Source organism: Aegilops tauschii, chromosome 7 (assembly GCF_002575655.3).
Source record: "Aegilops tauschii subsp. strangulata cultivar AL8/78 chromosome 7, Aet v6.0, whole genome shotgun sequence".
Taxonomy (NCBI): Eukaryota; Viridiplantae; Streptophyta; class Magnoliopsida; order Poales; family Poaceae; genus Aegilops; species Aegilops tauschii.
Window position 1 is genome coordinate 47,431,533 of NC_053041.3, and position 71,823 is coordinate 47,503,355.

General features: G+C 45.2%; 4 protein-coding genes, 1 long non-coding RNA gene and 1 pseudogene across 5 annotated transcripts; 3 read left to right on the plus strand and 3 right to left on the minus strand.

Moving 5' to 3' along the window:
• The first annotated feature begins 2,130 nt into the window (after positions 1-2,130).
• LOC141026573 (uncharacterized) lies at positions 2,131-3,241 on the plus strand. The gene is made up of 2 exons (XR_012188860.1): positions 2,131-2,279; positions 2,952-3,241. It is a non-coding gene; the product is annotated as an uncharacterized lncRNA (long non-coding RNA).
• A 13,055-nt stretch (positions 3,242-16,296) lies between these two features.
• Positions 16,297-17,957, plus strand: LOC141027959 (protein STRICTOSIDINE SYNTHASE-LIKE 10-like; annotated as a pseudogene).
• Positions 17,958-24,654: 6,697 nt separating this feature from the next.
• LOC141026374 (protein STRICTOSIDINE SYNTHASE-LIKE 10-like) lies at positions 24,655-25,788 on the minus strand. Its single transcript, XM_073502799.1, has one exon. It carries the CDS (start codon positions 25,786-25,788, stop codon positions 24,751-24,753), a length of 1,038 nt encoding a protein of 345 aa, XP_073358900.1. The 3' UTR covers positions 24,655-24,750.
• Positions 25,789-47,419: 21,631 nt separating this feature from the next.
• On the plus strand, positions 47,420-48,846 carry LOC141027922 (protein STRICTOSIDINE SYNTHASE-LIKE 10-like). Its single transcript, XM_073505550.1, has one exon. The coding sequence runs from the start codon at positions 47,721-47,723 to the stop codon at positions 48,753-48,755; it is 1,035 nt and encodes a 344-aa protein (XP_073361651.1). The 5' UTR covers positions 47,420-47,720; the 3' UTR covers positions 48,756-48,846.
• A 282-nt stretch (positions 48,847-49,128) lies between these two features.
• Positions 49,129-49,598, minus strand: LOC141026770 (protein STRICTOSIDINE SYNTHASE-LIKE 10-like). Its single transcript, XM_073503619.1, has 2 exons — positions 49,522-49,598; positions 49,129-49,471 (listed from the first exon to the last, which is right to left on the minus strand). Exons 1-2 carry the CDS (start codon positions 49,596-49,598, stop codon positions 49,129-49,131), a joined length of 420 nt encoding a protein of 139 aa, XP_073359720.1.
• Positions 49,599-56,134: 6,536 nt separating this feature from the next.
• LOC141026771 (protein STRICTOSIDINE SYNTHASE-LIKE 10-like) lies at positions 56,135-57,171 on the minus strand. The gene is made up of 2 exons (XM_073503620.1): positions 56,972-57,171; positions 56,135-56,870 (listed from the first exon to the last, which is right to left on the minus strand). The coding sequence occupies exons 1-2, from the start codon at positions 57,169-57,171 to the stop codon at positions 56,135-56,137; spliced, it is 936 nt and encodes a 311-aa protein (XP_073359721.1).
• Between the last annotated feature and the right edge of the window lie 14,652 nt (positions 57,172-71,823).

Here is a 71,823-nt window from a genome sequence, read left to right on the forward strand (position 1 = left end):
GATGGCTCATCTCACTCGGCTCTTCAAGACAGCGTGCGTACAAGGGAAGGAGAAGGGCAGAAATGCAAGTGTGACTGCTTGGAGTGGTAAGCTTGCTGCAAGTTATAACTATAGCTTCAAACAATGCTTGTGCAAATTATTCTAGCCATATATGTGACAAACAATGCTTCTCCAGCAAATTTCCACACCAATCCGTCCATCTATCATTTAGATTTTCTACTTCTGAAAATTAAAAAAATAGTGACAAGCTAGCCTTCTCCATTAACCACTTTGTGTGTGCTGCTATATGAACATGTTTCGATTTGGCTACTCCCCCTACCTTATGCGTGCGCAGGTGCTTTGAGTGCTTCCTTCTTCCCTTCCTGGGACGCCGCTCTCCCACTGCTCTGACGCCATAGACAGACAAATGTAAGTATTTCTCTTGTCTCCACTTGCCCTCTGTTAGTGTCCTTTCTCTGGCCTTAATTTGCACAGAAATTATTTCTTAAGAGAGGACAAGAGGAGATGTCCTGCCATCCAACTTGTCTTCTTGAACAAATGAAGCACAACCCTTCGCAGCACCTGAAGTTTCAGACTGAATGAATTACATTGGCCACTTGTATTTAGAAACTTTACCCTATGGAGTAGCATGTACCTTTGGTTTCCTAGAAGTCCATTGTGCGCGTCCTTAATTAGCAACTCACTTTCCAAAAGTTCCGATGACAATTTATGTGAAACCAGTTGTGCAGTTTGCATCTTTGTAACAATACATGCTATAAGATCGAAGTTAACACTAAAAGTGTTCTCTGCAGTGTATGGAAGTTTAACTTATTATGCGAATCTGCTTTCATTTGATTGTGCCTCAAATTTCACAATCATTATTATTTATTTTAGACACTTGAAAATGAAGGGAGAAATGCTACAGTTGTATGTTGTTTCTGCAGTATGTTGATCTACTTGCCTTTCCTTTTGTTATACAGCAACCAAAATTTCTGGAGCAGGATAGTCGCTTGACATTTTGGTATACATGCAACTGAGCCGGTCAGTTGGCGGCTCCCAGATATATCCGCCACGGTCGCCATGATGATGACGACCTCCCCTCCACATGCTTGTGCTCGGTGGACGACGCGACCGTCTCTTCCTCACCTCACCTCACCTCAGGCTGGTGGCGTCCAGATCAAGTGGATTCGTCAATGGCCTCGACAGATGCAGTCTGATTGCCATCATGAAGGTACTCCCACTCTTTGATTTGCTCCTCTCCCCTTCCCTTCCCCTTTCTTCTCTTATACACTTGGTTTCCTTCCTCACGCATGCGTTTCGGACAGGCTCCTTCTCCACAACCACACACGGGAAGCCATGGAAGCTCCATGTGCTTGTTCTCCATGGAGGTCAGCAGCTGCCATGCCGCGATGGAAGCAAGTCCAAGAGCTCGTCAAGGTTTGGATTTGGCAGCTCCACTCCCTCCCTATTGATTAACCTATGCTAGTTTTTGATAGTTTGCCTTAATTTTGCTGCTAGCACATGGTTTTGCATGTATTGCTAGCGTATATTAAACTACCAAGAAATAAGTGGCTCTGAAGCTACTTTTTTTATCAGTCTAGTCTTGATTAAATCCAGGCTTTATTTACTTGTAGATGTATATTGTTTCTTTTGGTTGGTACCTGCTAACAGGTGTGATGTGGATTACGTCAGATGTTTATGTCAGGTGATGAATGTATCTGTGATGAATTTTTGTGCTCTGTTTGGAGAACTCACTTGGGTTTGTTCACTCAAAATGACATCAAATTCTTGAAATCTAGTTCTTAGTCTCGAGTGGCAATGTGCAGCTTGACTGAATCTTTAATGTACTTTTCCTTGTACCTGTGTTGTATGACTAATGCTAGTGCGGAGAATGAGTAGTTCAGATTGGTAGTAAGCTGGATAAGTACTTGGTCTGAATCACACAATTTTGTTTGCTGCATAATAGCACCATGCTTAGTTAGTATACTTATGCAACCATCATTTTCCTTGCTGCTATTTTTGTGGTTTCTTTGCACCACCTTGTTATCTCTGTTTTGTGACACATGTGCTTGTACATTGATCGTATTGAGTAACACTTTATTGTATCAGTGCATCCACATGCATATGAATGGTGCTTTCTTTTTGGTACAGATAACTAGTGTCGCCGATCTGCCAAGCATATGATTCCAAAGCATCTTGTCATCAGTGACCTACTTCCACTGGGACCTGACTGCCATCCGACAACACGTGAGCCATACCGGACATCGTTGGGACCTCCATGTCCGGCTACATGGGTTGCGGTGAGCCCCTGCTCTCTCTCTCTCTCTCTCTCTCTCTCTCTCTCTACCCTTGGACGGTCCGGCCATCGAGCTAGTGTACGACTGTTGTCGTCATGCTGTGTGTAGTGGTGGTGGTCTTCCGGCAACTAACATGGTCTTGGGATTGTGGTCATATTTCTTGTCGATTAAACATGTCATAATACTTGTGCTTTGCGAGGCCATGTGTGTATGTGGCTGCTACCATGCTTTCCTACCTATGCAAGATTTTGTTGTGCCTCGACAAATAGTCTCTGGTTTATCCATTTATGTACCTTTTTTGCACCGCATGTTACAGGATTTGGTAGTGGTCCATGTTCTAGCTTTGGTAGGATCCTTGCTTATATGTTGTGGGATGTTGATTTATTAACAATGGCTACCATTAAATATAGAAAGAAAACGATTACCTATTAACTGGTGTAGTGTTGCTGTGCACATATAGATAGAACAAGTGTTATCCTTGTGTGCTTTGGAGGGAGCCATCATGCATGTGCTAGCAATATTCATGACTAGTCTTGGATGGATATTTTATCTAGTTGTATGTTCGATTGTCAATTGTTTGCTATGCTAGTTGAACAAATGGGCGCTTCTTTTAATTTGTTATGCTACCTGATCAGTTTCTGGAGCTCAACAATATCTGTTGTTTCTTGGAGCTAGGGCCCGGCGCAAATGACACTTGCTCTCCCCAGAGCTCTCTCCCTCCTCTGACACCTATGATGAACACTTCTTCTCTGACCACGGCTGAGGTGAGCCAGTCGCTTCGTTTCTTTTGCATACTTACTCTCATTCCCTGTGTGTCCACAACCATCGAGCCGTGGTAGTTGTATACTGGCCATTGCACCATGGAGATTTCTTGGGCTGGGTTGGGGGCTATGGTCATGGTGTCTGTTGTAATCTACATTTCTGTTTCTGTGAATGAACGATGACGACAATATTATTTTCCTACCTATGGCTGCGGCTGCGTTGAGCCGTCTCAATTGGTACTTTTGATTGTTACACATGTTCTGAATCCATGATGCTCAGGGTCCCTGATAACCCACAAGTATAGGGGATCGCAACAGTTTTCGAGGGTAGAGTATTTAACCCAAATTTATTGATTCGACACAAGGAGAGCCAAAGAATATTCTCAAGTATTAGCAGTTAAGTTGTCAATTCAACCACACCTGGATAACTTAGTATCTGCGGCAAAGTATTTAGTAGCAAAGTAATATGATAGTAATGGTAACGGTAGCATAAGTAATATTTTTGGTATTTTGTAGTGATTGTAACAGTAGCAACGGAAAAGTAAATAAGCGAAGAACAATATATGAAAAGCTCGTAGGCATTGGATCGGTGATGGAGAATTATGCCGAATGCGGTTCATCATGTAACAATCATAACATAGGGTGACACAGAACTAGCTCCAATTCATCAATGTAATGTAGGCATGTATTCCGAATATAGTCATACGTGTTTATGGAAAAGAACTTGCATGACATCTTTTGTCCTACCCTCCCGTGGCAGCGGGGTCCTAACGGAAACTAAGAGATATTGAGGCCTCCTTTTAGTAGAGTACCGGAACAAAGCATTAGCACATAGTGAATACACGAACTCCTCAAACTATGGTCATCACCGGGAGTGGTCCCGATTATTGTCACTTCGGGGTTGCCGGATCATAACACATAGTAGGTGACTATAGACTTGCAAGATAGGATCAAAAACTCACATATATTCATGAAAACATAATAGGTTCATATCTGAAATCATGGCACTCGGGCCCTAATGACAAGCATTAAGCATAGCAAAGTCATAGCAACATCAATCTCAGAACATAATGGATACTAGGGATCAAACCCTAACAAAACTAACTCGATTACATGATAGATCTCATGCAACCCATCACCGTCCAGCAAGCCTACGATGGAATTACTCACGCACGGCGGTGAGCATCATGAAATTGGTGATGGAGGATGGTTGATGATGACGATGGCGACGAATCCCCTTCTCTGGAGCCCCGAACGGACTCCAGATCAGCCCTCCCGAGAGGTTTTAGGGCTTGGCGGCGGCTCCGTATCGTAAAACAAGATATATCCTTCTCTCTGATTTTTTTCTCCCCGAAAGTGAATATATGGAGTTGGAGTTGAGGTCGGTGGAGCGTTAGGGGGGCCCATGAGGTAGGGGGGCGCGCCCTAGGGGGGCAGGCGCGCCCTCCACCCTCGTGGACAGGGTGTGGGCTCCCTGACGTGGCTTTTTCTACTAGTATTTTTCTTATTTTCCAAATAGATGTTCCGTGGAGTTTTAGGTCATTCCGAGAACTTCTGTTTCTGCACATAAATAACACCATGGAAAGTCTGTTGAAAACAGCGTCAGTCCGGGTTAGTTGCTTTCAAATCATGCAAGTTAGAGTCCAAAAAAAGGGCAAAAGTGTTTGGAAAAGTAGATACGATGAAGACGTATCAACTCACCCAAGCTTAAACCTTTGCTTGTCCTCAAGCAATTTAGTTGATAAACTGAAAGTGATAAAGAAAAACTTTTACAAATTCTGTTTGCTCTTGTTGTTGTAAATATATAAGGCAGCATTCAAGTTTTCAGCAAAGATTATGACTAACCACATTTGCAATAACTCTTAGGTCTCATGTTTACTCATATCAATGGCATAATCAACTAGCGAGCAATAATAATAAATCTCGGATGACAACACTTTCTCAAAACAATAATGATATGATATAACAGGATGGTATCTCGCTAGCCCTTTCTGAGACCGCAAAACATAAATGCAGAGTACCTTTAAAGATCAAGGACTGACTAGACATTGTAATTCATGGTAAAAGAGATCCAGTCATAGTCATACCCAATATAAATTAATAGTAATGGATGCAAATGACAGCAGTGCTCTCCAGCTAGTGCTTTTTAATAAGAGGGTGATGAATCAACATAAAAGTAAATAGATAGGCCCTTCGCAGAGGGAAGCAGGGATTTGTAGAGGTGCCAGAGCTCGATATTGAAATAGAGATAAATAATATTTTGAGCGGCATACTTTCATTGTCAACATAACAACCAAGAGATGGCGATATCTTCCATGCTACACACATTATAGGCGGTTCCCAAACAGAATGGTAAAGTTTATACTCCCCCTCCACCAACAAGCATCAATCCATGGCTTGCTCGAAACAACGAGTGCCTCCAACTAGCAACAGTCCCAGGGGGATTTTTGTTTGCAATTATTTTGATTTGATTTTGCATAAAGCATGGGAATGGGCATCCCGATGACCAGCCATTTTCTCGTGAGTGAGGAGCGGAGTCCACTCCTCTTGAGAATAACCCGCCTAGCATGGAAGATACAGACAGCCCTAGTTGATACATGAGCTATTCGAGCATACAAAACAAAATTTCATTTGAATATTTAGAGTTTGGCACATACAAATTTACTTGGAACGGCAGGTAGATACCGCATATAGGAAGGTATAGTGGACTCATATGGAATAACTTTGGAGTTTAAGGGATTGGATGCACAATCAATATTCCCGCTTAGTACAAGTGAATGCTAGCAAAAGACTGGGAAGCGACCAACTAAAGAGCGACAACAGTCATGAACATGCATTAAAATTAATAGACATTGAGTGCAAGCATGAGTAGGATATAATCTACCATGAACATAAATATCGTGAAGGCTATGTTGATTTGTTTCAACTACATGTGTGAACATGTGCCAAGTCGAGTCACTTAAATCATTCAAAGGAGGATACCACACCACTGTACCACATCACAACTATTTTAATAGCATGTTGGCATGCAAGGTAAACCATTATAACTCATAGCTAATCAAGCATGGCATCAGCAACTATGATCTCTAATTGTCATTGCAAACATGTTTATTCATAATAAGCTGAATCAGGAACGATGAACTCATCATATTTACAAAAACAAGAGAGGTCGAGTTCATACCAGCTTCTCCCATCTCAATCAGTCGATCATATATCGTCATAATTGCCTTTCACTTGCACGACCGAACGATGTGAAAATAATAAGAGTGCACATGCATTGGACTAAGCTGGAATCTGCGAGCATTCAATAAACAGAAGAAGACAAGGCAATATGGGCTCTTGGTTAAATCAACAATAATGCATATAAGAGCCACTTCAACAATTTAATCATGGTCTTCTCCTATCGACCCTCAAAGAAAAGAAAAGAAATAAAACTATTTACACGGGAAAGCTCCCAACAAGCAAAAGAATAACAGGAAATCTTTTTGGGTTTTCTTTTTAATTATTACAACTACAGCAAGAAAAGTAAACTAAATAAAAGCTACAACTATTTTTTTTTGGTTTTTCTTAAGGTTTATCAAACACACAAGAAGAAAGCAAGAAAAAGAAAATAAACTAGCATGGATATTACTATGGTCATCACCGGGAGTTGTCCCGATTATTGTCACTTCGGGATTGCCGGATCATAACACATAGTATGTGACTATAGACTTGCAAGATAGGATCAAAAACTCACATATATTCATGAAAACATAATAGGTTCAGATCTGGAATCATGGCACTCGGGCCCTAGTGACAAGAATTAAGCATAGCAAATTCATAGCAACATCAATCTCAGAACATAGTGGATACTAGGGATCAAACCCTAACAAAACTAACTCGATTACATGATAGATCTCATCCAACCCATCACTGTCCAGCAAGCCTACAATGGAATTACTCACACACGGCGGTGAGCATCATGAAATTGGTGATGGAGGATGGTTGATGATGACGATGGCGACGAATCCCCTTCTCCGGAGCCCCGAACGGACTCCAGATCAGCCCTCCCGAGAGGTTTTAGGGCTTGGCGGCGGCTCCGTATAGTAAAACGCGATGAATCCTTCTCTCTGATTTTTTTCTCCCCGAAAGTGAATATATGGAGTTGGAGTTGAGGTCGGTGGAGCGTCAGGGAGCCCACGAGGTAGGGGGGCGCGCCCTAGGGGGGCAGGCGTGCCCTCCACCCTCGTGGATAGGGTGTGGGCCCCCTGAAGTGGACTTTTCTATCAGTATTTTTCTTATTTTCCAAATAGATGTTCCGTGGAGTTTCAGGTCATTCCGAGAACTTTTGTTTCTGCACATAAATAACACCATGGAAAGTTTGCTGAAAACAGCGTCAGTCCGGGTTAGTTCCATTAAAATCATGCGAGTTAGAGTCCAAAACAAGGGCAAACGTGTTTGGAAAAGTAGATACGACGGAGACGTATCAGTCCCATGTAGTTTTTAAACTAAACTTGATGCAGAAAATTATCTTTGGAATAAACTAGATGCAGAAAATTATCACCTTTGGCAAACAAGTATAACCTTTGGCAAATTAATTCACAGGTCGGCTCTGTTTATTATTGACAACGAATTAACAAAGTGGCTGCGACTTGGAAGACGTTTTACTCGACCGCAGAATGAATTCACTTGTAATGTTGGAATATTTTCCGTAATTCCTGGCAAACCAAAATAGTATGCAAATTATTTCACCACATAATTGTCACGCAGCTGGTTTGAACTCCAAAACTTACATTTTGATTCTTGGGTGCAGATGATAGACAAGAATTCTGATTTCTTCCATTGAAGGCCTTAGTGGGCATACCACTAGGGACCTTGTTGAGATGCTCAAGGCGTGAGAGAGCTTTGTCTTGCAGTGCAATGCACAAGATGGAGGTCCAGAGCAGGCACCTATAGGTGCAATGGTTACATCAGGCGGCGCCATCACCCCCATGTAGGTAGTGGCTTCGCCAGCGCGTCTGCTCCAGTACCCCTTCTTGCATAGGTAAGCCACTCAGTTGGTCCCACTACTCCGCTTTCTCTTCTACTCTGTGTGCTCACGGCCATCCATTCGTGGTTCATTTAATTCCATGGCAATTTCTACGATTCTGGGTTGTGCTGATGGTCTATGACGCAAACACTTTCAATTCCATGGCAATTTCTAGGATTCTGGGTTGTGAGTCTCGTGATGATTCTGGCATAATAGTCAATGGATTTAGCCCTCAAGTTTAGTCCTCTAAGTCTTTCTCTTTTGTTGTTGTAGTTGGCTGCTGTGTTGTTGTAGTTGTGGTTGCTTTGCACCACCTTGTTATCTCTGTTTTGTTACACATGTGCTTGTCCATTGACCATATGACAATTGTCCTTACTACTATGAAGAAACACTTTATTGTATCAGTGCATCTACATATATATGAACGGTGATTTCTTTTTCATACATGCAACATGTGTCGCTGATCTGCCAAGCATATGATTCCAGAGCATCTCGTCACCAGCGACCTACCTACACTGGGACTTGACTGCCAGCCGACAGCACGTGAACCATACCATACATCGTCGGGACCTCCATGTCCGACTACATGGGCTGCGGTGAGCCCCTTCTCTCTCTCTCTCTCTCTCTCTCTCTCTCTCTCTCTCTCTCTCTATCTATCTATCTATCTATCTCTATCTCTCTCTCTCGCTCTCGCTCTCTCTCTCTCTCGCTCTTAGAAGGTCTTGCCATTGAGCTATGGGAGATTGTTGTTGTCATGTTGTATGTAGTGGTGGTGGTCGTCGGCCACTACCATGATCTTGGGACTGTTGTCAGATTTCTTTCTTGTCGATTAAACATGTCATAATACTTGTGCTTTGCGACGCCATGTGTGTATGTGGCTGTTACTATGCTTTGTTGCCTATGCAAGATTATGTTGTGCCTCGACGAATATGCTTTGTTTTATCCATTTCGATATCTTTTTTGCATTGCATGTTGCAGGGTTTGGTAGTGGTCCATGTTCTAGCTTTGGTAGGATCCTTGCTTATGTTGGTGTGTTGATTTGTTAATAATGGCTATCATCATATAGAAAGAAAACGCTTACTTATTAACTGTTGTAGTGTTGATGTGCATGAATAGATAGAACAAATGCTATCCTTATGTGCTTTGGAGGGAGCCATCATGCATGTGTTAATAATATTTCTGACTCATCTTGGATATATATTTAATCCAGTTGTATGTTTGATTGTCAGTTGTTTGCTATGCTAGCTGATCAATGGGTGCTTCTTTAATTTGCTATGTAGCTGATTAGTTTCTGTAGCTCAACATTTTTTGTTCTTTCCTATGCCGCATCGGAGCTGGGACTCGGCGCAAATAACACCTACTCTGCATCCTCTGACACCACCGGTGAACGCTTATTCTCTGACTTCGGCCTAGGTGAGCCAATCGCTTCCTTTCTTTTGCATGCTTACTCTCCTTCCTTGTGTGTCCACAACCATCGAGCCGTGGTAATTGTATGCTGGCCATTGCACCATGGAAATTTCTCGGGATCAGTTTGTGGCTGTGGCGATGGTGTCTGCTGTAATCCACATTTCTGTTTTTGTGAATGAACGATGACCAAAATATTTTCCTTGCTATGGTTGCGGCTGCATTGCGCCATATTAATTGATACTTCCGATTGTTACACATGTTCTGAATCCATGATGATTAGGGTCCCATGTAGTTTTTAAACTAAACTTGCTGCAGAAAAAGTTTTTGGAATAAACTAGAAGCAGAAAATTATCACCTTCGACAAAAAAAAAGTGTAACCTTTGACAGCTTAATTCACATACTAGCTCATATAGTAATTTTTTTTCTAGGAACCAATCCTGCTTCCTAAACTGGGTCCATGGTTTTTTGGGTTGTCTATTTGTTGCTTCCCTTGTTGATGTTGTATTGGCCAGTAAAACAAAACAGTCTGTGCAGTTTTATTTCTCCTGTTGCTAAGGTTGTTAATGACCACTGATGAGTAGTATATAGTTTTCTCCTCCGGCTACAAGCTTCCTTGATTTTTATGCGGCACTGTGACTCGTTGTGTCCCGAGCACTCAAATTTCTTTTGCGATAATCTCCAAAGGATTTGGGATCTCCGATGTTGCACTAGTGCCAGTACTTGTAGCATATGTTCTTTGTTTGCTCCTTCACGAGTAGAAGAATGAAACATTTGGGCTTAGGATCTTGCTGCATCTCAACACTCTTCAGTCTCTGGAGCACTCTTTAGTCTGTTGAGGCTGTTGTTGGCAAGGGTAAGCAGTGAACCATATATTAACAGTTTTTTATTTGGAACTTTGACTATCAAATCCTATGAAAAATATGTTGCTTCAAATTTAACCAAATATTGATTATGAACATATATTTCAAGATAATCTAGTAGTATTAATGTGTTGCAGTTGTTGGTATTTGGTATATATTGATAGTTGTGATCAACCTTTAAATTCAGGTCCTGCATTTGGATCTTGTTCTTGCTGCTTTGGTTAGGCAGCAATTTAGAATCTCTATAGCAATAGGCTTGCATGTCACGCTAATCAAGTATGAAGCAAAGAGTTAGTTCATATTGTGTGTGCAAAGGCTAGCTTGCCTAGTTAGGGCCCGTATCTTAATCAGTGCTTTTAATCCTCTGTTGATGTATCTCCCATCGTGGTCGATCCTTGCGGCTTGCCTTTGCATATTTGCACTGTTTAGTCTGTATTACTTGTCTTTGCCATTGCATAATCATGGTTTTCATGTGCCATTGGCTGTTACAAGTCGCACTTTGAGTTGTTTATTTACTTTACTAAGTAATATTCCTTCCATGAGATGAGGTTTGCCTGCAACAGTGGCTGTGGTGGCTACGTCTTCCTTGGTTCCGGTGAGTCCATGGTCATCTTCCTTTATCCATGTGCCTTGAGATGGCCTGGCAATTGAGACGTGGCTGATTGTGGTGCTGGCCACTGGGTCAATGATTTAGGGTTTTGTGTTGTGGTGGTGGTCTTCCGGCCACGGCAAACTTGTGTTTGTGATGCTCTTGTTGTTGAAATTAGTCCCTGTGCTTGTTAGGATTTTTTGCTACTGTGCATGTTGTTTGTTTGGGTTTGATACTCATTCCATAGAAGCTTTTTGTAGTAGAATGAGATCTTGTTTTAGTTATTCAATCGGTGTCGGCAGAAGCATTTTTACATTTAAGATAATCATCATGATTCGATATTTGTAATCTGACTAGCTACTCCTTTGCAATTCTTTGTAGTGGCTTGAGTACAAACTCGGAACTGCAGCTCCTGTTGGCGCGACCTGGTGGTTGATGTCGCGGCCTCCAGCATAAATAATTGAGGTCCTGCTATTCGATCATGCTGTTGTTGCTTTTGTCAGGCGGCAATTTCTATTACTTTGTGTGAGACTGTTCTAGGAGTACTCAGCCCTCCTAGCTAACTTGCCTAGTTAGTGCCTCGCATGTTAGGTGTATTAGCGCTTTTAATCCTCCGTCGATGTATCTCCCAATGTGGTTGATTTTCGCGGCTTGCCTGCTTTGCATAATTGCACTGTTTCGTGTGTATTAGTTGTCTGCCTTTGCAAACTTGTGGTTTTCATGTGCCATTGGATGTTACAAGTTGCACCTTGATGCATATGCGAGTTGTTTATTTGCTTTACTGTCCGACATTCTTTTCATGAGCTTGGCCATTAAATATCATTCTAACTTGAAAGCCATTTCATATTCATGAAAAGGTTTCTCCTTTTGCCTTTACATGAGGTCGGTTGCTGGTGCTTTGTAAACAAGCAGCCATATTTGTCTCGACTTGTGTTTTGTTGTTGAGAAACCTGGCTCGGTTTCGGTTTAGATATTATTACAAGGGACAAAGGAGCAAACCTAAAGAAAATAAAAACCTGACTCGGTTGTTTGTTTAGATTTGATAATCGTTTAGGATCTTGGCATGCCGCTGGCCAGGATGTGGATTTTGATATCAAAGGGATGATTTCCTTAGACGTGTAGACTTAACCATATAGATAAATTGGACTGTCAACTTAATCTTTCTGTAAGTTACTTGCATGAGTATTTGCAAAGAATTCCTGAGAAGTTCAATTTTTTAGTAGAATTAATTAGATCATGGTTGTGCCACTTGATCTTTTTACCAAGAGTTAATGATGTGCTTTTCTATTGCTGGATAGACGAGTAGAACGGAAAAGCAAGGACGGTGTCATGCTTGATATACTCCCTTGTGTTGCGTTGTGAGTAATAAGATCGTTTGACCTGTGACGAGCTTGCTTTCCCAGATGTACAAGTAATTTGTGGTGCTTGACTTGTTTTACATGCCTCCTTTATAAATTCTAGGATTTCTGATGTACTCCCTCTATATCAAAATACAAGACCTTTTTTCATACTCCCTTTGTATAAAAAAAAGTCTTGTATTTTGATAAGGAGGGAGTATTAAACTGTTGCTGACTTGATGCAAGCACTGTGCTTTCAGATGCATGGCAGTGACGGTTTGGCGCCATTGAGATTGATGACGCATGATGCTGCTGCAAGGCGCCGATGAGAGAAGCACCTCCAAGGTCCGAGATTTGCAAGCACCAGATGAAGTGGCAAGGCGAGCTGGCTGGATCGTGTTAGTGTGTGCATTGTTTGTCCTAGCGAAGTGCTAATTGTTGATATGGGTGGTGATGTTGTTGTGTGTACATACAATACATAAAACAAAATGTCTTGGCTGTTTGCTGCTGCTCTCTTGGTCGGCTGGCTGGTTGTGTTGCCCAAGTGGTGGAGGAAATTCAAATATCCTTGTCTTTATTTATGTATGTGTTGTCCCCAACCAAGCATAGATGAAATGGGTTTGAAATGCAATGAAATCTTGAGGAAAGGGTTTGAATAGCTGTTGTTGCTGCTTTCCGGTTACATATTGTGTGAATGAATCTCTCAAATGGGAACTCCGGAATCATGGGCTCTATCTGCACCTAGTTGGTTCAATCGAGATGGCTATAATATTTCAAGTCAGACTAATAACATGAACATCACCAGCGGGCAAATCTGATTGTGTGTGCTTTTGTGGATGGAAGTAGATTACTCTGCACCAAGAGGTATTGGGGAAGTAGTCTTTATTAATTGCATCAGTCTAGTTTATGTCCAAACCATGAACACAGGTGTAAAATTTGCAATTTGGCGGGCGACGAGCCGAAGAAATGAAGTATCGTACCGAAGAAAGAACCACTCAAATTGTTGGCAAAATCGTCTTAGTCACTAGCCTTTATTTATTTATTTTATTTAGTTATCAACCTGCAGTAATGGGCTAGCAAAATAGAGTGCAGCCGCAAGAGCGCCAACCAATCCCAATCTAGTAAGCAGGCATGGCATGGCATGCTGCTTCTCGTTCCCGTGAGAAACCAAAGCCTCTAAAGAAATAAATGCATGCCTGGTGATGCCCACCAACTAGTCAAGGAGGGTTCAGCTTGCGCCAGCTCACCGATCCGCGGCACCACGGCCTTCTACTTCTCTTCACCATGCCTTCCAAGACTATCTCTATATATACCAGAGGTAGGCATTCGTCCGCGTGCGGGGTGCGCGTGTGACTTATGACTTGGGCGACGGCTGGCGAGAGGCGATGCTCTCCTTCTCCTTGTGAGGAGGTGGTTTGGCTCCTGGCTCCTCACCCGTCGATTAGTCGTCGCCGGTGAGTGCTCCGTTGACGGGGACCATATGTGCTGACTGAATCTCTCACAGTTCGGTACGGGAGATGGTGTACAACTCACCCTGCTCTTGTAGCTCTCTGGCGTCTTGTCTTGGAAGAAGTCCGTCGAGGAAGATACATGAGGCCTGAGGGTAGGAGGTCGTTGGCGGATGGCAGCGGCCAGGTCGTAGGTGAAGGTTCCCTCCCTCTGGCTCTGGTGGGAGGATTCTTGTTGTTGTCTGCAAAGAAGAAGAAAAGGGTGGTCGGAGCTCGTCTGATCCGGCGTAGTGCAGCTTGAGGAGGAGGAGGAGGAGGAGATCATGTCGTCTTGTGGGGCGAGAAAGACCACGGCGGCCGAGTCCCGAAATCGCGGCCGCGATGAACTTGCGATTCCAGGCCGGCGGCGAACAGGTCAGGCGAGTCCCAAAATTAATTTGATTGGGTCGGAGCTCGGCCTAATTCTCAAAAAAGAAAAGGAAAAGAAAAAGAGAAGAAGATTGGCCTAGCCTGGATATACGGGGGAGGAAGAGAGAGAGACGTCCCGCTCCAAGGTGACGATCGACACGGAGTTCCCGGGCGCGCTGCACAGCCCCACCACGTGAAACCAGTAGAGATGAGCGTACGTACCCGGCCGGGCTCGGTTCTCCTTAAAATCCTACGAATCCGTCTCCGATTGGATTGCCTCCGTCAGACTCGCCCTACGTACGTGACTCTGAACCATGGGCCGACTCGGACCTGTACCAGCTTTCCATGAAAGTACGTACATATAATAGGACCTGTAGCTAGCCACCTCCCTTGAATCCATCAAATCAAACCATATCCAGATCCACCAGAAGATCGACCGAGCAACTACGTATGTACGTACCGATCGATCCACAAGATTAAGGGCAGCGATCTGCGCCGGTGCACCGGCCCAACCGTTGGGCTGGTCGGCCCGCAGCCGTCCGATAGGCCTACTAATAACCGTTCGATTACGATCTAATCTTCGTCTTCGTTCACCTCTCGCCCGCTTCTTCGTCAAACCAACACCGCAGGACGCGCCTGACCTTGAAGAACCGCCCGCACGTTCTCCGGCCGTCGCTGCCCTCGTCGCCGGTCGTCCGGTCGCCGTCGCTGCCCTCGTCGCCTGTCACTGTAGGTCGCCGTCGCTGCCCTCGTTGCCGGTCGCCGTCGTCGCTGTCGGTCGCCGTCGCCGTCTTCGTGCATGCAGCGGCCTGCTCCCGCGGTTGCAGCTCCCCATGGCGACGACCGTAGCTCCGGTGCGGCGGCACAACTCCGATGCAGCCGGCCATCCTCGTCGCCGGTTGCAGCATCAAAAATGGCATAGTCGCGTCGCTTACAACCAAAAAAGTGGTGGTAGCAAAAACCAGTGCCGATTCCAGCAAATCAAACACACCATGGAAACCAAAAAAAGAAAATGAGGCATCGGTTCCAGCAAAAAACTCGCACAGGGTGGAACCAAAAACATGAAAACACTGGTTCGAGCAAAAACATGATACGATGGAAGCAAAACCAGACACCGGTTACAGCAAAGTCAAGACGCCAGTAGCAAAAAAACTGGGTTGTTTCCAGCAAAATCCGAAGACATTAGTAGCAAAAAAAAAGGTTGGTTGTAGCAAAAAAACAAATTGGTTGCAGCACCAGCGTCGGGCCGTGGGCACCACCGTCAGGCCGTGGTCACCACCGCCGTGGGATGGCCCCCATTGGTTGTAGCAAATCCCGTCATCGGTGGTAGAAGCTTTTTCTGTAAACGATTGAAACTTTTTTTGCACATACGATTTCAAAAGCTTTCTCTGTCGAACGGTTGCAACTTCGCTGATTGTGCAGAGTTTGGTTGTAGCTTTCTCTCTCGAAGGTTGAAGCTTTTTCCTCTACGGTAGAAGCTTTTCTGTAAACGATTGAAACTTTTTTCATTTTGAGCAGCGCCTGGGTGAAAGCTTCCTCTATCGTCAAGTTGAAGCTTTTTTCGTCAAAGGTTGTAGCATTTTCCGTAGACGGTTGTAGCTTCCCTCGATAGCACTGAAGGTTTGCAGCTTTCTGTATATACGGTTGAAGCTTTTCATATAGAGTTTGAAGCTTTTTTTAGCGGTTGCAACACATGGGGGTCTGCGGCAGGTTCTGTAATGCCTCGCCTGCAGGTAGATGTGTGACGCCGACGACCGTGTGATCGCCGCCGCAGATCTAGAAGAGGGGGGGGGGGGAGTGGGCGGATGGGGGGAGGGAGGAGGTGCGGAGGTCGTCCATGGCATTCTCGGCAGCAGCCGTGGTTTGGACGGCGCGGGGTTAGCGGAGAAGATGGGGAGAGGTTAGCGATGGGAGCCGCGTGGAGGGAGGAGGTGTGGATCTCGCCGGCGCGCGATCCGCCTCGTATCTCCGGCCACCTCTGGTAGCAGCTCGCCGGCGCATAGTCGACCGGAGCCGCGGGGCGCGCTCGGACGACGGGGGAGCAGCTGGGGAGCGAGAGAGCGGAAGAAGAAGGCAACCATAGCGAAGGGATAAGGTGGGGTCACGGTCTGTTCTGGCCACATGATGACTCCCAATCGAACGTCCCGCGCACGACCGGCCCAATGTTCGGCCGGCGTGCCGGGTATAAACGTTTCCCCAAGATTAAGGTAGCCAGCCAGCGAGGAGGGTAGCCGCCAACATGGGCTGCGGCATGAGCCGCCTCCTCAAGGCCACCGTCGCTCTCGTCATACTCGTCCTTCTCTTCATGCCCGGGGCCATGGCAGCCGCCGCCGCAAGCTTCGACGCCTCCCGGACACAGCAGCTGCCCCTGCCGCACGGAGAAGTGCACGGGCCGGAGAGCGTCGCCTTCGACGCTCAGGGCCGAGGCCCGTACAGCGTATCCGACGGCCGTATCCTGAGGTGGAATGGGCCCAAGCTCGGCTGGACAACATAGGCCTACGGACCAGGCTACGACAGCGAAACGTGCACGACATCCAGGTTTGGCACGGAGGCGGACATAGAGAGCCGCTGCGGCCGCCCGCTTGGCCTGCGCTTCAACGAGAAAACGGGCGACCTCTACGTGGCCGATGCGTACAAAGGGCTTATGCGTGTGCCGCCCGGCGGTGGGGAGGCCACCGTGTTGGCCGACCAGATTGATGGCATGCCGTTGCGCTTCACCAACGGGGTTGACGTCGATCAAGTCACCGGTCAAGTCTACTTCACTCACAGCTCGATGAACTACGACAGGTCTGAACACGAGATGGTCACCAAGAAGGGGGACTCCACGGGCCGCCTCATGATGTATGATCCACGAACATCGGACATCATCATGCTCCAACCTAGGATGACATACCCGAACGGTGTCTCGCTCAGCACCGACCGCACGCACCTCGTGGTCGCATCTACCGGCCCATGCAAGCTGCTGAGGCACTGGATAAGAGGGGTCGACGCGGGCAAGTCCGAGCCATTTGCCCACCTGCCGGGCTACCCAGATAATGTCAGGCCCGACAGGAAAGGAGGTTATTGGGTGGCGTTGCACCGTGAGAAGAATGAGTTGCCTTTTGGCCGTGATAGCCATCTTCTTGGTGTCAGGGTCGGGGCCGATGGGAAGATAGTCGAGCAGATGAGAGGGTCAAAGAAAGTCAGGCCAACCGAGATCATGGAAAGAGATGACGGCAAACTCTACCTGGGTTCGGTGGAGCTTCCTTATGTCGGCGTAGTAAAAAGGAAGTAGAGAGAAGTAGAGAATAGTATGTATAGGAGGGCTTTTAGTTTTTTATTATTCTTGCCGCTAAATGTAATGCTCCAGTTTCTTTTTGTATCAGGCAAACTATTGTAATCCTTATTTTTATGATCAGACCATTTGTTTTTTGCTTCATTTTAATGTCCGGCATGATACTGATGTCGTTTACTGCCATGCGCTAGAGAGATGCAAACTTGAAGATATAGGATGGATTTAGTTTCTTATTATTCTTGCGGCTATATGTAATGCTCCAGTTTCTTTTTTATCAGGCAAACTATTTTATCCATATTTTTATTAGCAAACCATTTGTTTTTTGCTTCAGTTTAATGTCAGCCGAGTAACCGATGACGCTTACTCCTATGCGCTAGAGAGATGCAAACTTGAAGAGACGGACGTAGGGCGTGTCAACGGAGCCGATCCACAGCAACCCGTTCCCCTCCACCACCTCGCTCACCGTGGAGTCGCTGAACCCCGCAGCGCCACGGCCACCCTGCCGTTCTTGACATCTCCGGTGACGACAACCCTGACGGCCCTCATGGAGTTCGCCATGGTACCGTTCTATTCCCACTGCTTTTTTCGGTTCAAGCCCACGTAGTACCCATCCCTGGTCTCCTCTGTCGGGGTGCACGTTGTCCGGGTACCGCGGCAGCTCGGCAAGCACCTCCGTTTCCCCCGCCGTGGGTGCGTGCAGCCAGTGACGAAGCAGCCTGCATGACAATGTCTTGGCGACAACGAGGTGCGTCCTGTCGGCGCTCACAGAGTCACAGCCATGCCGTTGGGGAAGGCCAGGCCCGACCTGAGCACGGTGACATTGCCGGTCCGCGGGTTGCACATCATTAGCCGCCCGGTAGTGTCACCGGTCAGCACTCCCTCGCTACAGGCATGCACAACCATATGATTAGCTACTTGTCTGGTTGTGAATGCCTGCATCTGCATGCACTACTCCTAGTACGAGCGAGTTGTCAATGCGCGTGAATTCACTAGAGCTCTTCTAAAAATCCATGCCCACCTTCCGCTCCGAAGCGAGTAGTGTTGGTGCTGCCTCTCGCAACACCTCCTCTTCTTCCTCACAAATTCGTTACAGGCATGCACAACCATATGATTAGCTTAATAATAGAATGACCAGAGAAAGAAAAATGCATGTACTACTACTCTACTAGCGAGTTGTAAATTACATTGGTTATACATGAGCAACGATGCTATACACACGACAATTGCCGAAAGATTTTTGGCCGACATCATATTTGGCTATGGTTTTATAAAATGCACCATGAATAAAGTGTGAAACACCATCAGTTATTAAATATCTAGGGACTCCAAACGCGGGAAAATAACTTCTTTAAGTATTTTAATAGAAGTGTTGTGATCAACACTACTAGTTGGAATAACTTCTACCCACTTAGCTACGTAATCAACAACGACCATAATATAAGTATAACTGTTCAAGGAAAGAAAATGTCCCATATAATCAAAGCACGCAATATCAAATAGTTCAATAACAAGTAAATAATTCATAGGCATTTCCTGACGTCTACAGATATTACCAATTCTTTGACATTCGTCGCAAGAAAGTACAAACTTATGTGTATCGTTGAAGAGAGCAGGCCAATAAAAACTAGATTGCAATACCTTATGTGCGGTTCTATCTCCAACACGGTGTCCTCCATACGCATCAGAGTGACACTTCTTTATGAGATGTTCTTGCTCATGCTCAGGTACACAACGTCTAGTAGCACCATCTACTCCTTCTTTATATAGATGTGAGTCATCCCAGAAGTAATGTATTAAATCAAAGAATAACTTTTTCTCTTGTTGATATGTGTAATTAGATGGTATATATTCAGCAAGAATGAAACTAGCATAATCTGCATAGCAAGGATTATCACTAGAAGAAGCATTTACGATAGCTAATTGCTCATCTGGAAAACTATCATCAACAGGCAGTGGGCCCTTCATGACCCACAAGTATAGGAGATCAATCGTAGTCCTTTCGATAAGTAAGTGTGTCGAATCCAACGAGGAGCAGAAGGAAATGACAAGTGGTTTTCAGCAAGGTAATTTCTGCAAGCACTGAAATTATCGGTAATAGGTAGTTTTATAGCAAGATAATTTGTAACAAGTAACAATAGTAACAATAAGTGCAGCAAGGTAGCCCAATCCTTTTTGTAGCAAAGGGCAGGCCGAAACGGTCTCTGATAATAAGTAAAATGTTCTCGAGGACACACGGGAATTTCATCTAGTCACGTTCATCATGTTGGTTTGATTCGCGTTCGCTACTTTGATAATTCGAGATGTGGGTGGACCGGTGTTTGGGTGTTGTTCTTACTTGAACAAGCCACCCACTTATCATTAACCCATCTCGCAAGCATCCGCAACTACGAAAAAAGAATTAAGATAGGATCTAACCATAGCATTAAACATGTGGATCAAAATCAGCCCTGTACGGAATAGCACATAAACTAGGGTTCAAGCTTCTGTCACTCTAGCAACCCATCATCTAATAACTACTCCACAATGCATTCCCTTAGGCCCAAAGATGGTGAAGTGTCATGTAGTCGACATTCACATAACACCACTAAGGGAATCACAACATACATATCATCGAAATAGGAGAAAGATGCCACTATCTACTTTTATTATTCCCTTTGGTGTCTATCATACTGTCATTATCTACTTACGAGAGAGATGCCACTAGCGAACCTATGGCCCCAGGGACCATTCTCCTTTAATACTTGTGTATACACATTGATCTGTTATTTACTTTTATTATTTTGTTTTTCCACTGTACCATTATCTATCCACTATTTGCTTTTAATCTTCCAACTAGCAAGACGAGGGGATTGAAAACCCCCTTTCCAAGTTGTCACAAGGTTTTTATTTTGTTTGTGTGTAGGTGTTGCTTATCTTGTTAGCAGGTCACACTTGTTGAAGTTAATTTTCATACAAGACAAATTGTCAAAATATGAAAAAAACAACTTAATATTTCTAGCATTATCCAAACTAGGATGCAAGAATAGAGGGTCTCATCAGCATATTGCAGGCTGATGATCCTACCTAGAACAACATTAGGGAGAGTGCGGCAATAATTCTTTCTTGAAAAGCTTTGATCAACATTTTACATAAAACATCAGCAACCCAGTTAAATAAAATAGGAGAAGGGGGATCCCCTTGTTTTAGAACCTTACAACTAACAAAAAGAGAACCATTTATATCATTTAATTTGACATAGAAGGAACAATTCCGGATAGTGCCCATAACCAAACTAATCCATTTATTACCAAAACCCTAGAGGAAAGCATTTCCACAAGGAAATCTCAGTTAAATCTCTTATAGGCCTTCTCATAATCTAATTTGAGGATAACCCCAGAATGTTTAGATTGGTGAAGTTCATGGATAGTTTCATGAGCATTCACAACACACTCCAAAATATATCTCCCCTTGACAAAGCAAATTGACAAGAAGGCAAAAGTCCATCCCTAATAGGAGAAACCCTATTAGTCATAGCATTTTACTAAAAAAATTCATATAGTAGTTACTCAATCTTATTGTCCTAAACTATTTAATATATTTAGCATCATGCTTCTTGGGAATTAAAGTCGGGAAAACCAATTTTCTAGGACATTATTAGAGAGGATTTTATGGCTTTAGTGAGATATTTTGAAAATGGGTTTCCTCATCCTTTGGTGAGCTAAAGCATGAAAGAAAGGAGTGTTTTTGTCTCCTAAAATTTTTCTAGTCCTAGATCTTTGCCACGTGGCAGTTTGTTCCTTCTTCCAAAAGTCTTTCAACTCATTATGTATATCTTTCATTCTCCGATAATCCACATCAGGAACCAAATTCTTCTCAGGAAAACATCTAAAAATGTCAAATTCCAATAGAAGACCATTTTTTTTCTTAATAGCAGTATCAATATTGATGCTCCTAGTGTTTCATGTTTATCTAAAAAGTTTTGTTTTAAACTGCCAAGTGTCAATAGCAATGGTAAAAGGGGAGGAAGTAGACCAAATATCCTCCACCAGGTTATGAAAATCAGGGTGAGACAACCACCATTTGTCAAATCTGAAAGGTCTGGTCAAATTATTTTTGGTACCACCTGAATCAAGAAGGAGTGGAACATGGTCACTACCAACTCACAGTATGGCATACAATGTGGTCAAAGGAAAGTGAGCATCCCAACAAGCAGAAGAGAAAACTCTATCAATTGCATCAAAAATAGGATTTTGATTGATTGTTACACCAAGTATAATTTCTATTAGCCAGTTTGTTTTCATTAATGCCCATTTGTTAATCCAATCCTTAAACGAAAATGCCAAGCTAGCATTGATATTGCCACTATACTTATATCTAGCTTCCGTAACCAGATGAAAACCCCTCCAAAAAGGACAAGATAAGTCAAAAGGCCCATAACCTCATGCAATTCAACAATAAAATCCATTTATAATTCAGCATAAGTTGTGCCATAAACAGTGACTAGATGCCAGCAAAAACCATCTTCCCTATTCTTAATAATGGCAATTAGAAAATAAGTTTTAGTAATACACCCAATGCACTCAAATAAATCGTCATTTACTCCTAACAAGATACCACCAGTGGTATTAATAGAAGGCATCATGTGCCAAGAGAAGTTAATATTGCCACCAATAGCTCTAAGGAAAGCCTCAGAAAATTGATCTCTTTAGTCTCCTAGAATCCAATAAAATCATGTTTATATATGTAGATTAAGTCAGAAAGGCACTGTAATTTGCCATTTTTCCCAAGACCTCTAATATTCCCAAAGATTCCTATCATGAAACTTTAAATGGGCGTGAAAGGCTACAAGGCCTGGAATTATTAGTATAGTCTGGTTTAACAACAGAATCGACATTGCCCCTGACTTGTTGTTACCAGATTTGCTACAAGGTCGAGTAAAAGCTCCCAACTCCAAATCCTCTAATTCCAAATTGGCAAGAAAATAAATTTTAGGATTTTGATTAGCAAAGTGAAGGCAATTATTCTTTTCAGTAACCACCATGTCCTCAATTGAACATAGCTTATGTACAAAATTTCAGAGTTTCACAGTCGGAATGTGAAATAAAATAAGACTGTCATGAACTGATTCTAACATACATAAAAAAGACAATGTAAGACTTTTCTATGAAGAACACGGGTGACGATGGCCGCCCGCAGGGCATACACGCGTGCACCGGTGGATCCGGAGTTCCAGATCCTCGCGATGGTCTTCCGACACACCCTCACAATGGAAGAGACGAACGCGCGGAAGCTCCGTCGCAAAAAATCTAAAGCGCATGGGCTCGTCGTCGAGCAATAAGAGCGTGCTAGGACGGAAGTGGCAGCCAAGGCGAAGGCGCCCTGGCTAGCCAAGGCGTAGGACCGCACGGTCCAGAGGATGACCGTCAACATCTCCTCCTCTGATGACTCGGCTCACTGATGGCTCCAGCTCCCACGACGATGCCCCTCCGGCCGCCGAGCCCTGCACGGAGGGGTACAGCCATACGGGCTACCACAAAGGGAAGGGCCTGCGTGGAAATGGTGACTTCCTCCATCCTGCTCCATCTCTCTATTTCATCTAATTTTTTACATTTAATTCATATTGTCTGGCGAAAAAGACTTGTTATTTTGGTTGTCCGTTGGCTGCTACTATCGATTGATGTCGGAACTATATCTGTTTGTTGCTAGTGTGTTGATCTAAATAGTTTTATGTTTTACATTGCATGGATTGCATGGATATTGGGGTTCGGATATGAAGGAGACTGCTGCAGAGGCAGCAAAGTGAAGGGTGACCGGTCATGGCCCATGAACGCGCCCGCGAACGTTTGAGAAGGGCCGGATTAGCTACTCGCAGTTTTAGATGCTCTAAGAAATTACTTTTGTTTTCAAAGGCATACTTGGAGAAACATTCACAGCATCCTTGCGAAGCTCAGCGGTTATCTTCATCGGTGGAAGGTGCTTTGAGAAGACACCCAATCTGTGCTTCTCCATCGTTGCATTCTTTTGCTGGATCGGCATCGGGGCGAACTCCTCAGAATTGCTTGGAGAATGAGCTGTCCCCATGGTGCAGAACTCCAGTAGATGTTGATATTCTCTTCTCTTTGGTATTCTGTGTCATGGATCCGTAAGATAAAATATCGTTGGCTGGTTTATTTTCAGACAACTGTTTGGTTGGCTAATGCTTGCTCGGGCCTGCCTTCACGCTGGCGGCACCACAGACCACACAGAAGAGCAACAATGATGGGATTGGGCGAGCTGGTGCTGACACTCACAGTGGGCCACAGAACAGAGCGCCACCTCATCCCTCGGTTGCGGCGTCTCGTCGTGGCGTCCCGCAGGGCGGCAAAGTGACCGAGCGAGCTCCTGCTCTCCTCGCCGGCCCATCACGTGGAGTCCGTCAAGCCAGAGGCGCCAACAAAGCAGCTTTGGATGCCGGCGCGTCCAGTGTCCAGACTCCCGATCCACCCTACCGTGCCGGCGCCTTCCGCCTGTTGCCACGGCCACCTTGGCACGGACGCGGATGGAAAGGCGGTTGCACATCGTTCCTGGTGCCTGTCCTTGATCGCGGCGGTCCTGCCTGCCAACGCCACGGGAGCCGAAACGGGGGGTCAATGCAGACGCCCGGCCGTGTCACCGCCGGCCGGCATGGTGATGGAGTCATCATCGCTTCTGGAGCGTGGGTCTTGGACGTCGACGTTACGCTGCTCTCCAACCTCCCTTGCTACTAGGCCCATCATAGATACGGATGAGTCCCATGCACAAGCACAAATTGTTGGATCAGTGCTCCACAAATTGTTGGATGAGTCCCATGCCGACAGGATGCATCTCGTTGTCGCCAAGACATTGTCATGAAGGCTGCTTCGTCACTGCCTGCACGGACCCACGATGGGGGAAACAGAGGTGCTTGCCGAGCTACTGTGGTACCCGGACAACGTGCGCCCTGACAGAGGCGACCAGGGATGGGTACTGGCCTGGGCGGGCTTGAACCGAGAAAAGCACTGGGAATAGAACGGTACCACGGCGAACTCCATGAGCGCCGTTAGGTCGTCGCCAATGGAGATGCCAATAACGGCTCGGTGGCTGTGGCGCTGCGCGAGTTCAACGACTCCACGGTGAGTGAGGTGGTGGAGCGGAACGGGTATATGTGGATCGGCTCCGTCGACACGCCCTACATCCGTCTCTTCAAGTTTGCATCTCTCTAGCGCATAGCAGTAAGCGCCATCAGCGACTTGTCTGACATTAAAGCAAAGTAAAGAACAGATGGTTTGCTAATAAAAATATGGATCACAATAGTTTGCCTGATAAAAAAGAAACTGGAGCATTACATTTAGCCACAAGAATAATAAGAAACTAAATTCATCCTATATCTACTATACTCTACTTCTCTACTTCCTTTTTACTACGCCGACATAAGGAAGCTCCACCGAGCCCAAGTATAGCTTGCCGTCATCTCTTTCCATGATCTCGGTTGGCCTGACTTTTTTTGGCCCTCTCATCTCCTCGACTATCTTCCCGTCAGCAGCGACCCTCACAGCAAGAAGATGGCTATCACGACCAAAGGGCAACTCATTTCTCTCACGGTGCAACGCCACCCAGTAACCTCCTTTCCTATCGGGCCTGACGTTATCTGGGTAGCCCGGCAGGTCGGCAAAAGGCTCGGACTTGCCCGTGTCAACCCCTTTGATCCAGTGCCTCAGCAGCTTGCACGGGCCAGTAGATGCGACCACGAGGTGCGTGCGGTCGGCGCTGAGCGCGACGCCGTTCGGGTATGTCATCCTTGGTTGGAGCACGGTGGCGTCCGATGTTCGTGGATCATACATCATGAGGCGGCCCGTGGAGTCCCCCGTCTTGGTGACCATCTCGTGTTCTGACCTGTCGTAGTTCATTGAACTGTGGGTGAAGTAGACTTGACCGGTGACTTGATCGACGTCAACCCCGTTGGTGAAGCGCAGCGGCATGCCATCAATCTGGTCGACCAACACGGTGGCTTTCCCGCCGCCGGGCGGCACACGCATAAGCCCTTTGTACGCATCGGCCACGTAGAGGTCACCCGTTTTCTGGTTGAAGCGCAGACCAAGCGGGCGGCCGCAGCGGCTCTCTATGTCCGCCTCCGTGCCAAACCTGGATGTCGTGCACGTTTCGCTGTCGTAGCCTGGTCCGTAGGCGTATGTTGTCCAGCCGAGCTTGGGCCCGTTCCACCTCAGGATGCGGCCGTCGGAGACGCCGCTGTAGGGGCCTCGGCCCTGAGCGTCGAAGGCGACGCTCTCTGGCCCGTGCACTTCTCCGGGCGGCAGGGGCAGCTGCTGTGCCCGGGAGGCGTCGAAGCTTGCGGCGGCGGCTGCCATGGCCCCGGGCATGAAGAGAAGGACGAGTATGACCAGTGCGACGGTGGCCTTGAGGAGGCGGCTCATGCTGCACCCCATGTTGGCTGGCTGGCCGGCTACCTTAAGCTTGTCGATCGATCACGTCGGCTGTTCGATGGAGGTTGGTTGTACCGTGTGTGTCGATCTGCTGGATGTTGTTTGGTTTGATGGATTGAAGGGAGGTGTCTAGATGTCCTATTATATGTACTCTCATGGACAGCTACAGGTCCGAGTCGGCCCATGCATGATCCACACGTACGCCGAGACGGACGGAGGCAATCGAGTGGAGTCGAGTTGGATTCGAATCGGCAACCGAGTCCGGCCGGGTACAAGGAAAACAGATACGTACGTACGTGTTTCCCGCCGGCATCGCGTCGTCGTACGTATGGCATCGCGTACTTGTATTTTGCTTTGAACTTGCAAGGAGGATCCACTTGCGTCGCGACGTGCCTACCTACGTGTATCGTTTGTTTTTTATTTTTATTTTTTTTCACATGAAAGGAAGCCTCATTTCACATCCAACGAGTCAGAGATATATAAGACTATGCATGTCACATCTGGTTCCTACGTGCAGCTAGCTCCTGCCTGTACTCTACGGATCAATCGATCCATCTATTGTAAAGATCTCATCTTCAACAGTTTCGTTTCAAAAGAAAAAGTCTTCAACAGTGTATAGCTAGCTACGACGTCATCCTGACTCGACCGTTATGCATGGATCTAAAACCCGGCGCCGCCTCATGGTGCACGCATCCCCGCCACTAGACATCATCGACGCTTTCCGCCATGTGGCGGTGCTCCGCAGAATGGCCTCATTAGAAGAGATCCACCGTCCTGCCGCTGGAGGAGGACCGGCGTCATGGTTGCTATAGCCTATAGGAGCTTGGAGAGAGAGGGAAGGCTAGGGTGCGGCCGCGACCGGTTCTTCCTCCACCACGACGACCGGAGTGGTCCGAATTCATGACGATGGAGGAGCTAAGTGTCCTTGCAGACGACCGAGATGCCAATAGAGATCGTTGCGCCACTGTCCGTAGAGAATGCCTTGCTGCCATCACGACCACCTCACCGCCGCTAGGACCGCCTCGTTGCCCCGAGTAGGCGCCGCCAGGAGCGCCCCACCGTCTCCCGTTCATAGACCAAATGAGTTCAATTATTTCGGTCCACTCCCGCTCTTGCGCCCGAAGTGCGGCCTCGTAAGAGAGATGTGAGCCCTAGGTCAGGCCTAGGCCGAACCAGGTTGCTCTCTCTCTCTCTCTCTCTCTCTCTCTCTCTCCGCCAGTTTTTGCATGGACGACCGTGATCGATTTTTGAGGGGGGCTATTTGTGTGTTGTCGCGGTGGACAAATGAGTGAGCAGCAAACCGTGGCCTCCTCCACCCCAAAAGAGAACACCCAAACAAGTTGCGATACTATTCACAATCCCTAGCCGCATCCTCCCGCTTCATGCTCCCACACGTTGCCGCCGATGCCTCTTCCACCCCAAGTGACGGTGGCGCCCCAGCGACCACGACTCCCCAGAAGAGAGGAGGCACAGAGGGGTGGTGGACAACGGTCGCTGAAGATGCAAGCGAGATGACAGACGCATGGTGGCAGCTGCAGATCCGCACTCGAGCGGCCATCTCCGCCTCTGCCTTCTCCCTGCACTCAACAAGTTGCACAAGGTAGTTGAGACACCGCTGTTCGTGGGGAGCACGTCGTTCGTACACAGTTAGACATACATGCATGCATTCGAATTGATTAGCTACTAGTAGTAGTACATATGTGCGCGTGAGGATGATGTCAGGTACTACGCATGGATGGATGAAGAAGATGGATGTGTGTGCACATTAGCAACAAGCAACGAGAGGGCCACTATTAGATTTGGACGTTCCGCTGAGATGGGTTCACAAGAAAGAAGGATCAATCCGTGGCAGATCAATTTGACCAATGAGCGAGAAATCGATCAGTGAGAGATGAGGTTGACCAATCATTAATGGAAGGCCAACGAAACGATTGATTAATACTAGTACTAGTACCAAGAAAGAAAGAGAAGATCTCACCGTAGACACGGACGGACGGCTGAGATGAGGTTGGCAGGGGATCGATCCGTGGGACGCAACAATTCTCCAATGAACAAGAAGCAATCCGACGTGGGTAAACCGAAACGGCGAATCCACGTCGACTTCCCCCGACCGATTCATTCATTGCTCCCCTACCCACACCCAGACACAACACCACATTGGCGCCGCCACCCAACGCCCCATCTCCCTCAGAGGCTCGGACCTTGCCGCCGCCCGCCCCCCCCCTCCCCACCCCTCGAGCGAGGAGGAGGTCGGTAGGCGTCCCCAGATCTGTTAAGGGATACGGACTGGAGCTCTCGATCGCTCACGCGCCGGGCACAACCTCCGTCTGCTCTTATTGCTCGCCGGCGACGCCAGCATGGAGCTACTCCGTGCTCGCTTGGGCTCGGGACGCCGCTGCTCGCCAAGGTAACTTGTCTCTCGCCCGTCCATCCTTTATTTGCTTGTCCCCAACGCCCTTCCCTTCCCTCCCCTCCCCTCATGAGTTTCCATCCGTGGAGCGCAGACACCACTGGCATCGAACCCTAGCCGCACCGCACCAGCGGCGGCCATCGACGACGGAGTACAGTACAGGACGGCCTCCCAGACGCGGCCGTCATACCCCAAGGAGCCTTCTTCGCCAGCCCTTGCCTCCTCTCCCGAGATGTGGACTGATGATGGCTGCTTCCTCCTCCCCTCCTCAACCACCAGCCCCAGATCTGGACCTTCCGGACATGGACGTGGACGTGGTGAGCTTCCCCGCCTCTACCGCCAAATCTCATCTTTTTTTGTTGCAATTGTACCTACTGGACAGACACAACTGCACGTTCAATTTCTACTATATAAGAGAGACATGTTAATTATTGTGTATTTTATATATAAATAAATCAGAGGCTTTGCTTGATAGCAATGTGAGCCTGTTAGTTTGCTTGCTTGCTACCAAGTGTCAGGGTCACTCGAGCCAGTGGCATATATAGAGAGAAAACTGCACCTTTAAGATCAATCATATATCCGTGACATTGTTGTGTCCAAAGACAAGATTTTCCATCACCATTGGGTCAATATTCAATTCCTTGACATGCCTTTTCTGATTAACCTCAAATAGGGACACTCTCACTTCAAAAACACACATAGACAGCACAAGGAAATCTGGCTCCATATATTGATGTAAAATAAATACCTGATAGATGCCTAAAACTTTGGCAAGGCAAGTTTCGCTGTTCAATGCCAACTTGTTAGTTTTCGTATTGGTTGCTTTTCCAAAGAGTATCACTCAGTCTCTTGAGGATCGATTGGATGATGTGATTATATAGCACATCTGATGGTACTAGACTAGATGTGTAGGAAGGAAAATATAATCATCTTCTCTCCTTGTTTGGTTTTCTTAAGTTTACCACCAAGATCTGATTTGCAATTGTACCTACTGCCCAGACAAAAGAGCACGTTTTGCTTCCATTTTTACAGCCTTAAAGCTGGAGCGTCACGTTTATGACGAATACGCATCACGTACATTACATGTTTATTATTTCTATGCAACATTTTTTGGTTCAAGCACAGAACCTATAGTAGTATCTTAATTTGTTCAATTTCTACTAGAACAAGAGAGACAGGTTAACTTTGTGTAGTTTATGAAATTTCTAGAGGCTTGGCTCCATAGCAATGTCAATCTGTTAGTTTGCTTGCTACCAATGTGGTATCAGTTGGTTTTGTGCTGTTCAATGCCGACTTATTAGTTTTGGCACTGGTTGCTTTTTCAAAAGGGAGGAGCTAATCACATGTGATTGCGCAAGTATCAGTCAATCTCTTGAGACTGGATTGGCTGATGTAACCACATAGCAGATCTGATGGTACTAGATGCGTTTGAAAGTATAATCATCATCTTTCCTCTCTAGGTTTTCTTAAATTTACTAGATGTTTTTCCTGAGTCTTTCGCTGCACACGGACCCTCCACTCCCATTATTCAGCAGTATGGTGGTCTACTAGGAATGCGTCGGGATGTTAATTGGCATGTACGGTAGCCACTCCTGCAAGTCGTACCACACATACTTGACGGTGTTGAGACGGCAAACGTGACAAAGCACTCACTATAGTTTTACTCTCAATGATGGTTGTTTCAGACCAACACCAGCTAATATATAACCAAAAAATGAAAATGTTTTCAGAAGGTGTGTAATTAACATGCGGCTTTTCACTCACCTGCCATGATATGCCTTCAAATTGGAAACTTTAACTCTACCTTTACATAAATGATATACTGTTCATAACTAGCAATTCGGAAAAATTACTTTCAAATTCACTTTTTATGTCACTGACTAGTGACCGCCCAAGCTTGCACTATTGTGGGTTAATTCCACAAGTTGTTTCCGCAATGTGGTAATGAACTGACGGATTGATTTCTATTTATTCTCAAGTTAGATTTCTAGATTTATTTGATTTGAGTTTCCTTCCTGGGTTAAGTTAATTTCATATACGGCTGCTTCTGCCATGTGTAATGAACTGGGGATTAACTTGTTTTATTCTGAATTTTAGATAGGTAAAGAATTCACCCTTGATGCTGCTTCTTCAGTTGAGACAATCTGGTCCCTGGCTGCTACTGGAACGAGATGTGCGATGGCTCATCCCACTCAGCTCTTGAAGACTGTACCAGGGAAGGAGAATGGCATAAATGCAAGTTGTGACTACTTGGAGTGGTAAGCTTGCTGCAAATTGTAAATATAGCTTCAAAAAATGCTTCTGCAAATTATTCTAGCCATGTATGTGACAAACAATGCTTCTCCAGCAAATTTCCCACCAATCTGTTTGTCTGTCGTTTAGATTTTCTACTTCTGAAAATAAAAAAATTAGTGACAAGCAAGTCTTCTCCATTAACCACTTTGTGTGGTATCTGCTGGTTTTGTGTTGTTCAATGCCGACTTATTAGTTTTGTCACTAGTTGCTTTTTTCAAAGGGAGGAGCTAATCACATTTGATTGTATAAGTATCAGTCAATCTCTTGAGACTGGATTGGATGATGTAACCATATTGCAGATCTGATGGTACTAGATGCGTTGGGAAGTATAATCATCCTCTTTCCTTTCTTGGTTTTCTTAGGGTTACTAGATGCTTTTCCTTAGTCTTTTGCTGCATCGACCCTCCACTCCGATTATTGAGGATATTGGTGGTCGACTATGAATGCATTGGGATGTTAATTGCCATGTCCGGTAGCCACTACTGCAAGTTGTACAACACGTCCTTGATGGCGTCGAGACGGCAAAAGTGACAAAGCACTCACTATAGTTTTATGTTTTGTTTCAAGCGTTATCAATTACTCCCACCGTACCAAAATAATTCTTTATCAGTTCTCAAGCTGATATTCTTTCACAATGATGGTGGTTTCACACTAACATCAGCTACTATGATACACTTCTTTACCTATATCAGCAGCTAATATATAACCAACAAATGAAAATGTTTTCAGAAGGTGCATATTTAACATGTGGCTTTTCACTCACCTGCCATGATAGACCTTCAAATTCGAAACCTTTAACTCTACCTTTACTACGTAAATGGTATACAGTTGATAACTTGCAATTCGAAAAAAAATTACCGTCAAAATAACTTTTTTATGTCACTGACTAGTGACGGCCCAAGCTTGCACTGTTGCGGGTTAATTCCACAAGTTGTTTCTGCAATGTGGTAATGAACTGACAGATTGCCTTTTATTTATTCTCAAGTTAGATTTCTAGTTTTATTTGATTTGAGATTCCTTCCTGGGTTAGGTTAATTTCATATACTGCTGCTTCTTCCATGTGATGCTGAACTGGGGGTTGACTTGTTTTATTCTAAATTTTAGGTAAGTAAAGAATTCACCCATGCTGATGCTTCTTTAGTTGAGACAATCTGCTCCCTGGCTGCTACTGGAATGAGATGTGTGATGGCTCATCTCACTCGGCTCTTCAAGACAGCGTGCGTACAAGGGAAGGAGAAGGGCAGAAATGCAAGAGTGACTGCTTGGAGTGGTAAGCTTGCTGCAAGTTATAACTATAGCTTCAAACAATGCTTGTGCAAATTATTCTAGCCATATATGTGACAAACAATGCTTCTCCAGCAAATTTCCACACCAATCCGTCCATCTATCATTTAGATTTTCTACTTCTGAAAATTAAAAAAATAGTGACAAGCTAGCCTTCTCCATTAACCACTTTGTGTGTGCTGCTATATGAACATGTTTCGATTTGGCTGCTCCCCCTACCTTATGCGTGCGCAGGTGCTTTGAGTGCTTCCTTCTTCCCTTCCTGGGACGCCGCTCTCCCACTGCTCTGACGCCATAGACAGACAAATGTAAGTATTTCTCTTGTCTCCACTTGCCCTCTGTTAGTGTCCTTTCTCTGGCCTTAATTTGCACAGAAATTATTTCTTAAGAGAGGACAAGAGGAGATGTCCTGCCATCCAACTTGTCTTCTTGAACAAATGAAGCACAACCCTTCGCAGCACCTGAAGTTTCAGACTGAATGAATTACATTGGCCACTTGTATTTAGAAACTTTACCCTATGGAGTAGCATGTACCTTTGGTTTCCTAGAAGTCCATTGTGCGCGTCCTTAATTAGCAACTCACTTTCCAAAAGTTCCGATGACAATTTATGTGAAACCAGTTGTGCAGTTTGCATCTTTGTAACAATACATGCTATAAGATCGAAGTTAACACTAAAAGTGTTCTCTGCAGTGTATGGAAGTTTAACTTATTATGCGAATCTGCTTTCATTTGATTGTGCCTCAAATTTCACAATCATTATTATTTATTTTAGACACTTGAAAATGAAGGGAGAAATGCTACAGTTGTATGTTGTTTCTGCAGTATGTTGATCTACTTGCCTTTCCTTTTGTTATACAGCAACCAAAATTTCTGGAGCAGGATAGTCGCTTGACATTTTGTTATACATGCAACTGAGCCGGTCAGTTGGCGGCTCCCAGATATATCCGCCACGGTCGCCATGATGATGACGACCTCCCCTCCACATGCTTGTGCTCGGTGGACGACGCGACCGTCTCTTCCTCACCTCACCTCACCTCAGGCTGGTGGCGTCCAGATCAAGTGGATTCGTCAATGGCCTCGACAGATGCAGTCTGATTGCCATCATGAAGGTACTCCCACTCTTTGATTTGCTCCTCTCCCCTTCCCTTCCCCTTTCTTCTCTTATACACTTGGTTTCCTTCCTCACGCATGCGTTTCGGACAGGCTCCTTCTCCACAACCACACACGGGAAGCCATGGAAGCTCCATGTGCTTGTTCTCCATGGAGGTCAGCAGCTGCCATGCCACGATGGAAGCAAGTCCCAGAGCTCGTCAAGGTTTGGATTTGGCAGCTCCACTCCCTCCCTATTGATTAACCTATGCTAGTTTTTGATAGTTTGCCTTAATTTTGCTGCTAGCACATGGTTTTGCATGTATTGCTAGCGTATATTAAACTACCAAGAAATAAGTGGCTCTGAAGCTACTTTTTTTATCAGTCTAGTCTTGATTAAATCCAGGCTTTATTTACTTGTAGATGTATATTGTTTCTTTTGGTTGGTACCTGCTAACAGGTGTGATGTGGATTACGTCAGATGTTTATGTCAGGTGATGAATGTATCTGTGATGAATTTTTGTGCTCTGTTTGGAGAACTCACTTGGGTTTGTTCACTCAAAATGACATCAAATTCTTGAAATCTAGTTCTTAGTCTCGAGTGGCAATGTGCAGCTTGACTGAATCTTTAATGTACTTTTCCTTGTACCTGTGTTGTATGACTAATGCTAGTGCGGAGAATGAGTAGTTCAGATTGGTAGTAAGCTGGATAAGTACTTGGTCTGAATCACACAATTTTGTTTGCTGCATAATAGCACCATGCTTAGTTAGTATACTTATGCAACCATCATTTTCCTTGCTGCTATTTTTGTGGTTTCTTTGCACCACCTTGTTATCTCTGTTTTGTGACACATGTGCTTGTACATTGATCGTATTGAGTAACACTTTATTGTATCAGTGCATCCACATGCATATAAATGGTGCTTTCTTTTTGGTACAGATAACTAGTGTCGCCGATCTGCCAAGCATATGATTCCAAAGCATCTAGTCATCAGTGACCTACTTCCACTGGGACCTGACTGCCATCCGACAACACGTGAGCCATACCGGACATCGTTGGGACCTCCATGTCCGGCTACATGGGTTGCGGTGAGCCCCTGCTCTCTCTCTCTCTCTCTCTCTCTCTCTGCCCTTGGACGGTCCGGCCATCGAGCTAGTGTACGACTGTTGTCGTCATGCTGTGTGTAGTGGTGGTGGTCTTCCGGCAACTAACATGGTCTTGGGATTGTGGTCATATTTCTTGTCGATTAAACATGTCATAATACTTGTGCTTTGCGAGGCCATGTGTGTATGTGGCTGCTACCATGCTTTCCTACCTATGCAAGATTTTGTTGTGCCTCGACAAATAGTCTCTGGTTTATCCATTTATGTACCTTTTTTGCACCGCATGTTACAGGATTTGGTAGTGGTCCATGTTCTAGCTTTGGTAGGATCCTTGCTTATATGTTGTGGGATGTTGATTTATTAACAATGGCTACCATTAAATATAGAAAGAAAACGATTACCTATTAACTGGTGTAGTGTTGCTGTGCACATATAGATAGAACAAGTGTTATCCTTGTGTGCTTTGGAGGGAGCCATCATGCATGTGCTAGCAATATTCATGACTAGTCTTGGATGGATATTTTATCTAGTTGTATGTTCGATTGTCAATTGTTTGCTATGCTAGTTGAACAAATGGGCGCTTCTTTTAATTTGTTATGCTACCTGATCAGTTTCTGGAGCTCAACAATATCTGTTGTTTCCTGGAGCTAGGGCCCGGCGCAAATGACACTTGCTCTCCCCAGAGCTCTCTCCCTCCTCTGACACCTATGATGAACACTTCTTCTATGACCACGACTGAGGTGAGCCAGTCGCTTCGTTTCTTTTGCATACTTACTCTCATTCCCTGTGTGTCCACAACCATCGAGCCGTGGTAGTTGTATACTGGCCATTGCACCATGGAGATTTCTTGGGCTGGGTTGGGGGCTATGGTCATGGTGTCTGTTGTAATCTACATTTCTGTTTCTGTGAATGAACGATGACGACAATATTATTTTCCTACCTATGGCTGCGGCTGCGTTGAGCCGTCTCAATTGGTACTTTTGATTGTTACACATGTTCTGAATCCATGATGCTCAGGGTCCCTGATAACCCACAAGTATAGGGGATCGCAACAGTTTTCGAGGGTAGAGTATTTAACCCAAATTTATTGATTCGACACAAGGAGAGCCAAAGAATATTCTCAAGTATTAGCAGTTAAGTTGTCAATTCAACCACACCTGGATAACTTAGTATCTGCGGCAAAGTATTTAGTAGCAAAGTAATATGATAGTAGTGGTAACGGTAGCATAAGTAATATTTTTGGTATTTTGTAGTGATTGTAACAGTAGCAACGGAAAAGTAAATAAGCGAAGAACAATATATGAAAAGCTCGTAGGCATTGGATCGGTGATGGAGAATTATGCCGAATGCGGTTCATCATGTAACAATCATAACATAGGGTGACACAGAACTAGCTCCAATTCATCAATGTAATGTAGGCATGTATTCCGAATATAGTCATACGTGTTTATGGAAAAGAACTTGCATGACATCTTTTGTCCTACCCTCCCGTGGCAGCGGGGTCCTAACGGAAACTAAGAGATATTGAGGCCTCCTTTTAGTAGAGTACCGGAACAAAGCATTAGCACATAGTGAATACACGATCTCCTCAAACTATGGTCATCACCGGGAGTGGTCCCGATTATTGTCACTTCGGGGTTGCCAGATCATAACACATAGTAGGTGACTATAGACTTGCAAGATAGGATCAAAAACTCACATATATTCATGAAAACATAATAGGTTCATATCTGAAATCATGGCACTCGGGCCCTAATGACAAGCATTAAGCATAGCAAAGTCATAGCAACATCAATCTCAGAACATAATGGATACAAGGGATCAAACCCTAACAAAACTAACTCGATTACATGATAGATCTCATGCAACCCATCACCGTCCAGCAAGCCTACGATGGAATTACTCACGCACGGCGGTGAGCATCATGAAATTGGTGATGGAGGATGGTTGATGATGACGATGGCGACGAATCCCCTTCTCTGGAGCCCCGAACGGACTCCAGATCAGCCCTCCCGAGAGGTTTTAGGGCTTGGCGGCGGCTCCGTATCGTAAAACAAGATATATCCTTCTCTCTGATTTTTTTTCTCCCCGAAAGTGAATATATGGAGTTGGAGTTGAGGTCGGTGGAGCGTTAGGGGGGCCCATGAGGTAGGGGGGCGCGCCCTAGGGGGGCAGGCGCGCCCTCCACCCTCGTGGACAGGGTGTGGGCTCCCTGACGTGGCTTTTTCTACTAGTATTTTTCTTATTTTCCAAATAGATGTTCCGTGGAGTTTTAGGTCATTCCGAGAACTTTTGTTTCTGCACATAAATAACACCATGGAAAGTCTGTTGAAAACAGCGTCAGTCTGGGTTAGTTGCTTTCAAATCATGCAAGTTAGAGTCCAAAACAAGGGCAAAAGTGTTTGGAAAAGTAGATACGATGAAGACGTATCAACTCACCCAAGCTTAAACCTTTGCTTGTCCTCAAGCAATTTAGTTGATAAACTGAAAGTGATAAAGAAAAACTTTTACAAACTCTGTTTGCTCTTGTTGTTGTAAATATATAAGGCAGCATTCAAGTTTTCAGCAAAGATTATGACTAACCACATTTGCAATAACTCTTAGGTCTCATGTTTACTCATATCAATGGCATAATCAACTAGCGAGCAATAATAATAAATCTCGGATGACAACACTTTCTCAAAACAATAATGATATGATATAACAGGATGGTATCTCGCTAGCCCTTTCTGAGACCGCAAAACATAAATGCAGAGTACCTTTAAAGATCAAGGACTGACTAGACATTGTAATTCATGGTAAAAGAGATCCAGTCATAGTCATACCCAATATAAATTAATAGTAATGGATGCAAATGACAGCAGTGCTCTCCAGCTAGTGCTTTTTAATAAGAGGGTGATGAATCAACATAAAAGTAAATAGATAGGCCCTTCGCAGAGGGAAGCAGGGATTTGTAGAGGTGCCAGAGCTCGATATTGAAATAGAGATAAATAATATTTTGAGCGGCATACTTTCATTGTCAACATAACAACCAAGAGATGGCGATATCTTCCATGCTACACACATTATAGGCGGTTCCCAAACAGAATGGTAAAGTTTATACTCCCCCTCCACCAACAAGCATCAATCCATGGCTTGCTCGAAACAACGAGTGCCTCCAACTAGCAACAGTCCCAGGGGGAGTTTTGTTTGCAATTATTTTGATTTGATTTTGCATAAAGCATGGGAATGGGCATCCCGATGACCAGCCATTTTCTCGTGAGTGAGGAGCGGAGTCCACTCCTCTTGAGAATAACCCGCCTAGCATGGAAGATACGGACAGCCCTAGTTGATACATGAGCTATTCGAGCATACAAAACAAAATTTCATTTGAATATTTAGAGTTTGGCACATACAAATTTACTTGGAACGGCAGGTAGATACCGCATATAGGAAGGTATAGTGGACTCATATGGAATAACTTTGGAGTTTAAGGGATTGGATGCACAATCAATATTCCCGCTTAGTACAAGTGAATGCTAGCAAAAGACTGGGAAGCGACCAACTAAAGAGCGACAACAGTCATGAACATGCATTAAAATTAATAGACATTGAGTGCAAGCATGAGTAGGATATAATCTACCATGAACATAAATATCGTGAAGGCTATGTTGATTTGTTTCAACTACATGTGTGAACATGTGCCAAGTCGAGTCACTTAAATCATTCAAAGGAGGATACCACACCACTGTACCACATCACAACTATTTTAATAGCATGTTGGCATGCAAGGTAAACCATTATAACTCATAGCTAATCAAGCATGGCATCAGCAACTATGATCTCTAATTGTCATTGCAAACATGTTTATTCATAATAAGCTGAATCAGGAACGATGAACTCATCATATTTACAAAAACAAGAGAGGTCGAGTTCATACCAGCTTCTCCCATCTCAATCAGTCGATCATATATCGTCATAATTGCCTTTCACTTGCACGACCGAACGATGTGAAAATAATAAGAGTGCACATGCATTGGACTAAGCTGGAATCTGCGAGCATTCAATAAACAGAAGAAGACAAGGCAATATGGGCTCTTGGTTAAATCAACAATAATGCATATAAGAGCCACTTCAACAATTTAATCATGGTCTTCTCCTATCGACCCTCAAAGAAAAGAAAAGAAATAAAACTATTTACACGGGAAAGCTCCCAACAAGCAAAAGAATAACAGGAAATCTTTTTGGGTTTTCTTTTTAATTATTACAACTACAGCAAGAAAAGTAAACTAAATAAAAGCTACAACTAATTTTTTTGGTTTTTCTTAAGGTTTATCAAACACACAAGAAGAAAGCAAGAAAAAGAAAATAAACTAGCATGGATATTACTATGGTCATCACCGGGAGTTGTCCCGATTATTGTCACTTCGGGATTGCCGGATCATAACACATAGTATGTGACTATAGACTTGCAAGATAGGATCAAAAACTCACATATATTCATGAAAACATAATAGGTTCAGATCTGGAATCATGGCACTCGGGCCCTAGTGACAAGAATTAAGCATAGCAAATTCATAGCAACATCAATCTCAGAACATAGTGGATACTAGGGATCAAACCCTAACAAAACTAACTCGATTACATGATAGATCTCATCCAACCCATCACTGTCCAGCAAGCCTACAATGGAATTACTCACACACGGCGGTGAGCATCATGAAATTGGTGATGGAGGATGGTTGATGATGACGATGGCGACGAATCCCCTTCTCCGGAGCCCCGAACGGACTCCAGATCAGCCCTCCCGAGAGGTTTTAGGGCTTGGCGGCGGCTCCGTATAGTAAAACGCGATGAATCCTTCTCTCTGATTTTTTCTCCCCGAAAGTGAATATATGGAGTTGGAGTTGAGGTCGGTGGAGCGTCAGGGAGCCCACGAGGTAGGGGGGCGCGCCCTAGGGGGGCAGGCGTGCCCTCCACCCTCGTGGATAGGGTGTGGGCCCCCTGAAGTGGACTTTTCTATCAGTATTTTTCTTATTTTCCAAATAGATGTTCCGTGGAGTTTCAGGTCATTCCGAGAACTTTTGTTTCTGCACATAAATAACACCATGGAAAGTTTGCTGAAAACAGCGTCAGTCCGGGTTAGTTCCATTCAAATCATGCGAGTTAGAGTCCAAAACAAGGGCAAACGTGTTTGGAAAAGTAGATACGACGGAGACGTATCAGTCCCATGTAGTTTTTAAACTAAACTTGATGCAGAAAATTATCTTTGGAATAAACTAGATGCAGAAAATTATCACCTTTGGCAAAACAAGTATAACCTTTGGCAACTTAATTCACAGGTCGGCTCTGTTTATTATTGACAACGAATTAACAAAGTGGCTGCGACTTGGAAGACGTTTTACTCGACCGCAGAATGAATTCACTTGTAATGTTGGAATATTTTCCGTAATTCCTGGCAAACCAAAATAGTATGCAAATTATTTCACCACATAATTGTCACGCAGCTGGTTTGAACTCCAAAACTTACATTTTGATTCTTGGGTGCAGATGATAGACAAGAATTCTGATTTCTTCCATTGAAGGCCTTAGTGGGCATACCACTAGGGACCTTGTTGAGATGCTCAAGGCGTGAGAGAGCTTTGTCTTGCAGTGCAATGCACAAGATGGAGGTCCAGAGCAGGCACCTATAGGTGCAATGGTTACATCAGGCGGCGCCATCACCCCCATGTAGGTAGTGGCTTCGCCAGCGCGTCTGCTCCAGTACCCCTTCTTGCATAGGTAAGCCACTCAGTTGGTCCCACTACTCCGCTTTCTCTTCTACTCTGTGTGCTCACGGCCATCCATTCGTGGTTCATTTAATTCCATGGCAATTTCTACGATTCTGGGTTGTGCTGATGGTCTATGACGCAAACACTTTCAATTCCATGGCAATTTCTAGCATTCTGGGTTGTGAGTCTCGTGATGATTCTGGCATAATAGTCAATGGATTTAGCCCTCAAGTTTAGTCCTCTAAGTCTTTCTCTTTTGTTGTTGTAGTTGGCTGCTGTGTTGTTGTAGTTGTGGTTGCTTTGCACCACCTTGTTATCTCTGTTTTGTTACACATGTGCTTGTCCATTAACCATATGACAATTGTCCTTACTACTATGAAGAAACACTTTATTGTATCAGTGCATCTACATGTATATGAACGGTGATTTCTTTTTCATACATGCAACATGTGTCGCTGATCTGCCAAGCATATGATTCCAGAGCATCTCGTCACCAGCGACCTACCTACACTGGGACTTGACTGCCAGCCGACAGCACGTGAACCATACCATACATCGTCGGGACCTCCATGTCCGACTACATGGGCTGCGGTGAGCCCCTTCTCTCTCTCTCTCTCTCTCTCTCTCTCTCTCTCTCTATCTATCTATCTATCTCTATCTCTCTCTCTCGCTCTCGCTCTCTCTCTCTCTCTCTCGCTCTTAGAAGGTCTTGCCATTGAGCTATGGGAGATTATTGTTGTCATGTTGTATGTAGTGGTGGTGGTCGTCGGCCACTACCATGATCTTGGGACTGTTGTCAGATTTCTTTCTTGTCGATTAAACATGTCATAATACTTGTGCTTTGCGACGCCATGTGTGTATGTGGCTGTTACTATGCTTTGTTGCCTATGCAAGATTATGTTGTGCCTCGACGAATATGCTTTGTTTTATCCATTTCGATATCTTTTTTGCATTGCATGTTGCAGGGTTTGGTAGTGGTCCATGTTCTAGCTTTGGTAGGATCCTTGCTTATGTTGGTGTGTTGATTTGTTAATAATGGCTATCATCATATAGAAAGAAAACGCTTACTTATTAACTGTTGTAGTGTTGATGTGCATGAATAGATAGAACAAATGCTATCCTTATGTGCTTTGGAGGGAGCCATCATGCATGTGTTAATAATATTTCTGACTCATCTTGGATATATATTTAATCCAGTTGTATGTTTGATTGTCAGTTGTTTGCTATGCTAGCTGATCAATGGGTGCTTCTTTAATTTGCTATGTAGCTGATTAGTTTCTGTAGCTCAACATTTTTTGTTCTTTCCTATGCCGAACGCTTATTCTCTGACTTCGGCCTAGGTGAGCCAATCGCTTCCTTTCTTTTGCATGCTTACTCTCCTTCCTTGTGTGTCCACAACCATCGAGCCGTGGTAATTGTATGCTGGCCATTGCACCATGGAAATTTCTCGGGATCAGTTTGTGGCTGTGGCGATGGTGTCTGTTGTAATCCACATTTCTGTTTTTGTGAATGAACGATGACCAAAATATTTTCCTTGCTATGGTTGCGGCTGCATTGCGCCATATTAATTGATACTTCCGATTGTTACACATGTTCTGAATCCATGATGATTAGGGTCCCATGTAGTTTTTAAACTAAACTTGCTGCAGAAAAAGTTTTTGGAATAAACTAGAAGCAGAAAATTATCACCTTCGACAAAAAAAAAAAGTGTAACCTTTGACAGCTTAATTCACATACTAGCTCATATAGTAATTTTTTTTCTAGGAACCAATCCTGCTTCCTAAACTGGGTCCATGGTTTTTTGGGTTGTCTATTTGTTGCTTCCCTTGTTGATGTTGTATTGGCCAGTAAAACAAAACAGTCTGTGCAGTTTTATTTCTCCTGTTGCTAAGGTTGTTAATGACCACTGATAAGTAGTATATAGTTTTCTCCTCCGGCTACAAGCTTCCTTGATTTTTATGTGGCACTGTGACTCGTTGTGTCCCGAGCACTCAAATTTCTTTTGCGATAATCTCCAAAGGATTTGGGATCTCCGATGTTGCACTAGTGCCAGTACTTGTAGCATATGTTCTTTGTTTGCTCCTTCACGAGTAGAAGAATGAAACATTTGGGCTTAGGATCTTGCTGCATCTCAACACTCTTCAGTCTCTGGAGCACTCTTCAGTCTGTTGAGGCTGTTGTTGGCAAGGGTAAGCAGTGAACCATATATTAACAGTTTTTTATTTGGAACTTTGACTATCAAATCCTATGAAAAATATGTTGCTTCAAATTTAACCAAATATTGATTATGAACATATATTTCAAGATAATCTAGTAGTATTAATGTGTTGCAGTTGTTGGTATTTGGTATATATTGATAGTTGTGATCAACCTTTAAATTCAGGTCCTGCATTTGGATCTTGTTCTTGCTGCTTTGGTTAGGCAGCAATTTAGAATCTCTATAGCAATAGGCTTGCATGTCACGCTAATCAAGTATGAAGCAAAGAGTTAGTTCATATTGTGTGTGCAAAGGCTAGCTTGCCTAGTTAGGGCCCGTATCTTAATCAGTGCTTTTAATCCTCTGTTGATGTATCTCCCATCGTGGTCGATCCTTGCGGCTTGCCTTTGCATATTTGCACTGTTTAGTCTGTATTACTTGTCTTTGCCATTGCATAATCATGGTTTTCATGTGCCATTGGCTGTTACAAGTCGCACTTTCAGTTGTTTATTTACTTTACTAAGTAATATTCCTTCCATGAGATGAGGTTTGCCTGCAACGGTGGCTGTGGTGGCTACGTCTTCCTTGGTTCCGGTGAGTCCATGGTCATCTTCCTTTATCCATGTGCCTTGAGATGGCCTGGCAATTGAGACGTGGCTGATTGTGGTGCTGGCCACTGGGTCAATGATTTAGGGTTTTGTGTTGTGGTGGTGGTCTTCCGGCCACGGCAAACTTGTGTTTGTGATGCTCTTGTTGTTGAAATTAGTCCCTGTGCTTGTTAGGATTTTTTGCTACTGTGCATGTTGTTTGTTTGGGTTTGATACTCATTCCATAGAAGCTTTTTGTAGTAGAATGAGATCTTGTTTTAGTTATTCAATCGGTGTCGGCAGAAGCATTTTTACATTTAAGATAATCATCATGATTCGATATTTGTAATCTGACTAGCTACTCCTTTGCAATTCTTTGTAGTGGCTTGAGTACAAACTCGGAACTGCAGCTCCTGTTGGCGCGACCTGGTGGTTGATGTCGCGGCCTCCAGCATAAATAATTAAGGTCCTGCTATTCGATCATGCTGTTGTTGCTTTTGTCAGGCGGCAATTTCTATTACTTTGTGTGAGACTGTTCTAGGAGTACTCAGCCCTCCTAGCTAACTTGCCTAGTTAGTGCCTCGCATGTTAGGTGTATTAGCGCTTTTAATCCTCCGTCGATGTATCTCCCAATGTGGTTGATTTTCGCGGCTTGCCTGCTTTGCATAATTGCACTGTTTCGTGTGTATTAGTTGTCCGCCTTTGCAAACTTGTGGTTTTCATGTGCCATTGGATGTTACAAGTTGCACCTTGATGCATATGCGAGTTGTTTATTTGCTTTACTGTCCGACATTCTTTTCATGAGCTTGGCCATTAAATATCATTCTAACTTGAAAGCCATTTCATATTCATGAAAAGGTTTCTCCTTTTGCCTTTACATGAGGTCGGTTGCTGGTGCTTTGTAAACAAGCAGCCATATTTGTCTCGACTTGTGTTTTGTTGTTGAGAAACCTGGCTCGGTTTCGGTTTAGATATTATTACAAGGGACAAAGGAGCAAACCTAAAGAAAATAAAAACCTGACTCGGTTGTTTGTTTAGATTTGATAATCGTTTAGGATCTTGGCATGCCGCTGGCCAGGATGTGGATTTTGATATCAAAGGGATGATTTCCTTAGACGTGTAGACTTAACCATATAGATAAATTGGACTGTCAACTTAATCTTTCTGTAAGTTACTTGCATGAGTGTTTGCAAAGAATTCCTGAGAAGTTCAATTTTTTTAGTAGAATTAATTAGATCATGGTTGTGCCACTTGATCTTTTTACCAAGAGTTAATGATGTGCTTTTCTATTGCTGGATAGACGAGTAGAACAGAAAAGCAAGGACGGTGTCATGCTTGATATACTCCCTTGTGTTGCGTTGTGAGTAATAAGATCGTTTGACCTGTGACGAGCTTGCTTTCCCAGATGTACAAGTAATTTGTGGTGCTTGACTTGTTTTACATGCCTCCTTTATAAATTCTAGGATTTCTGATGTACTCCCTCTATATCAAAATACAAGACCTTTTTTCATACTCCCTTTGTATAAAAAAAAGTCTTGTATTTTGATAAGGAGGGAGTATTAAACTGTTGCTGACTTGATGCAAGCACTGTGCTTTCAGATGCATGGCAGTGACGGTTTGGCGCCATTGAGATTGATGACGCATGATGCTGCTGCAAGGCGCCGATGAGAGAAGCACCTCCAAGGTCCGAGATTTGCAAGCACCAGATGAAGTGGCAAGGCGAGCTGGCTGGATCGTGTTAGTGTGTGCATTGTTTGTCCTGGCGAAGTGCTAATTGTTGATATGGGTGGTGATGTTGTTGTGTGTACATACAATACATAAAACAAAATGTCTTGGCTGTTTGCTGCTGCTCTCTTGGTCGGCTGGCTGGTTGTGTTGCCCAAGTGGTGGAGGAAATTCAAATATCCTTGTCTTTATTTATGTATGTGTTGTCCCCAACCAAGCATAGATGAAATGGGTTTGAAATGCAATGAAATCTTGAGGAAAGGGTTTGAATAGCTGTTGTTGCTGCTTTCCGGTTACATATTGTGTGAATGAATCTCTCAAATGGGAACTCCGGAATCATGGGCTCTATCTGCACCTAGTTGGTTCAATCGAGATGGCTATAATATTTCAAGTCAGACTAATAACATGAACATCACCAGCGGGCAAATCTGATTGTGTGTGCTTTTGTGGATGGAAGTAGATTACTCTGCACCAAGAGGTATTGGGGAAGTAGTCTTTATTAATTGCATCAGTCTAGTTTATGTCCAAACCATGAACACAGGTGTAAAATTTGCAATTTGGCGGGCGACGAGCCGAAGAAATGAAGTATCGTACCGAAGAAAGAACCACTCAAATTGTTGGCAAAATCGTCTTAGTCACTAGCCTTTATTTATTTATTTTATTTAGTTATCAACCTGCAGTAATGGGCTAGCAAAATAGAGTGCAGCCGCAAGAGCGCCAACCAATCCCAATCTAGTAAGCAGGCATGGCATGGCATGCTGCTTCTCGTTCCCGTGAGAAACCAAAGCCTCTAAAGAAATAAATGCATGCCTGGTGATGCCCACCAACTAGTCAAGGAGGGTTCAGCTTGCGCCAGCTCACTGATCCGCGGCACCACGGCCTTCTACTTCTCTTCACCATGCCTTCCAAGACTATCTCTATATATACCAGAGGTAGGCAATCGTCCGCGTGCGGGGTGCGCGTGTGACTTATGACTTGGGCGACGGCTGGCGAGAGGCGATGCTCTCCTTCTCCTTGTGAGGAGGTGGTTTGGCTCCTGGCTCCTCACCCGTCGATTAGTCGTCGCCGGTGAGTGCTCCGTTGACGGGGACCATATGTGCTGACTGAATCTCTCATAGTTCGGTATGGGAGATGGTGTACAACTCACCCTGCTCTTGTAGCTCGCTGGCGTCTTGTCTTGGAAGAAGTCCGTCGAGGAAGATACATGAGGCCTGAGGGTAGGAGGTCGTTGGCGGATGGCAGCGGCCGGGTCGTAGGTGAAGGTTCCCTCCCTCTGGCCCTGGTGGGAGGATTCTTGTTGTTGTCTGCAAAGAAGAAGAAAAGGGTGGTCGGAGCTCGTCTGATCCGGCGTAGTGCAGCTTGAGGAGGAGGAGGAGGAGGAGATCATGTCGTCTTGTGGGGCGAGAAAGACCACGGCGGCCGAGTCCCGAAATCGCGGCCGCGATGAACTTGCGATTCCAGGCCGGCGGCGAACAGGTCAGGCGAGTCCAAAAATTAATTTGATTGGGTCGGAGCTCGGCCTAATTCTCAAAAAAGAAAAAGAGAAGAAGATTGGCCTAGCCTGGATATACGGGGGAGGAAGAGAGAGAGACGTCCCGCTCCAAGGTGACCATCGACACGGAGTTCCCGGGCGCGCTGCACAGCCCCACCGCGTGAAACCAGTAGAGATGAGCGTACGTACCCGGCCGGGCTCGGTTCTCCTTAAAATCCTATGAATCCGTCTCTGACTGGATTGCCTCCGTTAGACTCGCCCTACGTACGTGACTCTGAACCATGGGCCGACTCGGACCTGTACCAGCTTTCCATGAAAGTACGTACATATAATAGGACCTGTAGCTAGCCACCTCCCTTGAATCCATCAAATCAAACCATATCCAGATCCACCAGAAGATCGACCGAGCAACTACGTACGTACGTACCGATCGATCCACAAGATTAAGGGCAGCGATCTGCGCCGGTGCACCGGCCCAACCGTTGGGCTGTCGGCCCGCAGCCATCCGATAGGCCTACTAATAACCGTTCGATTACGATCTAATCTTCGTCTTCGTTCACCTCTCGCCCGCGTCTTCGTCAAACCAACACCGCAGGACGCGCCTGACCTTGAAGAACCGCCCGCACGTTCTCCGGCCGTCGCTGCCCTCGTCGCCGGTCGTCCGGTCGCCGTCGCTGCCCTCGTCGCCTGTCGCTGTAGGTCGCCGTCGCTGCCCTCGTTGCCGGTCGCCGTCGTCGCTGTCGGTCGCCGTCGCCGTCTTCGTGCATGCAGCAGCCTGCTCCCGCGGTTGCAGCTCCCCATGGCGACGACCGTAGCTCCGGTGCGGCGGCACAACTCCGATGCAGCCGGCCATCCTCGTCGCCGGTTGCAGCATAAAAAATGGCATAGTCGCGTCGCTTAGAACCAAAAAACTGGTGGTAGCAAAAACCAGTGCCGATTCCAGCAAATCAAACACACCATGGAAACAAAAAAAGAAAATGAGGCATCGGTTCCAGCAAAAAACTCGCACAGGGTGGAACCAAAAACATGAAAACACCGGTTCCAGCAAAAACATGATACGATGGAAGCAAAACCAGACACCGGTTACAGCAAAGTCAAGACGCCAGTAGCAAAAAAATGGGTTGTTTCCAGCAAAATCCGAAGACATTAGTAGCAAAAAAAATGGTTGGTTGTAGCTTTCTGTCTCGAAGGTTGAAGCTTTTTTCCTCTACGGTAGAAGCTTTTTTCCTCTACGGTAGAAGCTTTTCTGTAAACGATTGAAACTTTTTTCGTTTTGAGCAGCGCCTGGGTGAAAGCTTCCTCTATCGTTAAGTTGAAGCTTTTTTCGTCAAAGGTTGTAGCATTTTCCGTAGACGGTTGTAGCTTCCCTCGATAGCACTGAAGGTTTGCAGCTTTCTGTATATACGGTTGAAGCTTTTCATATAGAGTTTGAAGCTTTTTTTTAGCGGTTGCAACACACGGGGGTCTGCGGCAGGTTCTGTAATGCCTCGCCTGCAGGTAGATGTGTGACGCCGACGGCCGTGTGACCGCCGCCGCAGATCTAGAAGAGGGGGGGGGGAGTGGGCGGATGGGGGGAGGGAGGAGGTGCGGAGGTCGTCCATGGCATTCTCGGCAGCAGCCGTGGTTTGGATGGCGTGGGGTTAGCGGAGAAGATGGGGAGAGGTTAGCGATGGGAGCCGCGTGGAGGGAGGAGGTGTGGATCTCGCCGGCGCGCGATCCGCCTCGTATCTCCGGCCACCTCTGGTAGCAGCTCGCCGGCGCATAGTCGACCAGAGCCGCGGGGCGCGCTCGGACGACGGGGGAGCAGCTGGGGAGCGAGAGAGCGGAAGAAGAAGGCAACCATAGCGAAGGGATAAGGTGGGGTCACGGTCTGTTCTGGCCACATGATGACTCCCAATCGAACGTCCCGCGCGCGACCGGCCCAATGTTCGGCCGGCGCGCCGGGTATAAATGTTTCCCCAAGATTAAGGTAGCCAGCCAGCGAGGAGGGTAGCCGCCAACATGGGCTGCGGCATGAGCCGCCTCCTCAAGGCCACCGTCGCTCTCGTCATACTCGTCCTTCTCTTCATGCCCGGGGCCATGGCAGCCGCCGCCGCAAGCTTCGACGCCTCCCGGACACAGCAGCTGCCCCTGCCGCACGGAGAAGTGCACGGGCCGGAGAGCGTCGCCTTCGACGCTCAGGGCCGAGGCCCGTACAGCGTATCCGACGGCCGTATCCTGAGATCGAATGGGCCCAAGCTCGGCTGGACAACATACGCCTACGGACCAGGCTACGACAGCGAAACGTGCACGACATCCAGGTTTGGCACGGAGGCGGACATAGAGAGCCGCTGCGGCCGCCCGCTTGGCCTGCGCTTCAACGAGAAAACGGGCGACCTCTACGTGGCCGATGCGTGCAAAGGGCTTATGCGTGTGCCGCCCGGCGGTGGGGAGGCCACCGTGTTGGCCGACCAGATTGATGGCATGCCGTTGCGCTTCACCAACGGGGTTGACGTCGATCAAGTCACCGGTCAAGTCTACTTCACCCACAGCTCGATGAACTACGACAGGTCTGAACACGAGATGGTCACCAAGACGGGGGACTCCACAGGCCGCCTCATGATGTATGATCCACGAACATCGGACGTCATCATGCTCCAACCTAGGATGACATACCCGAACGGTGTCTCGCTCAGCACCGACCGCACGCACCTCGTGGTCGCATCTACCGGCCCATGCAAGCTGCTGAGGCACTGGATAAGAGGGGTCGACGCGGGCAAGTCCGAGCCATTTGCCGACCTGCCGGGCTACCCAGATAATGTCAGGCCCGACAGGAAAGGAGGTTATTGGGTGGCGTTGCACCGTGAGAAGAATGAGTTGCCTTTTGGCCGTGATAGCCATCTTCTTGCTGTCAGGGTCGGGGCCGATGGGAAGATAGTCGAGCAGATGAGAGGGTCAAAGAAAGTCAGGCCAACCGAGATCATGGAAAGAGATGACGGCAAACTCTACCTGGGTTCGGTGGAGCTTCCTTATGTCGGCGTAGTAAAAAGGAAGTAGAGAGAAGTAGAGAATAGTATGTATAGGAGGGCTTTTAGTTTTTTATTATTCTTGCCACTAAATATAATGCTCCAGTTTCTTTTTGTATCAGGCAAACTATTCTAATCCTTATTTTTATGATCAGACCATTTGTTTTTTGCTTCATTTTAATGTCTGGCATGATACTGATGTCGTTTACTGCCATGCGCTAGAGAGATGCAAACTTGAAGATATAGGATGGATTTAGTTTCTTGTTATTCTTGCGGCTATATGTAATGCTCCAGTTTCTTTTTTATCAGGCAAACTATTTAATCCATATTTTTATTAGCAAACCATTTGTTTTTTGCTTCAGTTTAATGTCAGCCAAGTAACCGATGACGCTTACTGCTATGCGCTAGAGAGATGCAAACTTGAAGAGACGGACGTAGGGCGTGTCAACGGAGCCGATCCACAGCAACCCGTTCCTCTCCACCACCTCGCTCACCGTGGAGTCGCTGAACCCCGCAGCGCCACGGCCACCCTGCAGTTCTTGACATCTCCGGTGACGACAACCCTGACGGCCCTCATGGAGTTCGCCATGGTACCGTTCTATTCCCACTGCTTTTTTCGGTTCAAGCCCACCCAGTACCCATCCCTGGTCTCCTCTGTCGGGGTGCACGTTGTCCGGGTACCGCGGCAGCTCGGCAAGCACCTCCGTTTCCCCCGCCGTAGGTGCGTGCAGCCAGTGACGAAGCAGTCTGCATGACAATGTCTTGGCGACAACGAGGTGCGTCCTGTCGGCGCTCACAGAGTCACAGCCATGCCGTTGGGGAAGGCCAGGCCGGACCTGAGCACGGTGACATTGCTGGTCCGCGGGTTGCACATCATTAGCCGCCCGGTAGTGTCACCGGTCAGCACTCCCTCGCTACAGGCATGCACAACCATATGATTAGCTACTTGTCTGGTTGTGAATGCCTGCATCTGCATGCACTACTCCTAGTACGAGCGAGTTGTCAATGCGCGTGAATTCACTAGAGCTCTTCTAAAAATCCATGCCCACCTTCCGCTCCGAAGCGAGTAGTGTTGGTGCTGCCTCTCGCAACACCTCTTCTTCTTCCTCACAAATTCGTTACAGGCATGCACAACCATATGATTAGCTTAATAATAGAATGACCAGAGAAAGAAAAATGCATGTACTACTACTCTACTAGCGAGTTGTAAATTACATTGGTTATACATGAGCAACGATGCTATACACATGACAATTGCCGAAAGATTTTTGGCCGACATCATATTTGGCTATGGTTTTATAAAATGCACCATGAATAAAGTGTGAAACACCATCAGTTATTAAATATCTAGGGACTCCAAACGCGGGAAAATAACTTCTTTAAGTATTTTAATAGAAGTGTTGTGATCAACACTACTAGTTGGAATAACTTCTACCCACTTAGCTACGTAATCAACAACGACCATAATATAAGTATAACTGTTCAAGGAAGGAAAATGTCCCATATAATCAAAGCACACAATATCAAATAGTTCAATAACAAGTAAATAATTCATAGGCATTTCCTGACGTCTACAGATATTACCAATTCTTTGACATTCGTCGCAAGAAAGTACAAACTTATGTGTATCCTTGAAGAGAGCAGGCCAATAAAAACTAGATTGCAATACCTTATGTGCGGTTCTATCTCCAACACGGTGTCCTCCATACGCATCAGAGTGACACTTCTTTATGAGATGTTCTTGCTCATGCTCAGGTACACAACGTCTAGTAGCACCATCTACTCCTTCTTTATATAGATGTGAGTCATCCCAGAAGTAATGTATTAAATCAAAGAATAACTTTTTCTCTTGTTGATATGTGTAATTAGATGGTATATATTCAGCAAGAATGAAATTAGCATAATCTGCATAGCAAGGATTATCACTAGAAGAAGCATTTACGATAGCTAATTGCTCATCTGGAAAACTATCATCAACAGGCAGTGGGCCCTTCATGACCCACAAGTATAGGAGATCAATCGTAGTCCTTTCGATAAGTAAGTGTGTCGAATCCAACGAGGAGCAGAAGGAAATGACAAGTGGTTTTCAGCAAGGTAATTTCTGCAAGCACTGAAATTATCGGTAATAGGTAGTTTTATAGCAAGATAATTTGTAACAAGTAACAATAGTAACAATAAGTGCAGCAAGGTAGCCCAATCCTTTTTGTAGCAAAGGGCAGGCCGAAACGGTCTCTGATAATAAGTAAAATGTTCTCGAGGACACACGGGAATTTCATCTAGTCACGTTCATCATGTTGGTTTGATTCGCGTTCGCTACTTTGATAATTCGAGATGTGGGTGGACCGGTGTTTGGGTGTTGTTCTTACTTGAACAAGCCACCCACTTATCATTAACCCATCTCGCAAGCATCCGCAACTACGAAAAAAGAATTAAGATAGGATCTAACCATAGCATTAAACATGTGGATCAAAATCAGCCCTGTACGGAATAGCACATAAACTAGGGTTCAAGCTTCTGTCACTCTAGCAACCCATCATCTAATAACTACTCCACAATGCATTCCCTTAGGCCCAAAGATGGTGAAGTGTCATGTAGTCGACATTCACATAACACCACTAAGGGAATCACAACATACATATCATCGAAATAGGAGAAAGATGCCACTATCTACTTTTATTATTCCCTTTGGTGTCTATCATACTGTCATTATCTACTTACGAGAGAGATGCCACTAGCGAACCTATGGCCCCAGGGACCATTCTCCTTTAATACTTGTGTATACACATTGATATGTTATTTACTTTTATTATTTTGTTTTTCCACTGTACCATTATCTATCCACTATTTGCTTTTAATCTTCCAACTAGCAAGACGAGGGGATTGAAAACCCCCTTTCCAAGTTGTCACAAGGTTTTTATTTTGTTTGTGTGTAGGTGTTGCTTATCTTGTTAGCAGGTCACACTTGTTGAAGTTAATTTTCATACAAGACAAATTGTCAAAATATGAAAGAAACAACTTAATATTTCTAGCATTATCCAAACTAGGATGCAAGAATAGAGGGTCTCATCAGCATATTGCAGGCTGATGATCCTACCTAGAACAACATTAGGGAGAGTGCGGCAATAATTCTTTCTTGAAAAGCTTTGATCAACATTTTACATAAAACATCAGCAACCCAGTTAAATAAAATAAGAGAAGGGGGATCCCCTTGTTTTAGACCCTTACAACTAACAAAAAGAGAACCATTTATATCATTTAATTTGACATAGAAGGAACAATTCCGGATAGTGCCCATAACCAAACTAATCCATTTATTACCAAAACCCTAGAGGAAAGCATTTCCACAAGGAAATCTCAGTTAAATCTCTTATAGGCCTTCTCATAATCTAATTTGAGGATAACCCCAGAATGTTTAGATTGGTGAAGTTCATGGATAGTTTCATGAGCATTCACAACACACTCCAAAATATATCTCCCCTTGACAAAAGCAAATTGACAAGAAGGCAAAAGTCCATCCCTAATAGGAGAAACCCTATTATTCATAGCATTTTACTAAAAAAAATCATATAGTAGTTACTCAAACTTATTGTCCTAAACTATTTCATATATTTAGCATCATGCTTCTTGGGAATTAAAGTCGGGAAAACCAATTTTCTAGGACATTATTAGGGAGGATTTTATGGCTTTAGTGAGATATTTTGAAAATGGGTTTCCTCATCCTTTGGTGAGCTAAAGCATGAAAGAAAGGAGTGTTTTTGTCTCCTAAAATTTTTCTAGTCCTAGATCTTTGCCACGTGGCAGTTTGTTCCTTCTTCCAAAAGTCTTTCAACTCATTATGTATATCTTTCATTCTCCGATAATCCACATCAGGAACCAAATTCTTCTCAGGAGACATCTAAAAATGTCAAATTCCAATAGAAGACCATTTTTTTTCTTAATAGCAGTATCAATATTGATGCTCCTAGTGTTTCATGTTTATCTAAAAAGTTTTGTTTTAAACTGCCAAGTGTCAATAGCAATGGTAAAAGGGGAGGAAGTAGACCAAATATCCTCCACCAGGTTATGAAAATCAGGGTGAGACAACCACCATTTTTCAAATCTGAAAGGTCTGGTCAAATTATTTTTGGTACCACCAGAATCAAGAAGGAGTGGAACATGGTCACTACCAACTCACAGTATGGCATACAATGTGGTCAAAGGAAAGTGAGCATCCCAACAAGCAGAAGAGAAAACTCTATCAATTGCATCAAAAATAGGATTTTGATTGATTGTTACACCAAGTATAATTTCTATTAGCCAGTTTGTTTTCATTAATGCCCATTTGTTAATCCAATCCTTAAACAAAAATGCCAAGCTAGCATTGATATTGCCACTAGACTTATATCTAGCTTCCGTAACCAGATGAAAACCCCTCCAAAAAGGACAAGATAAGTCAAAAGGCCCATAACCTCATGCAATTCAACAATAAAATCCATTTATAATTCAGCATAAGTTGTGCCATAAACAGTGACTAGATGCCAGCAAAAACCATCTTCCCTATTCTTAATAATGGCAATTAGAAAATAAGTTTTAGTAATACACCCAATGCACTCAAATAAATCGTCATTTACTCCTAACAAGATACCACCAGTGGTATTAATAGAAGGCATCATGTGCCAAGAGAAGTTAATATTGCCACCAATAGCTCTAAGGAAAGCCTCAGAAAATTGATCTCTTTAGTCTCCTAGAATCCAATAAAATCATGTTTATATATGTAGATTAAGTCAGAAAGGCACTGTAATTTGCCATTTTTCCCAAGACCTCTAATATTCCCAAAGATTCCTATCATGAAACTTTAAATGGGCGTGAAAGGCTACAAGGCCTGGAATTATTAGTATAGTCTGGTTTAACAACAGAATCGACATTGCCCCTGACTTGTTGTTACCAGATTTGCTACAAGGTCGAGTAAAAACTCCCAACTCCAAATCCTCTAATTCCAAATTGGCAAGAAAATAAATTTTAGGATTTTGATTAGCAAAGTTAAGGCAATTATTCTTTTCAGTAACCACCATGTCCTCAATTGAACATAGCTTATGTACAAAATTTCAGAGTTTCACAGTCGGAATGTGAAATAAAATAAGACTGTCATGAACTGATTCTAACATACATAAAAAAGACAATGTAAGACTTTTCTATGAAGAACACGGGCGACGATGGCCGCCCGCAGGGCATACACGCGTGCACCGGTGGATCCGGAGTTCCAGATCCTCGCGATGGTCTTCCGACACACCCTCACAATGGAAGAGACGAACGCGCGGAAGCTCCGTCGCAAAAAATCTAAAGCGCCTGGGCTCGCCGTCGAGCAATCAGAGCGTGCTAGGACGGAAGTGGCAGCCAAGGCGAAGGCGCCCTGGCTAGCCAAGGCGTAGGACCGCACGGTCCAGAGGATGACCGTCAACATCTCCTCCTCTGATGACTCGGCTCACTGATGGCTCCAGCTCCCACGACGATGCCCCTCCGGCCGCCGAGCCCTGCACGGAGGGGTACAGCCATACGGGCTACCACAAAGGGAAGGGCCTGCGTGGAAATGGTGACTCCTCCATCCTGCTCCATCTCTCTATTTCATCTAATTTTTTACGTTTAATTCATATTGTCTGGCGAAAAAGACTTGTTATTTTGGTTGTCCGTTGGCTGCTACTATCGATTGATGTCGGAACTATATCTGTTTGTTGCTAGTGTGTTGATCTAAATAGTTTTATGTTTTACATTGCATGGATTGCATGGATATTGGGGTTCGGATATGAAGGAGACTGCTGCAGAGGCAGCAAAGTGAAGGGTGACCGGTCATGGCCCATGAACGCGCCCGCGAACGTTTGAGAAGGGCCGGATTAGCTACTCGCAGTTTTAGATGCTCTAAGAAATGACTTTTGTTTTCAAAGGCATACTTGGAGAAACATTCACAGCATCGTTGCGAAGCTCAGCTGTTATCTTCATCGGTGGAAGGTGCTTTGAGAAGACACCCAATCTGTGCTTCTCCATCGTTGCATTCTTTTGCTGGATCGGCATCGGGGCGAACTCCTCAGAATTGCTTGGAGAATGAGCTGTCCCCATGGTGCAGAACTCCAGTAGATGTCGATATTCTCTTCTCTTTGGTATTCTGTGTCATGGATCCGTAAGATAAATATATCGTTGGCTGGTTTATTTTCAGACAACTGTTTGGTTGGCTAATGCTTGCTCGGGCCTGCCTTCACGCTGGCGGCACCACAGACCACACAGAAGAGCAACAATGATGGGATTGGGCGAGCTGGTGCTGACACTCACAGTGGGCCACAGAACAGAGCGCCACCTCATCCCTCGGTTGCGGCGTCTCGTCGTGGCGTCCCGCAGGGCGGCAAAGTGACCGAGCGAGCTCCTGCTCTCCTCGCCGGCCCATCACGTGGAGTCCGTCAAGCCAGAGGCGCCAACAAAGCAGCTTTGGATGCCGGCGCGTCCAGTGTCCAGACTCCCGATCCACCCTACCGTGCCGGCGCCTTCCGCCTGTTGCCACGGCCACCTTGGCACGGACGCGGATGGAAAGGCGGTTGCACATCGTTCCTGGTGCCTGTCCTTGATCGCGGCGGTCCTGCCTGCCAACGCCACGGGAGCCGAAACGGGGGGTCAATGCAGACGCCCGGCCGTGTCACCGCCGGCCGGCATGGTGATGGAGTCGTCATCGCTTCTGGAGCGTGGGTCTTGGACGTCGACGTTACGCTGCTCTCCAACCTCCCTTGCTACTAGGCCCATCATAGATACGGATGAGTCCCATGCACAAGCACAAATTGTTGGATCAGTGCTCCACAACGGCGTGGTTGTGAGCGCCGACAGGATGCATCTCGTTGTCGCCAAGACATTGTCATGAAGGCTGCTTCGTCACTGCCTGCACGGACCCACGGCGGGGGAAACAGAGGTGCTTGCCGAGCTACTGTGGTACCCGGACAACGTGCGCCCTGACAGAGGCGACCAGGGATGGGTACTGGCCTGGGCGGGCTTGAACCGAGAAAAGCACTGGGAATAGAACGGTACCACGGCGAACTCCATGAGCGCCGTTAGGTCGTCGCCAATGGAGATGCCAATAACGGCACGGTGGCTGTGGCGCTGCGCGAGTTCAACGACTCCACGGTGAGTGAGGTGGTGGAGCGGAACGGGTATATGTGGATCGGCTCCGTCGACACGCCCTACATCCGTCTCTTCAAGTTTGCATCTCTCTAGCGCATAGCAGTAAGCGCCATCAGCGACTTGTCTGACATTAAAGCGAAGTAAAGAACAGATGGTTTGCTAATAAAAATATGGATCACAATAGTTTGCCTGATAAAAAAGAAACTGGAGCATTACATTTAGCCACAAGAATAATAAGAAACTAAATTCATCCTATATCTACTATACTCTACTTCTCTACTTCCTTTTTACTACGCCGACATAAGGAAGCTCCACCGAGCCCAAGTATAGCTTGCCGTCATCTCTTTCCATGATCTCGGTTGGCCTGACTTTTTTTGGCCCTCTCATCTCCTCGACTATCTTCCCGTCAGCAGCGACCCTCACAGCAAGAAGATGGCTATCACGACCAAAGGGCAACTCATTTCTCTCACGGTGCAACGCCACCCAGTAACCTCCTTTCCTATCGGGCATGACGTTATCTGGGTAGCCCGGCAGGTCGGCAAAAGGCTCGGACTTGCCCGTGTCAACCCCTTTGATCCAGTGCCTCAGCAGCTTGCACGGGCCAGTAGATGCGACCACGAGGTGCGTGCGGTCGGCGCTGAGCGCGACGCCGTTCGGGTATGTCATCCTTGGTTGGAGCACGGTGGCGTCCGATGTTCGTGGATCATACATCATGAGGCGGCCCATGGCGTCCCCGGTCTTGGTGACCATCTCGTGTTCTGACCTGTCGTAGTTCATTGAACTGTGGGTGAAGTAGACTTGACCGGTGACTTGATCGACGTCAACCCCGTTGGTGAAGCGCAGCGGCATGCCATCAATCTGGTCGACCAACACAGTGGCTTTCCCTCCGCCGGGCGGCACACGCATAAGCCCTTTGTACGCATCGGCCACGTAGAGGTCACCCGTTTTCTGGTTGAAGCGCAGACCAAGCGGGCGGCCGCAGCGGCTCTCTATGTCCGCCTCCGTGCCAAACCTGGATGTCGTGCACGTTTCGCTGTCGTAGCCTGGTCCATAGGCGTATGTTGTCCAGCCGAGCTTGGGCCCGTTCCACCTCAGGATGCGGCCGTCGGAGACGCCGCTGTAGGGGCCTCGGCCCTGAGCGTCGAAGGCGCGCTCTCTGGCCCGTGCACTTCTCCGGGCGGCAGGGGCAGCTGCTGTGCCCCGGAGGCGTCGAAGCTTGCGGCGGCGGCTGCCATGGCCCCGGGCATGAAGAGAAGGACGAGTATGACCAGTGCGACGGTGGCCTTGAGGAGGCGGCTCATGCTGCACCCCATGTTGGCTGGCTGGCCGGCTACCTTAAGCTTGTCGATCGATCACGTCGGCTGTTCGATGGAGGTTGGTTGTACCGTGTGTGTCGATCTGCTGGATGTTGTTTGGTTTGATGGATTGAAGGGAGGTGTCTAGATGTCCTATTATATGTACTCTCATGGACAGCTACAGGTCCGAGTCGGCCCATGCATGATCCACACGTACGCCGAGACGGACGGAGGCAATCGAGTGGAGTCGAGTTGGATTCGAATCGGCAACCGAGTCCGGCCGGGTACAAGGAAAACAGATACGTACGTACGTGTTTCCCGCCGGCATCGCGTCGTCGTACGTATGGCATCGCGTACTTGTATTTTGCTTTGAACTTGCAAGGAGGATCCACTTGCGTCGCGACGTGCCTACCTACGTGTATCGTTTGTTTTTTATTTTTATTTTTTTTCACATGAAAGGAAGCCTCATTTCACATCCAACGAGTCAGAGATATATAAGACTATGCATGTCACATCTGGTTCCTACGTGCAGCTAGCTCCTGCCTGTACTCTACGGATCAATCGATCCATCTATTGTAAAGATCTCATCTTCAACAGTTTCGTTTCAAAAGAAAAAGTCTTCAACAGTGTATAGCTAGCTACGACGTCATCCTGACTCGACCGTCATGCATGGATCTAAAACCCGGTGCCGCCTCATGGTGCACGCATCCCCGCCACTAGACATCATCGACGCTTTCCGCCATGTGGCGGTGCTCCGCAGAATGGCCTCATTAGAAGAGATCCGCCGTCCTGCCGCTGCCGCTGGAGGAGGACCGGCGTCATGGTTGCTATAGCCTATAGGAGCTTGGAGAGAGAGGGAAGGCTTGGGTGCGGCCGCGACCGGTTCTTCCTCCACCACGACGACCGGAGTGGTCCGAATTCATGACGATGGAGGAGCTAAGTGTCCTTGCAGACGACCGAGATGCCAATAGAGATCGTTGCGCCACTGTCCGTAGAGAATGCCTTGCTGCCATCACGACCACCTCACCGCCGCTAGGACCGCCTCGTTGCCCCGAGTAGGCGCCGCCAGGAGCGCCCCACCGTCTCCCGTTCATAGACCAAATGAGTTCAATTATTTCGGTCCACCCCCGCTCTTGCGCCCGAAGTGCGGCCTCGTAAGAGAGATGTGAGCCCTAGGTCAGGCCTAGGCCGAACCAGGTTGCTCTCTCTCTCTCTCTCTCTCTCTTTCCCCGCCAGTTTTTGCATGGACGACCGTGATCGATTTTTGAGGGGGGCTATTTGTGTGTTGTCGCGGTGGACAAATGAGTGAGCAGCAAACCGTGGCCTCCTCCACCCCAAAAGAGAACACCCAAACAAGTTGCGATACTATTCACAATCCCTAGCCGCATCCTCCCGCTTCATGCTCCCACACGTTGCCGCCGATGCCTCTTCCACCCCAAGTGACGGTGGCGCCCCAGCGACCACGACTCCCCAGAAGAGAGGAGGCACAGAGGGGTGGTGGACAACGGTCGCTGAAGATGCAAGCGAGATGACAGACGCATGGTGGCAGCTGCAGATCCGCACTCGAGCGGCCATCTCCGCCTCTGCCTTCTCCCTGCACTCGACAAGTTGCACAAGGTAGTTGAGACACCGCTGTTCGTGGGGAGCACGTCGTTCGTACACAGTTAGACATACATGCATGCATTCGAATTGATTAGCTACTAGTAGTAGTACATATGTGCGCGTGAGGATGATGTCAGGTACTACGCATGGATGGATGAAGAAGATGGATGTGTGTGCACATTAGCAACAAGCAACGAGAGGGCCACTATTAGATTTGGACGTTCCGCTGAGATGGGTTCACAAGAAAGAAGGATCAATCTGTGGCAGATCAATTTGACCAATGAGCGAGAAATCGATCAGTGAGAGATGAGGTTGACCAATCATTAATGGAAGGCCAACGAAACGATTGATTAATACTAGTACTAGTACCAAGAAAGAAAGAGAAGATCTCACCGTAGACACGGACGGACGGCTGAGATGAGGTTGGCAGGGGATCGATCCGTGGGACGCAACAATTCTCCAATGAACAAGAAGCAATCCGACGTGGTAAACCGAAACGGCGAATCCACGTCGACTTCCCCCGACCGATTCATTCATTGCTCCCCTACCCACACCCAGACACAACACCACATTGGCGCCGCCACCCAACACCCCATCTCCCTCAGAGGCTCGGACCTTGCCGCCGCCCGCCCCCCCCCCCTCCCCACCCCTCGAGCGAGGAGGAGGTCGGTAGGCGTCCCCAGATCTGTTAAGGGATACGGACTGGAGCTCTCGATCGCTCACGCGCCGGGCACAACCTCCGTCTGCTCTTATTGCTCGCCGGCGACGCCAGCATGGAGCTACTCCGTGCTCGCTTGGGCTCGGGACGCCGCTGCTCGCCAAGGTAACTTGTCTCTCGCCCGTCCATCCTTTATTTGCTTGTCCCCAACGCCCTTCCCTTCCCTCCCCTCCCCTCATGAGTTTCCATCCGTGGAGCGCAGACACCACTGGCATCGAACCCTAGCCGCACCGCACCAGCGGCGGCCATCGACGACGGAGTACAGTACAGGACGGCCTCCCAGACGCGGCCGTCATACCCCAAGGAGCCTTCTTCGCCAGCCCTTGCCTCCTCTCCCGAGATGTGGACTGATGATGGCTGCTTCCTCCTCCCCTCCTCAACCACCAGCCCCAGATCTGGACCTTCCGGACATGGACGTGGACGTGGTGAGCTTCCCCGCCTCTACCCCCAAATCTCATCTTTTTTTGTTGCAATTGTACCTACTGGACAGACACAACTGCACGTTCAATTTCTACTATATAAGAGAGACATGTTAATTATTGTGTATTTTATATATAAATAAATCAGAGGCTTTGCTTGATAGCAATGTGAGCCTGTTAGTTTGCTTGCTTGCTACCAAGTGTCAGGGTCACTCGAGCCAGTGGCATATATAGAGAGAAAACTGCACCTTTAAGATCAATCATATATCCGTGACATTGTTGTGTCCAAAGACAAGATTTTCCATCACCATTGGGTCAATATTCAATTCCTTGACATGCCTTTTCTAATTAACCTCAAATAGGGACACTCTCACTTCAAAAACACACATAGACAGCACAAGGAAATCTGGCTCCATATATTGATGTAAAATAAATACCTGATAGATGCCTAAAACTTTGGCAAGGCAAGTTTCGCTGTTCAATGCCGACTTGTTAGTTTTCGTATTGGTTGCTTTTCCAAAGAGTATCACTCAGTCTCTTGAGGATCGATTGGATGATGTGATTATATAGCACATCTGATGGTACTAGACTAGATGTGTAGGAAGGAAAATATAATCATCTTCTCTCCTTGTTTGGTTTTCTTAAGTTTACCACCAAGATCTGATTTGCAATTGTACCTACTGCCCAGACAAAAGAGCACGTTTTGCTTCCATTTTTACAGCCTTAAAGCTGGAGCGTCACGTTTATGACGAATACGCATCACGTACATTACATGCTTATTATTTCTATGCAACATTTTTTGGTTCAAGCACAGAACCTATAGTAGTATCTTAATTTGTTCAATTTCTACTAGAACAAGAGAGACAGGTTAACTTTGTGTAGTTTATGAAATTTCTAGAGGCTTGGCTCCATAGCAATGTCAATCTGTTAGTTTGCTTGCTACCAATGTGGTATCAGTTGGTTTTGTGCTGTTCAATGCCGACTTATTAGTTTTGGCACTGGTTGCTTTTTCAAAAGGGAGGAGCTAATCACATGTGATTGCGCAAGTATCAGTCAATCTCTTGAGACTGGATTGGCTGATGTAACCACATAGCAGATCTGATGGTACTAGATGCGTTTGAAAGTATAATCATCATCTTTCCTCTCTAGGTTTTCTTAAATTTACTAGATGTTTTTCCTGAGTCTTTCGCTGCACACGGACCCTCCACTCCCATTATTCAGCAGTATGGTGGTCTACTAGGAATGCGTCGGGATGTTAATTGGCATGTACGGTAGCCACTCCTGCAAGTCGTACCACACATACTTGACGGTGTTGAGACGGCAAACGTGACAAAGCACTCACTATAGTTTTACTCTCAATGATGGTTGTTTCAGACCAACACCAGCTAATATATAACCAAAAAATGAAAATGTTTTCAGAAGGTGTGTAATTAACATGCGGCTTTTCACTCACCTGCCATGATATGCCTTCAAATTGGAAACTTTAACTCTACCTTTACATAAATGATATACTGTTCATAATTAGCAATTCGGAAAAATTACTTTCAAATTCACTTTTTATGTCACTGACTAGTGACCGCCCAAGCTTGCACTATTGTGGGTTAATTCCACAAGTTGTTTCCGCAATGTGGTAATGAACTGACGGATTGATTTCTATTTATTCTCAAGTTAGATTTCTAGATTTATTTGATTTGAGTTTCCTTCCTGGGTTAAGTTAATTTCATATACGGCTGCTTCTGCCATGTGTAATGAACTGGGGATTAACTTGTTTTATTCTGAATTTTAGATAGGTAAAGAATTCACCCTTGATGCTGCTTCTTCAGTTGAGACAATCTGGTCCCTGGCTGCTACTGGAACGAGATGTGCGATGGCTCATCCCACTCAGCTCTTGAAGACTGTACCAGGGAAGGAGAATGGCATAAATGCAAGTTGTGACTACTTGGAGTGGTAAGCTTGCTGCAAATTGTAAATATAGCTTCAAAAAATGCTTCTGCAAATTATTCTAGCCATGTATGTGACAAACAATGCTTCTCCAGCAAATTTCCCACCAATCTGTTTGTCTGTCGTTTAGATTTTCTACTTCTGAAAATAAAAAAATTACTGACAAGCAAGTCTTCTCCATTAACCACTTTGTGTGGTATCTGCTGGTTTTGTGTTGTTCAATGCCGACTTATTAGTTTTGGCACTAGTTGCTTTTTTCAAAGGGAGGAGCTAATCACATTTGATTGTATAAGTATCAGTCCTTGAGACTGGATTGGATGATGTAACCATATTGCAGATCTGATGGTACTAGATGCGTTGGGAAGTATAATCATCCTCTTTCCTTTCTTGGTTTTCTTAGGGTTACTAGATGCTTTTCCTTAGTCTTTTGCTGCATCGACCCTCCACTCCCATTATTGAGGATATTGGTGGTCGACTATGAATGCATTGGGATGTTAATTGCCATGTCCGGTAGCCACTACTGCAAGTTGTACAACACATCCTTGATGGCGTCGAGACGGCAAAAGTGACAAAGCACTCACTATAGTTTTATGTTTTGTTTCAAGCGTTATCAATTACTCCCACCGTACCAAAATAATTCTTTATCAGTTTTCAAGCTGATATTCTTTCACAATGATGGTGGTTTCACACTAACATCAGCTACTATGATACACTTCTTTACCTATATCAGCAGCTAATATATAACCAACAAATGAAAATGTTTTCAAAAGGTGCATATTTAACATGTGGCTTTTCACTCACCTGCCATGATAGACCTTCAAATTCGAAACCTTTAACTCTACCTTTACTACGTAAATGGTATACAGTTGATAACTTGCAATTCGAAAAAAAATTACCGTCAAAATAACTTTTTTTATGTCACTGACTAGTGACGGCCCAAGCTTGCACTGTTGCGGGTTAATTCCACAAGTTGTTTCTGCAATGTGGTAATGAACTGACAGATTGCCTTTTATTTATTCTCAAGTTAGATTTCTAGTTTTATTTGATTTGAGATTCCTTCCTGGGTTAGGTTAATTTCATATACTGCTGCTTCTTCCATGTGATGCTGAACTGGGGGTTGACTTGTTTTATTCTAAATTTTAGGTAAGTAAAGAATTCACCCATGCTGATGCTTCTTTAGTTGAGACAATCTGCTCCCTGGCTGCTACTGGAATGAGATGTGTGATGGCTCATCTCACTCGGCTCTTCAAGACAGCGTGCGTACAAGGGAAGGAGAAGGGCAGAAATGCAAGTGTGACTGCTTGGAGTGGTAAGCTTGCTGCAAGTTATAACTATAGCTTCAAACAATGCTTGTGCAAATTATTCTAGCCATATATGTGACAAACAATGCTTCTCCAGCAAATTTCCACACCAATCCGTCCATCTATCATTTAGATTTTCTACTTCTGAAAATTAAAAAAATAGTGACAAGCTAGCCTTCTCCATTAACCACTTTGTGTGTGCTGCTATATGAACATGTTTCGATTTGGCTACTCCCCCTACCTTATGCGTGCGCAGGTGCTTTGAGTGCTTCCTTCTTCCCTTCCTGGGACGCCGCTCTCCCACTGCTCTGACGCCATAGACAGACAAATGTAAGTATTTCTCTTGTCTCCACTTGCCCTCTGTTAGTGTCCTTTCTCTGGCCTTAATTTGCACAGAAATTATTTCTTAAGAGAGGACAAGAGGAGATGTCCTGCCATCCAACTTGTCTTCTTGAACAAATGAAGCACAACCCTTCGCAGCACCTGAAGTTTCATACTGAATGAATTACATTGGCCACTTGTATTTAGAAACTTTACCCTATGGAGTAGCATGTACCTTTGGTTTCCTAGAAGCCCATTGTGCGCGTCCTTAATTAGCAACTCACTTTCCAAAAGTTCCGATGACAATTTATGTGAAACCAGTTGTGCAGTTTGCATCTTTGTAACAATACATGCTATAAGATCGAAGTTAACACTAAAAGTGTTCTCTGCAGTGTATGGAAGTTTAACTTATTATGCGAATCTGCTTTCATTTGATTGTGCCTCAAATTTCACAATCATTATTATTTATTTTAGACACTTGAAAATGAAGGGAGAAATGCTACAGTTGTATGTTGTTTCTGCAGTATGTTGATCTACTTGCCTTTCCTTTTGTTATACAGCAACCAAAATTTCTGGAGCAGGATAGTCGCTTGACATTTTGGTATACATGCAACTGAGCCGGTCAGTTGGCGGCTCCCAGATATATCCGCCACGGTCGCCATGATGATGACGACCTCCCCTCCACATGCTTGTGCTCGGTGGACGACGCGACCGTCTCTTCCTCACCTCACCTCACCTCAGGCTGGTGGCGTCCAGATCAAGTGGATTCGTCAATGGCCTCGACAGATGCAGTCTGATTGCCATCATGAAGGTACTCCCACTCTTTGATTTGCTCCTCTCCCCTTCCCTTCCCCTTTCTTCTCTTATACACTTGGTTTCCTTCCTCACGCATGCGTTTCGGACAGGCTCCTTCTCCACAACCACACACGGGAAGCCATGGAAGCTCCATGTGCTTGTTCTCCATGGAGGTCAGCAGCTGCCATGCCGCGATGGAAGCAAGTCCCAGAGCTCGTCAAGGTTTGGATTTGGCAGCTCCACTCCCTCCCTATTGATTAACCTATGCTAGTTTTTGATAGTTTGCCTTAATTTTGCTGCTAGCACATGGTTTTGCATGTATTGCTAGCGTATATTAAACTACCAAGAAATAAGTGGCTCTGAAGCTACTTTTTTTATCAGTCTAGTCTTGATTAAATCCAGGCTTTATTTACTTGTAGATGTATATTGTTTCTTTTGGTTGGTACCTGCTAACAGGTGTGATGTGGATTACGTCAGATGTTTATGTCAGGTGATGAATGTATCTGTGATGAATTTTTGTGCTCTGTTTGGAGAACTCACTTGGGTTTGTTCACTCAAAATGACATCAAATTCTTGAAATCTAGTTCTTAGTCTCGAGTGGCAATGTGCAGCTTGACTGAATCTTTAATGTACTTTTCCTTGTACCTGTGTTGTATGACTAATGCTAGTGCGGAGAATGAGTAGTTCAGATTGGTAGTAAGCTGGATAAGTACTTGGTCTGAATCACACAATTTTGTTTGCTGCATAATAGCACCATGCTTAGTTAGTATACTTATGCAACCATCATTTTCCTTGCTGCTATTTTTGTGGTTTCTTTGCACCACCTTGTTATCTCTGTTTTGTGACACATGTGCTTGTACATTGATCGTATTGAGTAACACTTTATTGTATCAGTGCATCCACATGCATATGAATGGTGCTTTCTTTTTGGTACAGATAACTAGTGTCGCCGATCTGCCAAGCATATGATTCCAAAGCATCTTGTCATCAGTGACCTACTTCCATTGGGACCTGACTGCCATCCGACAACACGTGAGCCATACCGGACATCGTTGGGACCTCCATGTCCGGCTACATGGGTTGCGGTGAGCCCCTGCTCTCTCTCTCTCTCTCTCTCTCTCTCTCTCTCTCTCTGCCCTTGGACGGTCCGGCCATCGAGCTAGTGTACGACTGTTGTCGTCATGCTGTGTGTAGTGGTGGTGGTCTTCCGGCAACTAACATGGTCTTGGGATTGTGGTCATATTTCTTGTCGATTAAACATGTCATAATACTTGTGCTTTGCGAGGCCATGTGTGTATGTGGCTGCTACCATGCTTTCCTACCTATGCAAGATTCTGTTGTGCCTCGACAAATAGTCTCTGGTTTATCCATTTATGTACCTTTTTTGCACCGCATGTTACAGGATTTGGTAGTGGTCCATGTTCTAGCTTTGGTAGGATCCTTGCTTATATGTTGTGGGATGTTGATTTATTAACAATGGCTACCATTAAATATAGAAAGAAAACGATTACCTATTAACTGGTGTAGTGTTGCTGTGCACATATAGATAGAACAAGTGTTATCCTTGTGTGCTTTGGAGGGAGCCATCATGCATGTGCTAGCAATATTCATGACTAGTCTTGGATGGATATTTTATCTAGTTGTATGTTCGATTGTCAATTGTTTGCTATGCTAGTTGAACAAATGGGCGCTTCTTTTAATTTGTTATGCTACCTGATCAGTTTCTGGAGCTCAACAATATCTGTTGTTTCTTGGAGCTAGGGCCCGGCGCAAATGACACTTGCTCTCCCCAGAGCTCTCTCCCTCCTCTGACACCTATGATGAACACTTCTTCTCTGACCACGGCTGAGGTGAGCCAGTCGCTTCGTTTCTTTTGCATACTTACTCTCATTCCCTGTGTGTCCACAACCATCGAGCCGTGGTAGTTGTATACTGGCCATTGCACCATGGAGATTTCTTGGGCTGGGTTGGGGGCTATGGTCATGGTGTCTGTTGTAATCTACATTTCTGTTTCTGTGAATGAACGATGACGACAATATTATTTTCCTACCTATGGCTGCGGCTGCGTTGAGCCGTCTCAATTGGTACTTTTGATTGTTACACATGTTCTGAATCCATGATGCTCAGGGTCCCTGATAACCCACAAGTATAGGGGATCGCAACAGTTTTCGAGGGTAGAGTATTTAACCCAAATTTATTGATTCGACACAAGGAGAGCCAAAGAATATTCTCAAGTATTAGCAGTTAAGTTGTCAATTCAACCACACCTGGATAACTTAGTATCTGCGGCAAAGTATTTAGTAGCAAAGTAATATGATAGTAATGGTAACGGTAGCATAAGTAATATTTTTGGTATTTTGTAGTGATTGTAACAGTAGCAACGGAAAAGTAAATAAGCGAAGAACAATATATGAAAAGCTCGTAGGCATTGGATCGGTGATGGAGAATTATGCCGAATGCGGTTCATCATGTAACAATCATAACATAGGGTGACACAGAACTAGCTCCAATTCATCAATGTAATGTAGGCATGTATTCCGAATATAGTCATACGTGTTTATGGAAAAGAACTTGCATGACATCTTTTGTCCTACCCTCCCGTGGCAGCGGGGTCCTAACGGAAACTAAGAGATATTGAGGCCTCCTTTTAGTAGAGTACCGGAACAAAGCATTAGCACATAGTGAATACACGAACTCCTCAAACTATGGTCATCACCGGGAGTGGTCCCGATTATTGTCACTTCGGGGTTGCCGGATCATAACACATAGTAGGTGACTATAGACTTGCAAGATAGGATCAAAAACTCACATATATTCATGAAAACATAATAGGTTCATATCTGAAATCATGGCACTCGGGCCCTAATGACAAGCATTAAGCATAGCAAAGTCATAGCAACATCAATCTCAGAACATAATGGATACTAGGGATCAAACCCTAACAAAACTAACTCGATTACATGATAGATCTCATGCAACCCATCACCGTCCAGCAAGCCTACGATGGAATTACTCACGCACGGCGGTGAGCATCATGAAATTGGTGATGGAGGATGGTTGATGATGACGATGGCGACGAATCCCCTTCTCTGGAGCCCCGAACGGACTCCAGATCAGCCCTCCCGAGAGGTTTTAGGGCTTGGCGGCGGCTCCGTATCGTAAAACAAGATATATCCTTCTCTCTGATTTTTTTCTCCCCGAAAGTGAATATATGGAGTTGGAGTTGAGGTCGGTGGAGCGTTAGGGGGGCCCATGAGGTAGGGGGGCGCGCCCTAGGGGGGCAGGCGCGCCCTCCACCCTCGTGGACAGGGTGTGGGCTCCCTGACGTGGCTTTTTCTACTAGTATTTTTCTTATTTTCCAAATAGATGTTCCGTGGAGTTTTAGGTCATTCCGAGAACTTCTGTTTCTGCACATAAATAACACCATGGAAAGTCTGTTGAAAACAGCGTCAGTCCGGGTTAGTTGCTTTCAAATCATGCAAGTTAGAGTCCAAAAAAAGGGCAAAAGTGTTTGGAAAAGTAGATACGATGAAGACGTATCAACTCACCCAAGCTTAAACCTTTGCTTGTCCTCAAGCAATTTAGTTGATAAACTGAAAGTGATAAAGAAAAACTTTTACAAATTCTGTTTGCTCTTGTTGTTGTAAATATATAAGGCAGCATTCAAGTTTTCAGCAAAGATTATGACTAACCACATTTGCAATAACTCTTAGGTCTCATGTTTACTCATATCAATGGCATAATCAACTAGCGAGCAATAATAATAAATCTCGGATGACAACACTTTCTCAAAACAATAATGATATGATATAACAGGATGGTATCTCGCTAGCCCTTTCTGAGACCGCAAAACATAAATGCAGAGTACCTTTAAAGATCAAGGACTGACTAGACATTGTAATTCATGGTAAAAGAGATCCAGTCATAGTCATACCCAATATAAATTAATAGTAATGGATGCAAATGACAGCAGTGCTCTCCAGCTAGTGCTTTTTAATAAGAGGGTGATGAATCAACATAAAAGTAAATAGATAGGCCCTTCGCAGAGGGAAGCAGGGATTTGTAGAGGTGCCAGAGCTCGATATTGAAATAGAGATAAATAATATTTTGAGCGGCATACTTTCATTGTCAACATAACAACCAAGAGATGGCGATATCTTCCATGCTACACACATTATAGGCGGTTCCCAAACAGAATGGTAAAGTTTATACTCCCCCTCCACCAACAAGCATCAATCCATGGCTTGCTCGAAACAACGAGTGCCTCCAACTAGCAACAGTCCCAGGGGGATTTTTGTTTGCAATTATTTTGATTTGATTTTGCATAAAGCATGGGAATGGGCATCCCGATGACCAGCCATTTTCTCGTGAGTGAGGAGCGGAGTCCACTCCTCTTGAGAATAACCCGCCTAGCATGGAAGATACAGACAGCCCTAGTTGATACATGAGCTATTCGAGCATACAAAACAAAATTTCATTTGAATATTTAGAGTTTGGCACATACAAATTTACTTGGAACGGCAGGTAGATACCGCATATAGGAAGGTATAGTGGACTCATATGGAATAACTTTGGAGTTTAAGGGATTGGATGCACAATCAATATTCCCGCTTAGTACAAGTGAATGCTAGCAAAAGACTGGGAAGCGACCAACTAAAGAGCGACAACAGTCATGAACATGCATTAAAATTAATAGACATTGAGTGCAAGCATGAGTAGGATATAATCTACCATGAACATAAATATCGTGAAGGCTATGTTGATTTGTTTCAACTACATGTGTGAACATGTGCCAAGTCGAGTCACTTAAATCATTCAAAGGAGGATACCACACCACTGTACCACATCACAACTATTTTAATAGCATGTTGGCATGCAAGGTAAACCATTATAACTCATAGCTAATCAAGCATGGCATCAGCAACTATGATCTCTAATTGTCATTGCAAACATGTTTATTCATAATAAGCTGAATCAGGAACGATGAACTCATCATATTTACAAAAACAAGAGAGGTCGAGTTCATACCAGCTTCTCCCATCTCAATCAGTCGATCATATATCGTCATAATTGCCTTTCACTTGCACGACCGAACGATGTGAAAATAATAAGAGTGCACATGCATTGGACTAAGCTGGAATCTGCGAGCATTCAATAAACAGAAGAAGACAAGGCAATATGGGCTCTTGGTTAAATCAACAATAATGCATATAAGAGCCACTTCAACAATTTAATCATGGTCTTCTCCTATCGACCCTCAAAGAAAAGAAAAGAAATAAAACTATTTACACGGGAAAGCTCCCAACAAGCAAAAGAATAACAGGAAATCTTTTTGGGTTTTCTTTTTAATTATTACAACTACAGCAAGAAAAGTAAACTAAATAAAAGCTACAACTATTTTTTTTTGGTTTTTCTTAAGGTTTATCAAACACACAAGAAGAAAGCAAGAAAAAGAAAATAAACTAGCATGGATATTACTATGGTCATCACCGGGAGTTGTCCCGATTATTGTCACTTCGGGATTGCCGGATCATAACACATAGTATGTGACTATAGACTTGCAAGATAGGATCAAAAACTCACATATATTCATGAAAACATAATAGGTTCAGATCTGGAATCATGGCACTCGGGCCCTAGTGACAAGAATTAAGCATAGCAAATTCATAGCAACATCAATCTCAGAACATAGTGGATACTAGGGATCAAACCCTAACAAAACTAACTCGATTACATGATAGATCTCATCCAACCCATCACTGTCCAGCAAGCCTACAATGGAATTACTCACACACGGCGGTGAGCATCATGAAATTGGTGATGGAGGATGGTTGATGATGACGATGGCGACGAATCCCCTTCTCCGGAGCCCCGAACGGACTCCAGATCAGCCCTCCCGAGAGGTTTTAGGGCTTGGCGGCGGCTCCGTATAGTAAAACGCGATGAATCCTTCTCTCTGATTTTTTCTCCCCGAAAGTGAATATATGGAGTTGGAGTTGAGGTCGGTGGAGCGTCAGGGAGCCCACGAGGTAGGGGGGCGCGCCCTAGGGGGGCAGGCGTGCCCTCCACCCTCGTGGATAGGGTGTGGGCCCCCTGAAGTGGACTTTTCTATCAGTATTTTTCTTATTTTCCAAATAGATGTTCCGTGGAGTTTCAGGTCATTCCGAGAACTTTTGTTTCTGCACATAAATAACACCATGGAAAGTTTGCTGAAAACAGCGTCAGTCCGGGTTAGTTCCATTCAAATCATGCGAGTTAGAGTCCAAAACAAGGGCAAACGTGTTTGGAAAAGTAGATACGACGGAGACGTATCAGTCCCATGTAGTTTTTAAACTAAACTTGATGCAGAAAATTATCTTTGGAATAAACTAGATGCAGAAAATTATCACCTTTGGCAAAACAAGTATAACCTTTGGCAACTTAATTCACAGGTCGGCTCTGTTTATTATTGACAACGAATTAACAAAGTGGCTGCGACTTGGAAGACGTTTTACTCGACCGCAGAATGAATTCACTTGTAATGTTGGAATATTTTCCGTAATTCCTGGCAAACCAAAATAGTATGCAAATTATTTCACCACATAATTGTCACGCAGCTGGTTTGAACTCCAAAACTTACATTTTGATTCTTGGGTGCAGATGATAGACAAGAATTCTGATTTCTTCCATTGAAGGCCTTAGTGGGCATACCACTAGGGACCTTGTTGAGATGCTCAAGGCGTGAGAGAGCTTTGTCTTGCAGTGCAATGCACAAGATGGAGGTCCAGAGCAGGCACCTATAGGTGCAATGGTTACATCAGGCGGCGCCATCACCCCCATGTAGGTAGTGGCTTCGCCAGCGCGTCTGCTCCAGTACCCCTTCTTGCATAGGTAAGCCACTCAGTTGGTCCCACTACTCCGCTTTCTCTTCTACTCTGTGTGCTCACGGCCATCCATTCGTGGTTCATTTAATTCCATGGCAATTTCTACGATTCTGGGTTGTGCTGATGGTCTATGACGCAAACACTTTCAATTCCATGGCAATTTCTAGGATTCTGGGTTGTGAGTCTCGTGATGATTCTGGCATAATAGTCAATGGATTTAGCCCTCAAGTTTAGTCCTCTAAGTCTTTCTCTTTTGTTGTTGTAGTTGGCTGCTGTGTTGTTGTAGTTGTGGTTGCTTTGCACCACCTTGTTATCTCTGTTTTGTTACACATGTGCTTGTCCATTGACCATATGACAATTGTCCTTACTACTATGAAGAAACACTTTATTGTATCAGTGCATCTACATATATATGAACGGTGATTTCTTTTTCATACATGCAACATGTGTCGCTGATCTGCCAAGCATATGATTCCAGAGCATCTCGTCACCAGCGACCTACCTACACTGGGACTTGACTGCCAGCCGACAGCACGTGAACCATACCATACATCGTCGGGACCTCCATGTCCGACTACATGGGCTGCGGTGAGCCCCTTCTCTCTCTCTCTCTCTCTCTCTCTCTCTCTCTCTCTCTCTCTCTCTCTCTCTCTCTATCTATCTATCTATCTATCTCTATCTCTCTCTCTCGCTCTCGCTCTCTCTCTCTC

Excerpts from the sequence above, each read along its gene's own strand:
- LOC141026374 (XM_073502799.1), bottom strand. The coding sequence starts at position 25,788 with ATGGGGTGCAGCATGAGCCGCCTCCTCAAGGCCACCGTCGCACTGGTC.
- LOC141027922 (XM_073505550.1), top strand. The coding sequence starts at position 47,721 with ATGGGCTGCGGCATGAGCCGCCTCCTCAAGGCCACCGTCGCTCTCGTC.
- LOC141026770 (XM_073503619.1), bottom strand. The coding sequence starts at position 49,598 with ATGTGCAACCCGCGGACCAGCAATGTCACCGTGCTCAGGTCCGGCCTG. Across the intron at positions 49,472-49,521 it reads AACGGCATGGCTGTGACTCT|ACTGCTTCGTCACTGGCTGC; the intron begins GTGAGCGCCGAC and ends ATTGTCATGCAG.
- LOC141026771 (XM_073503620.1), bottom strand. The coding sequence starts at position 57,171 with ATGGGGTGCAGCATGAGCCGCCTCCTCAAGGCCACCGTCGCACTGGTC. Across the intron at positions 56,871-56,971 it reads GCCGAGGCCCCTACAGCGGC|GTTTGGCACGGAGGCGGACA; the intron begins GTCTCCGACGGC and ends CACGACATCCAG.